The sequence below is a fragment of the Acomys russatus genome, chromosome 16, assembly GCF_903995435.1.
Source record: "Acomys russatus chromosome 16, mAcoRus1.1, whole genome shotgun sequence".
NCBI classification, from domain to species: Eukaryota; Metazoa; Chordata; class Mammalia; order Rodentia; family Muridae; genus Acomys; species Acomys russatus.
Window position 1 is genome coordinate 14,784,428 of NC_067152.1, and position 64,961 is coordinate 14,849,388.

At 48.1% G+C, this 64,961-nt stretch overlaps 1 protein-coding gene and 1 pseudogene across 2 annotated transcripts; both read right to left on the minus strand.

The window, feature by feature from the left end:
* Positions 1–15,429: 15,429 nt before the first annotated feature.
* On the minus strand, positions 15,430–24,298 carry Dynll2 (dynein light chain LC8-type 2). 2 transcript variants are annotated; one of them, XM_051158247.1, is made up of 3 exons: positions 24,240–24,298; positions 20,374–20,512; positions 15,430–16,291 (listed from the first exon to the last, which is right to left on the minus strand). In XM_051158247.1, exons 2-3 carry the CDS (start codon positions 20,503–20,505, stop codon positions 16,154–16,156), a joined length of 270 nt encoding a protein of 89 aa, XP_051014204.1. In that variant the 5' UTR covers positions 20,506–20,512; positions 24,240–24,298; the 3' UTR covers positions 15,430–16,153. The 2 variants fall into 2 exon arrangements, with proteins under 2 accessions (XP_051014204.1, XP_051014203.1); XM_051158246.1 differs by lacking the exon at positions 24,240–24,298 and adding an exon at positions 24,012–24,184.
* A 36,089-nt stretch (positions 24,299–60,387) lies between these two features.
* LOC127200140 (60S ribosomal protein L36-like) lies at positions 60,388–60,708 on the minus strand (annotated as a pseudogene).
* Between the last annotated feature and the right edge of the window lie 4,253 nt (positions 60,709–64,961).

The window sequence follows — 64,961 nt, forward strand, 5'->3', positions numbered from 1 at the left end:
CACACACATGAACATACATAAACACACACATACACATTTACATGCTCCTGCACTTACAGTGTGCCCACACACACATGAACATACATAAACACACACATACACATTTACATGCTCCTGCACTTACAGTGTACCCACACACACATGAACATACATAAACACACACATACACATTTACATGCTCCTGCACTTACAGTGTACCCACACACACATGAACATACATAAACACACACATACACATTTACATGCTCCTGCACTTACAGTGTGCCCACACACACATGAACATACATAATCATACACATATACAAATGTGTTATAGAAAAAGGGATCTGACCCATGGAAATTCTCTGGCCTTTTACAATGTACATTCTTGTGGGAGAAACAGTTAAGAAGGAAGTAAATATACAAGAAATTTAAGTAGTTTTACTGCTGCTGCTGATGTTGTTGTTGCTTTTGTCAACTTGACACAAACTGGAATTACTTGAGAAGAAAGAACCTAATTTTTTTTTGTTGTTTGTTTTTTTGTTTTGTTTTGTTTTTATTTTTGGAGACAGGGTTTCTCTGTGGAGCCTTGACTATGCTGGACTCCCTTTATAGACCAGGCTGGCCTCAAACTCACAGTGATCTGCCTGCCTCTGCCTCCCAAGTGCTGGGACTAAAGGTGCGCGCCACCATGCCCGGTGAGAAACTAATTTGGGAAGCTGCCTCTATCAGATTGGCCTGGGAGACACTTTCTTGATTGATGATTGATGTGGGAAGCCCTCTGAGACATTGTCTTTTTTTTTCCTTCAGTCTTACCCCCCCCCAAGGTCATAAGGAACACTTTCTAGAGTAGCAGAGTCTACATGATTTTGTGGCCCATTGGCACCCACTTGTCTGGGCCCCCATCTTGGGTTGATATTTCAATTGGTCCTGAGGTCTTCCTTAGGGTTTTATCGTGAAGAGACACTGTGACTACAGCAAGTTCTATAAAATAAAGCAGTGGCATCTCCCACATCTTGGAGTGCCCAAGGCAATTCAGGTCTCACCTTCATAGCTTCACACAATGACTTCCCTAGGCTTCCACACAGGGACACCCCTGCCACATGCCTGGCCTCAGCAGCTTTCCTTAGTCATGGAGGAAGATTCCATAACCCCTGTCTTCTATCCTTGACTCTAAAGCCAGAACCAGAGGACTGAAGCCTCCAAATTCTGCTACTTGCCAGCCTCTGCCTTCTGAGTGCTGGGATTAAGCGTGTGCAGCACCATGCCTGGAACCGGAAGCTTAGCTGGGCGGAGTCTTGCCCTGAGGTCACCATCCCCTTTATTCCATTTAACATCTGGCTTTTCTTTAATTTGTTTATCTCCTTAAACACAGGACTTAGCTCCATTAAACTTCCTAGTATCCCTTTCTTCTCAAATCATACAGTTTGTCTTTTTCCTTGCTCAGCTGCCTCTTCTTCATTTTAGAGCTGCATAAGACTGAACACTAATAACAGAGTCAATACTAACCCCTTTTGAGATTTCCTTTGCCAACAGAATTCATCTAAAATTCTTCATTTTACCCTCAGGCAGATTTTTCAGACAAGGGCAGAAAGTAGCCACATTCTTTGCCAAACTATCACAAGAACAGTCTCTCAGCTACATGGTAGCTTTGAAATCTTGAGCCAGGCCCCCCAAGTTCAAATCACCCTGACACCACTGCCTTCCATGTTCCTACCAGGATGGCACGTTAAGCTCCACTTCTAGCCCAAAGTCCCAAAGTTCATATTCCTCCAGACAAAAGCGTGGTCAGGCCTATCACAGCAATACCCCACTCCTGGTACCAATTTCCGTCTCTTTTTGTTGTTGTTTTGTTTTGTTTTGTTTCATTTCGTCTTTCTAGACAGGGTTTCTCTGTGCAGCCTTGGCTGTTCTTGGACTTGATTTGTAGACCAGGGTGACCACAAAGTCACAGAGACCCACCTGCCTCTGCCTCCCTAAGTGCTGTGATTACAGGTGTGTGCCACCGTGCCCAGCAAGTTCTACATCTTGATCTGAAGACAGCAGAAAGGAATCCTATGCTTGGCCTAATTTAAGCATCTAAGACCTCAAAGCTCACCCCACCCCCAAGCCCTCGCCGTGACATACTTCCTCCAAGAAGGCCACACCTCCTAAAAGTGCCATTCTACGTAGACCAAGCATTCAAACACACGTGCCTATGGGGGCATTCCTATTCAAACCACCAGACCTGGAAAGAGTCTCTGCAGCCCTCCCTGGGCCAAAAGCACCACACACAGAGAAGCCCTGGCCTCTCTCAAAACTTCGGTTGCTTTTGTCACAATGCAGCGTCTCTAGACTTTAACTGGAGACTACAGCATGGATGGACAGTGACAGAGGCAAAGCCCCTGACAGCGTACCTGGAGGAGGAGGCAGGACTCCACCTTGTGGGGAGGGGGCCGGTGGCTTCCCGTGGTGTCTCTCTCCACTGTCCCTAGGAAGCCCTCTTAGAGTTATTGGTGGAGCCCATCTCCCTGAACCCATCTCCCTGAACATGGCCAGAGGAGCTGCCTCCGAGGATGGAGACCCAAGGGACAGTCTAAGGACACTCGTCCCACAAAGTGTCTTTCCCCTTCACTGCCCAGAGTCCCTGGAGTTTCTGGGGTCCACGGTCATCCTTCAACCTAAGGATTTCAGGCCTCCAGAGTCCTGAAACTCTCACTGATTTTTGCCTTTCTGCTTGTTTTTCTTCTGAGTCTTTTGAGACATGTTCTCACTATCTTGATATATATAGCCCCGCTGGCCTGGAACTCATTAAATAGACCAGGCTGGCCCGGACCTTTGCAGGAGAGCTGGGATCACAGGCATGTATGTCATTCATATTTCATTTCTCTGGGCTCCGTGCTGGATACCAGGCACTGATAAGCTCTGTTCTCTCTAGAACTTTTGAAACCACAAAATGGTGATCAGGTGATCAGGCAATACCTACACACTAGAGCAAGGGTAGGAGGAGCCATGTGGATCAGGATTGAAGATGGAGGGCAGTTCATCAGCTGCAGTCAGAGGAGAAAGCCACAGTGTCCCTCACTAAATTGCAGAGGGAATGGGCTTCAGTGGTGAGAAATAGCATGGGGAAGTGGGTTAGGTGAGATGGTAGAGGGCTGGGGTGCCAGGGAAATGAGACCAGGTTTTATACAGAAAGAGGGCTGGGAATGGTGGCGCACGCCTTTAATCCCTGTACTCGGGAGGCAGGGGCAAGCGGATCTCTGTGAGTTCAAGGCCAGCCTAGTCTACAAAGTGAATCTAGGACAGCCAAAGCTACACAGAGAAACCCTGTCTCAGAAAGAAGAAGAAGAAGAAGGAGGAGGAGGAGGAGGAGGAGGAGGAGGAGGAGAAGGAGAAAAGAAAGAAAGAGGAGAGAGCCAGAGACTGAGAGAGAGGTCCCTGCAGAAGCCTATGGGAAGAGAGCAGTGCAGGCAAACAGGACAACTTCTATGTGAGGAGTTGGGGCAGGGTGACCAGGGAGCCATCAAGGCTTCTGGGGCTTCTGGAGCTTCTGCAGGAAGGACCACCTGACTTATCACCTGAGGCACAGCCTGGCTGGAGACACATGTCATCAGCACCTGGTTCCCTACACACAATGTGTCCCTGAGCCCCAAAAGCCCAGAGGGGAAGGTACCCCAGGGACAAGGCCTTGTGTTTGCTGGGAGAAGTCCTGAGAGTGTTAGGAAGAATTCAAAGCTGTGGTAAGCACCTTGCAACAGGGACCAGGGTAGGGAATGGAAAACACCTGGTGCTGAACACGCACGTACCAAGTCAGAGCCACACACAGCACACCAAGTACCTAATGCACAGTGGCTAGAGGCGGGGCAGAGGCAGGAGGACCTGGGTTCACACTCTCTCTCTCTGCCTCCCACTATGAGTGCTTACGCAAGTCTCTTAAGCTCTCTGAATGGCAGGGTTTTAATCTGTAAAGTATCAATGACAAGACCTGCACCCTGGTTTGTTATGAGGATTAAAATAATGCTAATGGCTACCAAAGATCCTTGTGTACAGCCCACCCCTCCCATATCCGCACTGTGCCTTCTGACTGTGAGGCTCCTCCCATCACAGGTGACCCGCTAGTTTCTCGGCGGGGGTGGGGGGGTGGGGAGCAGCTTGCTTTTGCAAAGGCAGCAAAGTGATTCTAGAACAGCCTTGAAGGATGATAACAGCTGACTTTCTTGGGCATGCTCTTGGAAGCTAGCGCCACAATTAACCAGCCCAGGCTGGTCTACCAAATGATGAGACACACACATGGGGCCCGGTTACCTAGACCACCCCAATCAATAACCGCCAGCAACCGCAGCTGTGCAGTGCATCGCCGGCAGACCTCCCCTGCCTCGTGCAAACTGTGGTCTCCAGAACCCAGGAAATTGGAGCCGCTGTAGAACACCTGAGTGTAAGTTATCCTGTAAGATCCAGCGGATAGGTTCAGACTTCTGCCTGGGATGAATAATCGCAGCCAGATTTATCTTCCTGTCAAACAATCAAAATAACCAGGCTAGTGAGCATTTGGGCACTTGGGGGAAGGCTAACAAATTACTACGACAAGTCCTGAGAGAGGTGACAATAAACAATGTTGAGTTCTATGAGCGCCCCAACGCCTTGCCTATGAAAAAGCAGCTCCAGACCACAATATGAGGGGAAGCCGAGGAAGCCAGGATCACCTTAGACCACAGGATATACACAGAGCTCAGGAGACCAAGCTGAACTGGGTGTTATGTAGAGAGCAAGCCCCCCCCCCTTCCCCGAGGGATGCAGGGGCCTCCTCTCTAGTTTCCAGCACACGCGTGTAAGGAAGCTTGAGAACTGTGGGAGGGAGATGCCTGATTACTTCCTGCGTAGAACCAGAACTAATAGTGGAGCTAAGTATCCTTCCAAATCTGCCTGATGAAAGCAAGGCCGGAAAGGACCACGCAGTTACCAGATAACTGCATCCAGAAAGTATACTGAAGTTTATGGGATGCTTGCTCTGTTCCAACAGCTTTACCTGTCTGCATGCACTTTACATCTTACGGCATTTTTTTAAAAAAAATAATTTATTTTTATTATATGTGCATTGGTGTTTAGCCTGCATGTATGTCCTTATGAGGGTGTCAGATCTTGGAGTTAACAGACAGTTGTGAGCTGCCATGTGAGTGCTGGGAATTGAACCCAGGTCCTTTGGAAGAGCAGTCAGTGCTCTTAACCACTGAGCCATCTCTCCAGCCCCAACATTTTTATTGCCCTGTAATAAAAAGATGTCATTATTACAGCTACTGTACAAATGATAAAGTCTAAGGTACTTTGTAGGCAGTGTTGGGGGCTAGGGACACGGCTTAGTTGGTAAAGTGAGTGTGGGAAAGATAATTCAATCCCCAGGACCCATATTTTAAAAATTGGGAAAAATAAAATTAAAAATTGGGGGGGGGGGATACATGGTGGCTTGGGTTTTGTTTTGTTGGTCTTTTTGAGACAGGGTTTATCTGGACTTGCTTTGTAGGCCACTCTCACAGAGATCCACCTGCCTCTGCCTCCCCAGTGCTGGAATTAAAAGTGTGCGCCACCATGCCCGGCTGGTGGCTTGGGTCTGTAATCCCAGCACCAGAGAGGCAGAAACAGGTAGTTCCCTGGGGCTCCCGGCTAGCCAGACAAGCCTAGTCAGGAGAGCCCCAGGCCAGTGAAAGATGCTGTCTCAAAAATCACAGTGGGTGATTCTTGAGGATAGCACCAGAGTTCTTACCTCCGCATGCACACACACACAAAACCACACACCCAAAGATCAAATCCAAGCTCAGTGCCTAGCAAATAACATATCCAGAAAGTGACATTTCCACCCTTGCAAACCCCTAAATAAAATTCTTCCTAGTTGCACATCATTGAAGACTATGGCTTAAAAGCCAAAAACCAGCGTTTAGGGGAGAATAATTTTTTTCCAAGCTGTGGGAGGGCATTCTAAGGCAAGAGCTTTGCTTCCAGCATGGCCTTGCCGCTGCAATGCAGGACAACCAACCCAGGCACTTGAGCCTCTCCGGCTCTGTCCTGCACTATTCATTCATGCCAGAAGATGGCGCTGCTTCTCCACGAATATAAAAATTTGTTTTGTTGGTTTGGTTTGGTTTTGTGGGGGGTTATTTTTTGTTTTGTTTTTTGTTTTTTGGGGGTTTTTTCTTTCTTTCTTTCTTTCTTTTTTTGAAGCTTGATGATTTGAAAGTTTGTATGCCCAGGACAGTGGTGCTAGTTGGCACAGGTGTTACACAACGTGGTTTTTTGTTTTGTTTTTTATGGACCTTGTTTCAAGAACCTTACAATGTAATCATAACAAAATGTGAAACTGTTAACTTTTCCAGGTTAAAAAACACCGAAAAGTGCAAGCTTTTGTTCCAAAAGCTCAAGCTTCTTTCCATAAGGTACTGGGAAAGGCGTCCTGGGGGCAAGGCCCCCACCCTTTGCAGGCTCCATCTTGTAGAGATCTGAATTGTTTAAAGGAAGAAAGCCTAAATTGAAGGGGTTCTTTGCTCCTCAAAAGTAACTGCCTGAGAAATTGTTTCTCCAGGACCAACACCAGGAAGTGGGTACAGCTGTGGTCCAAGTGGGCCAGACTTAATCTCAAGCTAGCAGGACAATTTGATGGTGTCGAAAGTGTTGTCCACCTGATACTGGCTTCGAAGGCAAAGAGGCAACATTGAAGAGGCTACAGAGAGCAGCTGAGGCCAGGCACTGTGTGGCAAGACTTTAGGTCCCGCTGAGAAGCTCTGAAAGGAAACTGTACGAAGCTGTGAGGAGAAGCCATGCTTGCAATAGAACCCTCAGAGTATTGGAGTGTCTGCCAAGCAAGACAGGCTGCACGTGTGGAGTGTATGCAGCCAAAGCCTAAGAAGCCATGTATGCCGAGGCAGAGCTGGGGGTGGGGTTACCCAAGCCCCTGGGAGCCCAGACTACAAAACAAGCTCCAGATGTCGGACACTGGAACTACCAGACTTGGTGTTTTCCCTGATGGGTTTCCGTTTTGCTTTGGGGGCACTGTTTATTTGCTATGCCCCTGGCCTCTCGTTTTGGAATAAGAAAGTTTATTTGTTCCATCTTATGTTGAAAAGATAAAACTTGCTTGGTTTTATTTGAGCTCAAACTTGAGAGAGTTTGGACTTTTAAAATACTGAATTTTTAAAAAAAGACTATGGTGTGCTGGCTAGTTTTATGTCAGCTTGACAGAAGCTAGACTCATCTGAGAGAAGGGAACCTCAATTGAGAAATTCCTTCCTGAGTTCAAGGCCAGCCTGGTCTACAGAGAGAGTCCAGGACAGCCAAGGCTAACACAGAGAGACACTGTCTCGAAAAACCAAAAAGAAAAAAAGAAGTTCCTTCCATAAAATTAAGAATGGGCCAGGAGGTGGTGATGCATACCTTTAATCCCATCACTGGGCAGAGGCAGGCGGATCTCTGTGAGTTCAAGGCCAGCCTGGTCTATAATGCGAGTCCAGAATAGCCAAGGCTACACAGAGAAACCCTGTCTCGGAAAAAAAAAAAAAATTAAGAATGGACTGTGGGCAAGCCTGTAGGGCATTTTCTTAATAAGTGATTGACAGGGGAAGGCCCAGTCTATTGTGGATGGGGCCCTCCCTGGGCAGATGGTATGTCCTGAGTCCTATAAGAAAGCAAGCTGTGGGGGCTAGAGCAATGGCTCAGTGGTTAAGAGTGCCACCTGCTCTTCCAGAGGTCCTGAGTTCAATTCCCAGCAACCACATGGTGGCTCACAACCATCCATAATGTGAACTGATGCCCTCTTTGGCAGGTAAAACACTCATATGCAAATAAAGTAGATTTTGTTTAAAAAGAAAGAAAGCAGACTGCTGGACAGAGTGGGGCAAAAAGTCCCAGCACTTGGGAGGCAGAGGCAGGCGAATCTCTGTATGTTCAAAGCCAGCCTGGTCTACAAGTCCAGGACAGCCAGGACTACAAGAGAAACCCTGTCTTGAAAAAACCAGAAAAAGAAAAGAAGGCTGAGCTAGCCATGAGGAGCAAGCCAGTAAGCAGCATCCTCCCTAGTGTCCGCATCAGCTCCTGCCTCCGGGTTCCTGCCCTGCTCGAGTTTCTGCTCTTTCTTTGATAATGACCAATGATGCAGAAGTGTAAGCCAAATAAACTCTTCCTTCCCAGCTTGCTTTTGGTCATGGTGTTTCATCGCAGCAATAGTGACTCTAAATTAAAACACTATGGTTTTTTTTTTTTTTTAAGCTGAACTACATTTTACCTTACGAGACATTTTACACATGAGACCTTGGAGACAAGAGGTAGACGGTTGTGGCTTAAAGTGACACATTTATAATTGTGAAGCTGACAAGGGGTACAGTTATGATGCTTACTCTTTTTTTTTTTTTAAAGATTTATTTATTATGTATACAATGTTCTGCCTGCATGTGTGCCTGCCCGCCAGAAGAGGGCACCAGATCTCACTATATCTGGTTGTGAGCCACCATGTGGTTGCTGGGAATTGAACTCGGGAACTTTGGAAGAGCCCTTAACCTCTGAGCCATCTGTCCAGCCCCACTTACTTTTTCTTAGACAGGGTCTTGCTATGCAGCCCTGGCTGGCCTAGAACTTGCTATGTAGACCAGCCTGCCCTCAGCTTACCTGGGCTGGCCTGTGGGCAGTGGGTTGCGGAGTGTCTTGTCTACTTTGAGGTGGGAAGAACGCCCAGGACGAAAAGCACAGCGCCTCCAGAGAGTTGGGGGCTGCACAAGAGGAGGAGCTGAGCACAAGCCAGTGTGCATGAGTTTTTTCTCCCTCCGCTCTCCTCGCCACTGTGCCTGTGGCTCAGCTGTCTCGAGGTGCTGCTTTGACTTCCTTGCTGTGAGATTTAGCGCTCCCCCCCCCTCTCTCTCCTCTCCTCTCCCTCTCTCCTCTCTTCTCCCTCTCTCTCTCCTCTCCCTCTCTCTCTCCTCTCTCTCCTCTCTCTCCGTTTTTTGAGACAAGGTTTCTCTGTGTAGTCCTGGCTGTCCTGGACTCACTTTGTAGACCAGGCTGGCCTCGAACTCACAGTGATCCACCATCCTCTGCCTCCCGAGTGCTGAAATTAAAGGCGTGCAGCCCTTTCTCTCTTGAAGTTGCTTTTGTTCAGGTATTTTATCATAGCAACTGTCAACTTGACAGAATCCAAAATAACCTAGGGGACAAGCGACGGGGTCACCGAGGTGGGAAGGCCTGCCTTCACTGTGGGCAAGACCATCCCACGGCCCAGGACCCTGGACTGAAGAAAAATTAAACAATGAGTTGTGAACCCGCGTCTGTCCTCCACTTCCTGACTGAAGGCGATGTGACCAGGTGTCTCAAGCTCCTGGGACTACAAGCTGGAGGAAGCTCTTCCTTGAGTTGCTGTGATCACTTATTTTGTCACTGCAACAAATTACTGATACGGTTAAAACAGGGCGGGGCAGATGGACGGACGGACGGACCACACACATGAATTCAAGGCTTCAATTCCCTGCGCAAACTGCGAGGTGACTTAGTCTGCCGTGAAAAGGGTTCAACACCTTTCCTGGCATTTGGTACACAGCTTTTGAGGTAGCAAATGCCTTTCTTAGTACCTGTTTGTAAAGACCAGAAGCCATTTGCACCCCGCTGTCAACACAAGCACTTTCTAACTGGCCTACATCCCAGGAATCCCTGTCCAGCCTTATCATCATTTAGTCCGCAGGGACCTTATCTTTCCCTTCCACTAGATGTCACAGCGGTCCACTCCACGAGTGACACTAAAGCTACAGGGCCCAGTAGTGAGCAGATATTTGCATTTCACAGGACAGGAAACCCACTTGATAATATGTCAAGACTTTTTGTGGGATTTCTAGGGGTTCAGTATCCTGGGTGGACTAAGTCAAGAGTTCCCCCTCAAAGTGAATGATGTTATTGTGTCAGGCCCCCTTGTATAGCTGAAAGAAAAACAACAAAAGAAATTTGAAGACATAGCGGGCCTTTGTGTCACTTGTGGCCTTAAGTGCAGGGCAGTGTAGCCCTGGCTGGCCTAGAACGTGCTGTGTTACCAGCAGTGCAGTGGCAGAGTGCTTGCCTACAGTGAAGCCTTGGGGTCCATACAGTATCACGAAAATAGTTTTAACTTCACCTTTTGTGGTAGGGTAGCAGATGGAGCCTGCTGAGTGTACTGCCCATTCACCAGGGGTCCCCCCCAAGAGAGGCATCTCTGTGAGAGACAGGTCAGGGCTGCTGTTGAGGCTGCCTTCACTCTTCAGGCCACCTGATGCGGGTGCTTGCAGTGCCAGGGACAGAGAAGCTGAGCCCGGAGGCTGCAGCCAATAAGACTTTGTACCTACCCCGTTCTGTCTTGCACATGTGCAGCACACTTGTTTCCCTCCCTCTTCTCCCCTTGTCACCTACCACAAATGTGTTCATAACAGCTAACTACACCCCAGAGCAGAGGTGTGCAGACGGAGCACCCAGCGCCTCTTACTCATCTCCAGTGGTCCACAGGGTGGCCACACTGTACAGCTGCTTTCCTCTGCAGACACTGGGTTTAGGGAGCTGTGTGGGGACCGAGTAGGAAAGACACACACTGGGAGAGCCCATCCTGTGGAGCTGGCTGAGCTTTACAGTTACCTCCAAACTGTAGGTTGCTGCTGTGACGTGAAGGAGCTATTCAGCAGATCTGATGTTCACAGTCAGCTACTGAGATCACCCCTGCATAGCAGGGAGCCACCTATAGATGCCTGGGGCTTCTGACGAGATCTCACCCACTGCCTGAGCTTCCAGCCTGTCCTACAGACTTCAGCCCTGCCTAGCCAGGCCCCACACCTGCATAAGGCAATTCCCTGCAAGGGACTTAGCTAACAGACAAGACAGCCTACTAGTGCTGCTGGCTGTTTCTGGAGTTAGAAGTGACTTTTATATAAATCAGAGAAAAATCTCGCTTCCCCGGAGGTGAAGGCTGGTTTGCACCAAAATAAGTCAAGGCACTTAACAGCATGCCAGTGCCAGGAATTCAGAGGATTGTTTTGATGGAGGAATCAGGCAGTGACTCAAGGTTACTGCTCCTCAAATAGCATTTAGCACATTCGTGTTCCACTGTCGGCATGTAGCAGAGTATTACACAGCCACTCTGATGGTGCCCGGTACCAGCTGATTCCAACAGGTTGGAAAAAACCACCCATCCTAACACCAACTACAGCTATGGACCGGAACCCACTGGCTGCAGAATAGAGGGAGAACTCACCTTCTGTAGTTTAAAGACGTCTATGTTGGGTTTTGGCCAAGTGTGGTCCAGTCAAAGTAGATTAATGGGCTGGGGAGGTGGCTCAGTCGGTAAAGCGCTTGGCACACAAGCAAGAGGACCAGAGCTCAATCTCCCAGGATCCACATTTTAAACACCAGGTGTAGAGGCTGGAGGTTTGGCTCAGGGGTTAAGAACACTGACTGTTCTTCCAAAGGTCTTAGGTTCAACTCCCAGGACCCACACGGTCACAACTCTAATTCCAGTTCCAGGGGCTCAAACATGTATCATAGGCACAATACATATATATATGCCATGCAGACATGTATGTTTGCAAAGCACCCATACATATAATTATAAATTAATGAATTCATTGCTGGGTGTGGTGGCACATGCTTTTAATCCCAGCACTCAAGACATAGACAGGAGGATCTCTGAGTTGGGGGGCTAGCCTCATCTAACAAAGCAAGTCCAGAACAGCCAAGGCTACACAGAGAAACCCTATCTTGAAAAACCAAAAATAAAAATAAAATTAATTGGGAGGAAAAAAAGATGCAGTGGCACATGCCAGTAGTCCCAGGATAGGGGAGGCAACTAGGACTGGGACTTGATTTGGCTGGACTGGATGACAAGCAACTCCAGCCTCAGGAGTTTCTCCAAAACTAAGAAGAGTGGTGGGGACACCCAGTGTCAACCACTGGGCTCCAGACTTGGGCACAAGCACAGTGGATTAGTGTTTTTTACAGGCGGAAGAGGGAGTGGGGATTGACTGCAAATAGCTACAGGGTTTCTTTCAAGGGGACATAAGTGGTCTGGAGTTGATGTCTGCACAGGAGTATCTGAGATTTACTCCACTGAGCTGTGTACCAGCAGAGCAGAACCTCGTAACAAACCAGTCCATGCTGCTGCCCCCAAACCAAGATCAAACCTAGCTTCGAGTCCGGAGCCTAAGCTTACATCTCGTCTGTCCTAGCGCCCACGAGGCCGTAGTATGTTTCTGGTCCTGGACTTCCTGTATGTACACAAATGTGTGGAGAAGGAAAAGGCTGGTGTGACGTAAGAATCTTGACTTCCCCCAAAATCCTGTCTCCTCAGACTTTATTACGCAGGTGTCTTCATTTCAATCAACTCAAAGCACTCTGACATCACAATGGGTCCTCACAACCACACTTCAGCAAAGAGCACAGATGATGATTCAGAAAAGCCAAAGACTTGTCCATATGCATAGGACAGACGGGCTGGAGCTAAGGTGACTTTACACGTTGTCCCCACAACACTGCTTTTGCATATTGGACTTCTCTCTAAAAGGCCTAACCAAGCCAGGCAGTGGTGGCGCACGCCTTTAATCCCAGCACTCAGGAGGCAGAAGCAGGTGGATCGCTGTGAGTTCAAGGCCAGCCTGGCCTACAAGTGAGTCCAGGACAGCCAAGGCTACACAGAGAAACCCTGTCTCGAAAAACAAAAAAAGCCCAACCAAGATAGACAGGTATCACTACAGGAACCGGGCACTCTGCTGGATCTCTTCAACCTCTCAGAGGCCTCTCTGAATTAACACAGCAGCCACCTGTGGATGTTTGCGCCTACTGGTGTGAACCCCAAGCTCACACACATCATATACAGGAACACCTGAGCTTTTAGTGAAGAGGGTAACAGTGTCTTTCATTGGAGACTGGCGATCAGAACTCGGAGAGTGGCCAAGCTCCTCTAAGACAGAGAAAGGCCTTACAAAGTGGGCAGCGCAACCCTCGGGAGAAAGATGGGTGAGGGAAGGGAAACACCTCATCTTTTCTTGCTCTTGGTCAAGCAGAGCAACTAACTGAAAACCACCAGTGGAGTTAGGGCTCCTCACCCAATTTAGGTTAAGCCTAAACCGTAAGGTGTACCAGTGAGAACCCACCATCCATGCCTGTTAAGCAGTATACCAACTGAGCGGGCTTAGGATTCGGTTTGCTCATCCAAAATAATTTGATTAATGACTGCTCTTTGAGTCTCAAGCAAACATGAAAGCAATGTTTTAAAAATTAATCCCCACCTCGAAAACAAACAAACAAACAAAAAAAACAAAAAGAAAAATGCATCTTATTTCTCTTGCAGACAGAGCTGGCAAGCAAGATTATCTAAGGCTTGCTAATCATCAAATTCTTCCAGAAGGCCAGGTGACCCATCAAGGGGGCTACCTAGACTGTCCTATGCTGTTTCCATCTGGCCAGGAATTACTTTTTTCCAGCACTCGCTGCAGATGGGCACAGCTATGCTCCAAGATAAAGCAGTTGAGGATGTGGGCAGAAAAATAAGCAAGGGAAGTTGGCAGAAGACTAGGCAATGGTGGAGGGAAGAAGGCACACCATTCTGCAATGTCCAGGGGTCTGATAACTGAGCAAAAACGATCATGGCCACACCTTGGGCCTAGGCTAGAGGTCACTAGGGCTCAGGGACAGGGAAACAATGACAGCAACACTACATCAACAGCTCCTACCCACTGTCACACTGTTCACCTCTGCAGGACACCCTCCATTTATTCAGGCCAGCATTCTTACTTTCCTCTGCAGTGGGGTGGGGGGCATCCTCAAAGGGGTAGAGGTGACCCCAAGATTGAAAAACAAGTGATGTCCCTTTTCTCCACCCCGTCTGGTCACAGCTTAAGTGGCTGTTTCTTCTACAAGAATTACAGCTCCCATCTTCCTTCCTCAGTCCCACGTGATCTTGTTTATCATTCCCTTCTAGGGCCCCCACAAGATGGGCCTGGTCTCCAGAAATCCTGCACAACTAGACTAGGCTTACCTGTGTAGAAATGTTGTCACGCGTGTGACATCTGGAGCAGGAGAAGGTAACTTTGGGCCTACAGTTCCATGTCACAGCCCTGTCCTGGCACCCCCAAGGCTGTCAGTCACTAAGCAGCAAAGGCAGCAACAAGTCAGGGTCTGCAGTCTGATTCATGCCTTGGTGCTTCACTGCCGCAGTCCTCCACCCACATCCAGCCAACCCTGAAGCCCTGCCTGCCTCCAATACCCACCAATACCACATTTGCATTCCCCTTTACCCTAGGAAACACCACCCAACCCTACCCACTGTGTGGCACCAACAGCACCAGACCAACCCAACCCTTCACCCCCAAAGAAACCCAAAAGCTCAGAAGTGCATCAATCGACCTTTAATGTCCAAAAGAGGCGTGGATGCAGAGCATAGATGTGGCAGGGTCTCAGTCCCTGCACCAGAAATGAGAGATGAACAAAACTAGACACTTCCAACTGGCCAGAGTCTTGGAGGGCAGAGAGAAACACAGATCTAGACATTCATAAGAAAAATAAAACCTAAATTCAAACATTCAGTCTTATACCCAATGAAAGGTTTGAACAGGGAACTCAGTCACCACCAGTTCCCACCCTCCCCTGCCAGCACTGAAGAAAAACAAAAGCTCAACACACACTAAGGGCTTAGGAGGAAGGGGCATTCTCCTGCCTCCCCCACCAAGAATGGGCTGGGGAAAGCGCTACATGTCCCCACCCTTTACAGTGTCAACCCTACACAAGTTCTGAATGTGATTCAAAGAACCAGCAGCTCAATTGGCAATGACAACTCCCACCCACCCCATCATGTCACCAACAGACAAGGTTGCCCTTGCACCCTCTGGAATCTCTTCCCACCTGCAGCCCTTCTCCACCTCCTGGCGCCCAGAGCTTGATTATTACACTTCAGACCTGTTCCTAGGAGGCCCTCTGCCCTTCCCACTAGAGGCTGGGACTAGCCACAAGTTGTCCCCTGCCCCAAATCCAACTCCAGGGCAGATGGCAGTATGGCCATCTTATCCTAGGTGACCTTCCAAAAACTTCTCCAGGGAACAGACAGCCAGCCACAGGGCACAGCAGAGTGTCTAAGCTGGATGCCTGAGGGAAAGGGGATGGTCTGACACCAGCCTGTCCCCACCCCCACAACAGGTGACATAAAAGCCCACTTAGAACTAGCTGTGCCCCTTCTAACTCCCCAAACATCCTAGAGATTCCACTTCTCCTGCCCCTTCCCCCGTCTCTACCCGAAACCCACCCCCGCACACACACAGACAAACACAGACATACACAAAGAAGAATCAAGGGGGACACCGATTTGGTTTGATTGCTAAGACCTAACTAAGGAACTACAGTCACCAGAATTCCCTTGCCAGCCAACAACAGGGGCTGCCCTAAGAGAACTGAGGAATGAGAAAAACGGAGGGCTAAGCAGGGAGCAGACAGAAGACTGTAAAGGGAAAAGTCAAGCTAATCTTACTCCCAGCTTCCTACCAACACGATCTCTGGCTGGAATAAACGAAGGTAACCCACAAAGACACAGCCCTTACTCAGAAATCCTGACAAAGACAGCAAGACGAGTCTGCTCCCACTCCACACCACAAACACATCGCAGGGCCCCTTAAAGACTGCACCCCACCCACCCCTGCCCCAAGCCTAAAGTCACAGTTCAGTGGAATATTCTCCCTGGTACTAGCAGTCCCCCACCTACCTACCCTCTCTGTGCCAACCCTAACCTGTTCTCACAGGCCCCCGGCCCTCTCAGAGCAGCATCCACCACCTGAGAGGCAGCTGCAGTCTTTTTTCAGCCTTGAAACCTACTTCTATTCCCCAGCCCTCCTAGTCTTTCCAGCTCGCTGAGGGCCTTTTATTTAACTAGGGAGACAAAGAGGAAAAGGAGGGGTGGGAGAGATTTCCTAGTGCAGTACAACCAAAAAAATATTTTTGAAGTCTTAAAAAAAATAAACATAAAGCAGCCTTCTTCCCCAGGCAACTAAACAGAAAGAAGTTTGGTTTTTGTTTACTGCGACACACACATGAAATCGAGTACACAGTCCATGCAGTAGCACAGCCATTGGAGAGGACTTCCTGATGCTGGCCCCAGGGCAAAACAGTCCCAGCAACGCTGCCTGCTTGCCATCGCTGCCGCCGCCACTGACACCTTCACCTCGGCCACCTAGCCTGACTTGAAGAGGAGGATTGCAACTTGACCCAAGTAAAAATAGATGAAGTGCTTTGTCTCGTGTGTGACATAGCTGCCAAAATTTCGGCCCACGATACAATGCCAGGTAGGATTATATTTCTTGTCAAATTCCTAAAAAAGAATAAAAGAGGGAAAGAAAAGGTAGTTAAGGTTGTTGGAGAAGAAATGAAAACAGGAGCCACTCCCAGCAATTACAACACACACATTTAGTGTTCCCACCTACTTCGTCCAGGATCCCACCCCCAGCCCTGCTCCCCCAGCCCAGGGCCTCAGCTCTCGAACCTCTGAAGCTCAGGTTCTAAGGCTGGCAACAACACTCGTACCCTCATCAATAATGGAACGCCACAAAGGCTCCATTATTCCTCTCTGCCAAGCCTAGAGCACTCTACACCCTGATCATCTCTCCATCCTCTAGTCACCCCACACCCAGACCTGCCCACCCTATGATCCTTCAAGATAATAATCAGAGACCAGGATGTCATGATGTCATCATACAGCATAGCAAGCGGGGCCTGGCCAGCACTGCCTCACACATTACTAAAACAAATGAGGATTAAGTGTGAAGCAACGCAGAGCAGTTGTAGAGCACCAAGTGTGGCCTGTGCACCAATTCCCTGGTTCTCCAAAACCACCTAAGCAACCCTCTGGGGCATCAGACAGTTCCCTAGCACACTGTGGCTCAGGCTACAGCTTCGTTCTGGATGTGCCCTTCACAAATTGTGGAAGGACAGTAGCCCTCAACCATGGGCACATCAAGGCTGCCTCACGGCTCTTGTCCACTGAATGCGCCATGTGCTTGTCTAACCTCCTAAAGCGCCCATACCACACAATTCCAGGAGGCAAAGGAACAAAGGCAGGCAAATGCAATGTCAATCCTGATTCTAGACTCTGTCTGACGTGAAGGAGAACCATCATCACTTTCCCGGGTCACACAAGGATTCCTCTCATTCTAAGAGACTGAATCTACCTTCTTTCCCTGGGTGGATTAGCAAAACCATCAGTCATGTAGGGCTGACTGTTCTCCCGGCTCCATAATACGGAGGTTTCATTCTCATGACTTCCTTGTCTGATCCTACCCTCAAGGGTAGGAAAACAAAGTTCTGAGAAACTGGAGACCCCACAGGGCACGTCTAAGTACTATGCAGACTGCCACCATACTCTTAGCATCCTCTTCTTAGGATGTCAGGGCTTAGATGACCAAAGACTGGGACTATGTCTCTAGGTTAGACACAGGTCTTGGGGATTGGAGAGATAGAAATCAGTGAAGAGGACTGGCTACTCTTGTGGAGGACCTGGCACTGGCACAGTGGCTCACAGCCACCTATAACACCTATTCCAAAGGATCTGATGCCCTCTTCTGACCTTCACAGGGACCAAGCACAGACGTGACAGACATACATGAAGGCAAAACATTCACATACTAAAAATAAAAGATATAGAGTAAAAACACAAAACACACTTTAATCCCAGCACTCGGGAGGCAGAGGCAGGCGGATCACTGTGAGCTGGAGGCCAGCCTGGTCTACAAAGTGAGTCCAGGACAGCCAAGATTACACAGATAGACCCTGTCTCGAAAAAAAACAAATCAAAAACAAAAACAAAAAAAAAGAAAAAGCAGGAGACACAAAACCCTAGCTCTTGCTCCGGGTTCAACCGCCTTTTCAGGGTTAGCCATTCCCCTCAGGCAGTCATTTGGGATTTTTGAGTGTTTACATGTATCTGGGAGTGGCCAGGGTGCCAGCGCACATGTGTGCAAGCCTGAGGACAGCCTGCTGGAGTCCATCCCCCCCCTTCCACCATCTGGGTTTCAGGGCTCAAACTCAGATCTTTAGGTTTGTAAGCAAACACCTTTGCCCACAAAGCCATCTCACCAGCCCCATTTAGGAAATTTTCACTAACTCTGATATTGAACCATTTTTATAAAAATTACACAGCCAGCCCTCTATATGTGACTTGTACATCCATATATTCAACTAACCATAGACTTTAAATATTAAGAAAAAAAAATGGCATGATGTATCGAAAAGCAAAGGACTGACTATCTGAGCTCATTATTTTGTTGTTGTTGTTGTTGTTTTGAGACAGGGTTTCTCTGCGTAGACCTGGCTGTCCTGGCCTCACTTTGTAGACCAGGCTGGCCTCAAACTCAGAGATCAGCCCACCTCTGCCTCCTGAGTGCTGGGATTAAAGGTGTGTGCCACCATGCCCAGCTCATTCTTTTAAGAATGTAGGAGGGCATCTGCTGAAGACACTAAGCAGAGGCTGGCCCAAGAGCTGCCCTGTGGAGAGCTCAGGCCAGCTCTGAGAATCAAGTTATGTCCCTGATTTAAGCTTTAGGAAACTGCTGAGTTTTGCCTCTGAGATGTGGCCTGTCTTAGTTCTGAGTTCCCAACTAATACAGCACACATGAGCGACTCCCTGCCACCACCCAATGGCTCACCACATGCACACACTGCCAGGTGAGGGCCACCTGGTTGTCCATGTGCCTGTGCGCAAGAGCAGGACCCTGGGTACCATTCCCAGTGTCTGATTTGTTTCCAGAAACCTCAGTTTCTCCATCAGTGTACAGGAGCCTTGCCTTTGCTGATAAGAGAAGAATCAAGGTATATATGCTTTAAGAGGGTGGCAGTGTACTCGTGATATTTCACTACTCAAGAGGCTCATGAGCTTGAAGCAATCTGCGCTACTCAAGCTAGGTCTACAAAGACCTGTAATATCTACCAGGAAAGCAGCATGAGATCCCATGATGTCATCCATGGAATTCTGAAACCCAGCAACACTAGTCTCACAATTCCATTTAAAGGCAAAGCCACTTGGGTGATTTCCTTAGGCTTTTTCTAAAGTCAATTCTGTTCTTTCTGGCAATCTAAAGTAGGACTCTTGGTGATGCCGAGTGTCCTTTAAGAACATTGTCTGACCTGTCAGGTCTTGGGGCTGGGCTCCTCAGCTACGTGTCCAGACTCCAGGCTGGGCAGTGCTGATTCTTGCCCTTGACATATTCCCTCCTGCTAGACCATCAGCCTCTCTGTTATGTCTGAGCTAAGGACTTCTGGTCTAAAGGTGACATTTTGATACAAAAACAAAGAACAAAAACCTACTTTCTACTTTATTTTCTGTAATGAGTACACTTCACATTTCCAATAAAAATAAAACTGCTAGCCAGGCGTGATGGCGCATGCCTTTAATCCCAGACCTCGGAAAGCAGAGGCAGAGGTAGCTCTTGAGTTCGAGGCCAGCCTGGTCTACAAAGTGAGTCCAGGACAGCTAAGGCTACATAGAGAAACCTTGTCTCTGAAAACAAAACGGAAAATAAAACTGCTGTCTCCTTAAAAAAAAAAAAAAGGCAAGGAGGGGATTGCTGGAGATGGCTCAGCAGTTAAGAGCACTTGCAGCTCTTCCAGGGACCTGGGCTCAATTCATAGCACCCACACAGCAGTTCAAAACCATCCATAACTCCAGTCTCAGGGGGCCTAAATGGCCTCTTCTGGCCTCCACAGGATCAGGCTCGCATGCGGTAGACACACACAGGCAACATACTCATACACATAAGGCTAATTTTTTAAAAATAAAATATAGGGAAGCCGGGCATGGTGGCGCACGCCTTTAATCCCAGCACTCAGGGTTAAGGGAGGCAGAGGCAGGCGGATCGCTGTGAGTTCGAGGCCAGCCTGGTCTACAAAGTGAGTCCAGGATAGCCAAGGCTACACAGAGAGACCCTGTCTCGAAAAACCAAAAAATAAATAAATAAATAAATAAAGTATAGGGAAAAGAGTAGTAAATATTGCAAAATATGCAGAACCTAAGTCTTTTAAGGGAAAATTTTAATTGCAATTATGAGAATTATAAGGGATACACTACTGTAAATGAAGTTCCCTGAAAATCTGCTCAGGATCATATATTGATTGAATAGTTCTCAACTGGGCCCGTGACATTACTTCTGAAGTTTCTCTGCATAGCCTTTCCCTCCCTCAATGCCTTGCAGTGACGAAACTATCTGTAAAACTAGCACAGCTTCAGCAAAGCCTCAGCAAGAACCACTAAGGTGATTGCTTTGGCAACGCAGAATCAGCCCACAATTCAGCTGCTTCACAAATCTGCAGGGTTCTGTGTGAAGGGCCACCCCTGGCGGGCCAACGCCACGCCCCTCACCCTGCCCGGCAGCTAGGCGTCAGGCCTCGCTCCTCCCGCCTCACCTTCTTGATATAGGCGGCAATGTCCTTCTCTATGTTGTACTTCTCCATGGCCTGTGTGGCGCAGTCAACGGCATCCTGTTGCATGTCCTCAGACATGTCTGCGTTCTTGATCACTGCCTTCCGGTCAGACATCGTGACACTGCAGTAGGAGCACAGAAGTCAAGCTGACACCGTCTCAGTGTGAGCAATAAACAGACTAAGCTATGGGTCGGGAGCCTCAGGCCTAGAGGGTAGTATAGAAAGCGGGAGGGTATGAAACACAGACAAGAGACATTAATTAAAGGGAAGTTTTATGCTGGGGAAGGTGGCACATGCCTTAAATCCCAGCACCTGGGAGACAGAAGTAGTAAGATCTGAGTTCAAAGCCAGCCTAGCATACAAAAAAACCTTGTCTCAAAAAAAGTTTTTAAACTGCTTACAAGCTTTTAGCAGAAGTATGGTCCCTACCATACAAGGCAAGTATTAAAAATAAAAGATGTAAATGTTAAGATGTCATGTTTTTACAATACAAGAGATTTTTTTTAACTTCCAACAGCTACTTATTTCATACACTCTGAACTTTAGCCCAACACTGAGAGCTGCAGCAATACAACAATGCATCACCTAACTTATCTTTCAGCCAAGTTAATTTACCTGTTTTTATGTCACAGTCTGTAAAACAGGGACTGCAGCATAATCCTAAAGATAAACTAGAAGCTAACACCTCAAGGGATGAAGCGCACAGTTTAATGACTATTAGATACCACTGGTCTCACAGCAGAAAACACCTGCTAAAAATCAGTATTCCTGATTTCTGGTCCTGACTCTGAACCTCTGTGGTCTCGGCAAGGTATTTGGCCTTTCTGTATCGATTACTTCCATTTTAGCAACGAGGTCAGCTCTCAACTGGAGGTTGTTTAAGAATTAACTAGGTTATATGAGAGCACCTGCAAACAAGGAGCACCTGTGCAAGGGGGCTGGCTGGCTATCAGCCACACTCAACCACCACCTACCTGTTTTACAAGTCAAAGTTTTATAGGAACACATTATTAGAGACTGTTCTGACTACAAAGGCTAAAATACTACTCGGTCCTCTCACAGAAAAAAAGGCCAACTAGAGCTGGGCACATGCCTGTAATCCCAGCACTTGGGAGCAGAAGCAGGCGGATCAGTGTGAGTTCAAGGACAGCCTGGTCTACAAAGTGAGTCCAGGACAGCCAAGGCTACACAGAGAAACACTGTCTTTAAAAACTAAATAAAAAAGGTGGGGGGAGCCAACTCCACTTTGGTAAAAATAAAGGACTTCATACATAAAGCCTGGTGGCAAAGATAATGACCTCTTAAATAATGGGGGCCATGTACCTCTAACTAGAGAAGCAGTCAGGTGTCACCACGTCCAATCCTGCTTCCCCACTCTCCTCACTACAGTGTTCAATATTCAAAGTTACGGCTCCAACAAGGATTTGTCCTGACTTTTTGCTTCCCGTGTATGTTTGGTTGGATTTGTGGCTTTGGTTTAAGACGGGTAGTTCAGGCTGACCTAGAACTCAAGATCTCCACCTGCCTCTGCCTCCCTAAGTGCTGGAATTACAGGCATGTGCCACCACACCTGGCATAAAAATTGCTTTTATTCATTCAAAAAGCATTAATGAAGTGAAAACTTAAATACTTATTATGCTGATGGGAAAGCTGAGCACTTTCCCTTAAATGAAAACAGGGCCACCAAGTGTGGTGGTTCACACCTGAAATTTTAACACTTGGGATGTAGAGGCAGAAGACCAGGCATTCAAAGCCGACCTCGGTTACAATGAGACCTTGTTTCAAACAATAAAAACACATGACCGAGAAAAACCTGGAGATGGAGGAGGTGCAAGGCTAAAGGGGGTTATTAATATTTCTACAGCGTTCTTTCACAGCCGTGCTTCCTGGGCTGTGGCATTCACCATCCAGCAAGCAACCAGACTTCTGAGGTAGACTCAGTGCAGACTCATCTACCTTGGCAGTCTATAGTTATATGAGCTACTTTACAATAAATGAGCGACAAAACCCGGCCTGGTCCTTGACCACTCTCATCACACACAGTAGTATTGATTCCCCTCACCTCAACTCCAAAAGCGCCACTGGTTGTGGCCCAGCCCAGTGGAAAGAGATGCTATCCCCCTCCGAATCTTGATACGAGGCTACACAGAAGCCTGACTGCTCAAGGAAATTCCTGGTATCGTTCCAATCCACTTTTAAGTCCGCACTACCCACCGAGACCCTCAAATGCACACAACGTGCGCTGCCAAGCAAGGCGGCCCTTAGCTGCACCCAGGGCACCTCGGCAAGGCTTCTTCCTCTTAAGCGACACTGGCTAGTGTTCAGCTCAGAAGCCTCCACGCCAAAGAAAAATTAGAGCCTCAAGGAATCTGTGGTGGTTAAGAAAAGGTCAAGAGATGCCTGTTCTAGACTGACTAGCTCTATGACCTTGGGTAAACAACCGCGTTTACAAACAATAGCTGTAATGAGAGGAACGGGGCAATATCCATGAGGTTTGAGCAAAGAAAAGGGCGGATGATGAGACCTTTCTAGAAGGAAAGAAAAAAAAAACAATGTCACCTGGTGGCCTGTTCCAGGTTACCACTCAGAAGGGGGCACTGTTTACAATTCCAGAGGTTGGGGGTGGAGCCTGGCTACAGACAACGAAGTATGAAATTGGCACCATTTTGCTAAAAAGCTCACCTGCTTCACTGCTTCATCCCCCCCCCCCCCAGTCCAAAGGATCAACTTTGTCACAGTAATTAAGAGCTGTCTTACTCTCCAAGAGAGAGATCCCGCGATTACATAATGCTGGTCTTGTGACTACAATGCCACGATTCACCCCTGGCCCCTCAGGCGTCTCAGAAAGGTGAGGCCCAGCCCTAGCAACCTCTATCCAAGGTGCCTGAGAGAAAAAGGTTAGGCGAGCTAGACGCCCAGCTATCTTTTCCGTCCTCGGGAGGTGGGGGGGGGGGGGGCGGGCGGGGGAGGCTCGGCCTCCAGATAAAAGGATGGCCAAAGGGCCCCAAGCCAGCTTCCTGAGTCACGAGCCAGGAGCTCCCGCAAAAGGAGCACCAGGACAGCTCTCTCATCCTCTGTTCCCGGTCTCACCCGGAGGAGGAGGGGGGAAAAAAAAGCCTCCAACTGTCCAAATGACACGGACCGCCCTGCACCATTCCTTGACACGCACAAGCGTTATTGCCTCGTTTCGGATTTCCAAGGGGGCCGTACCCCTTCCCCCATACACACAGACACACACACACACACACACCCCATCCCTTCATCAGGAGGGCAGGGACCACGAAGGGCAGCACCTGGGGAATGAGAAAGCATCCGCCTCCCCGCCCCGTCCACAGGCCGCGGCCAGTCCTCCGCCCTCCCTCGCCAGGCCTGGAACCCCGCCGGAGTGGCCGGGCGACCTCGCTGCAGGAAGGACGCCCCGGAGGGTGGCGGTGGCGGCCTGAGGAGCCGCGTCATGCCGGAGCCCTCTCCACCCGGCTCGGCCTGCCGGCCCGCTCGCCCTCCTCGGACCTCTAGAGGACTCCGCGCACCGCGGGCGGGCGGGCTCCCCCGAGGGGCTGCGGGGTCTTCCGGAGGCCGAGGCGACCAGGGCGAGGGCTAGTCCCCGGGCCCCCGCTCACCGTCACGCAGGCGAGTCCGCACGGGCCCCTGGGGAGCAGCGCTGGGCTGTAGCAGAGCGCGGGCAGGGGCGGTGTCCCCCTGGGCTCGTCCTGCAGCAGCAGCCGCTGCCGCCGCGGTGTCCCCCTTGCTCCCGCGGCCCCGAGCCGAGCGCTCGCGCTGCCGTCCGCCCTCCGAGCTCCCCCGGCCGCCCGCGCTCCGCCTCGCGCCACCCGGCCGACCGCCTGTACCCGTTCGGCGCCTCGCAGTCCGCTCCGCTCCGCCGCTGAGCGTGGCCGACGCGCGGCCCTGAAATAGAGCCCCGCCCCCGCCCCCCTGCCGCGCGCGCCGCCGTCCGCGCTCCCCATTGGCTGCGCCCGCCCGGCCCCGCACTGCGGGCTTCTCCCCGCGCCGCTCTCGCTCCACATCTTGTTTCCTCCCACAATGCCTCGGGGCGGAGGAGGGGGTGGGGTGGGGAAGGGGACCTGGAGAAGGTGGGGGGAGGGAACTGAGGCCTTAGAAGGAGGAGAAAGGAGAAAGCAGACCCCTGTCTGCCCAGGCTTTGAGAGACCACTGTGGGGAGATATAAAAAGAGTATTCCCCCCCCCCCGTCCTCCCCAAAAAAGAGAGAGAGGCGTGGAGACCACAGGTCCAGGAAGGGAGGAGTGGAGGCATGGAGATTTCAGACTCAGCAGAGAAGGGCTCCCAGGTCCCAACTTCAGAAAGCGACAGAGGAGGGGATTAAAAATCACGAGAGACTGAAGATTATACAGGGCACCATTTCCCTTGGCTGGCAACACTTGGGAGAGGAGCAGCCAAGCCCCACAATGAAGTAAAGGCATAAGCAGTCCTCGGTATCCCCACACCCCTACCGCCACCCTCACATTCTGGAAAGGTCCCTTTTGCTTCCTGCTCAGCCATTCTGCCCACCCATAGCTAGGTCCCTAACCACCATCTTCAAAAACAATAGCAGTACAGCCTCTGCACTTTATGGTCCTTTGAGGATAGAGGTAATAAGTCAGGCATCCCCACCTGTCCAGTTAAACAGGACCCGAGGGGACTGAAAGGAACGGATAGGTATGAGCTGTGAGGTAACGACTTTATCCCGGGGCGTTGTAGTGCACGCCTTTAATCCCAGCACTCGGGAGGCAGAGGCAGGTGGATCTCTGTGAGTTCGAGGCCAACCTGATCTACAAAGCGAGTCTAGGACAGCCAAGGCTACACAGAGAAACTCTGTCTCGAAAAACAAAAACAAAACAAACAAACAAACAAACAAAACCCAACTTCATCTATAGCCCAGAAATGTAGACAGAATGTGCTGGGCAGCGGCTATGGTGCACTCCTTTTATCCCAGTACTCTGGAGGCAGAAGCAGGTGCATCTCTGAGGCCAGCCTGGTCCACGGAGTTTCCCAGGACCACAAGGGCTACACAGAGAAACCCTGTCTCGAAAACAAAAACGTAGACAGAACACAGATTCAGACCCTTTGCCAGGATAGTTCCCTTGGACTACACTTAAATAGGAAGCTTTAAAGTTCAGGCAGCAGACTGCATGTGTGTGTGTGTGTGTGTGTGTGTGTTCAAAAAATGTTGATACTCCAATCCAGAAGACACCCAGGAAATGTCAGGTTTTTCTTCCTAAGCTTTTATTCACAAAGGGTCTATCTAAAGTCTTCAGTGGGAGGTCAAATATTTTGGCCTCAGCAGAAATTAGGAAAACACCTGGGATAGCTCCTCTGTGCGGGTCTTTTTCTCTTCCCTCGACCTTAACCGCGAATGAGAAGTCAGACTAGCTCTGGCCTTAGCCTGCCCTGCTTGGGAGTATCATAATTTTAGTGCTCATTATGTGTTCAATCCAGCCACCCTTGGAAAACCATCCCCTCAGGCTTCTGCATTCCCCAGCTCTTTTCCCATCTTCAATAAAGGACTCAACCAGGGGAAGCCCAAGCATCCCTGCATCCAGAGGGTATTCTGACGTCAGCCTGGGCTAATGAATGAGGGGTGGGGCACATGGGGGGAGGGGCTAGAGGATGGGTCATCCACCTGGGGCTTTTGCAGAGCAACTCTTAGGAACTTCTTGGGGAGTATTTACACCCTCTTTTCCGAACCTTCTCTAGCTTCCAAGCTCTGAAGGTCACAGCTGTAACGTAAGGCTGTATAAGCTGTTCGCTGAGGAATAAACATTAGCCACTGCCACTGTTTCCCTTCCCTGCAGTGCTTACCTCCGTTCAACGCCCCAGGCACAAGCCAGAAACAGGGAACCCTCCCTGGGCTCGTCCCTCCCTCTTAAATCCAGCCCATGCTCCTCACTGCTTGCCTGGCTGTCTTCCAATCATAAATGCCCCGCATCCAGCCTGCTACTCATCACCTCTTCATTCCTTGCCTCATTCTTGCCTCTTTTACTCTAGCTCAGTGTTTCTCAACTTCCTAATGCTGCCACCCTTTAAAACAGTTCCTCATGTTGTGGTGACCCTCAACCATAAAGGTGGTTGTGTTGATTCTTTATAACTGTAGTTTTGCCCCCAAAGGTCAGTTTCTATAGCAGGAACCCATTAACAAGGCAGACATTTCTCCCCTGCTCAGAATAAAGACTTTGCCTTTTTCTATAACATGCCAACCCCCCACACCCCCACCCTCCCCACCCCCACCACACCACCCCCCTGCTTCTACACACACACCCCTCTCTGCCAGGTCTCCCCACACCTCATGCCTGCTGTTCCTCTAACACCTCAGCTGCCTGCACTTCCCACATGCAGATTCCACACCTCTGTTCAAAGGCTTCCTTCCCTCTTGAGACTTGCAGTTTTCTTTCCTGGCTTACTCTTACTTCTAGGCTGCCTTCCCTGGACCTCGGCAGGGGACTGGCTGTGTGTTCCTGTGCTCTATGACTTCCAGGGTTCTTTACTAACCATTTCCTGTTTAAGCTGTCAAAGTTAGGTTTGTCTGCCATTATCCTTTCTTGCAGATAGGGTTTCATGCGTGACTTCTGTGTATACCGAAGGTGCTAATACATGAAACAAGGGCAAATATTCTTAGGTATTAGGTAACATGTCATGGCCATCAGTGGCTGGAAAAGCTCAGCTGGAAGCACCCTCCTCCTCTTCCAGGTGTCCCTGCTCTCCCTGCCCAGAACTAACTGCCAGCTGAAATAAATCGCTGTCAGTGCTGGGGAAAGCTCAGCCTTGGTTTCTAAATGGGCTACCTCCTCACTTTCTCCTGAGCATTTGGCTGGGATCCTACAGGGCCTCCCACAGGGATGAAACCGCAGGCTGTGGAAGTGACAGAAGTCATTTCGCCAAGCCCTCCCTCCGTCAGGCGAATTACTTCAAAGGCAACAGGAAATTGCAGAAGGGTTAGCCTGGGCTACATAGTGAGTTCTAGTCCAAACTGTGCTACAAAGTGAAATCCTGTCTAAGAAGAGGGAGCTAGGGAAGAAGGGAAAAGAGAGGAGGGTGCAAAGAGTTGGGGAGGGGGTCAAGAATGGTTCATGTATAAGGGAGACTCTGTCCTTACTGTCACAAAAACACTTTCTTATCCTCAGTCTCTGAGAATCAGTTAGATGAGCTCATAACAGATCTATACCTCCGTCCCTCTTATGTCCCCCCTTTCAACAGTACTGGAGGTTGAATCCAGGCCTATAACACAAGCCAGGCAAGTTCTCTGCCGTTCAGCAGGGCCCCAGCCCCACTGTCTTCCTTTTTTGAAATATTTCTTTTTCTGGTTTTTTGTTTGTTTGTTTGGGTTTTTTTGTTTGTTCACCCCCCGCCCCACCGAGATAGGGTCTTTCTTGGCTGTCCTGGACTCCCTTTCCCTTTGTAGACTAGGCTGGCCTCGAACTCACAGCGATCTGCCTGCCTCTGCCTCCTGAGTGCGCCACCATGCCTGGCTATAATTTGTTTTTCTATTCTGGGCATTGACCCCAAGGCCTTGCCCATGCTAAGCAAGAAATCTATCACTCTTTCCAGCCTGTAATTTTAGAAGACATTAATCCCAAACAAAGAAACCATAACACACACACACACAAAGAAAACATAACACAGGCACTTGGATTCATAAGGCACACAGGCACACTGAAACACAGTTAAGCTAGCAACGAACTTTGGGGGAACCTGTTCACTAGGAAAATGGAGGCCTAATTTACACTTCAACATTCGGCGGTGCGACTTTTCTCCCCACATTGTTGATGAGTCAGCACATGCTACCATGCTCAGGTGTCGGGGTCAGAAGGTAAGTAGATACTTTTTATTAATTTGATAGAAACTAGAGATCCCTGGGAAGGGGGGAAGCCCCAGTTAAGGAATCCCTTCCATCAGACTGGTCTGTGGGCTCATCTGTGGACCATTTTGCTAGTCAATGACGGCTGAGGGAAGGCCTAGCCCACTGTGGGGGTGCTACCCTTGGGCAGGTGGCCCTGAATTGATAAGAAAACCAGTTGAGCAAGCCATGGGGAGCAAGGCAGAAAGCAGTGCTCCTCTACAGTCCGCTCTGCCTCAGGTTCCTGCCTTGAACTCCTGCCCTGGTTTCCTACAGTAAAGAATTGGGGGGGGGGGGGGGGGGGGGGCGGGGCGGGGGCGGAGAATTGGTTCCCAGAATTAACATGAAGTAGGCCTTTCCTGCCTAAGTTGCTTTTGGTCATGGTGGTTTTCACTAGAAACCTAAGACATGCACAAGCTGCATCAGTCATTCTCGTCTTTCACCACGCCTGGCTATGCCCGGCATTTTAAATTATCCTTATGACCTTAAAGTATGTGTCTCTGTATATGAGTATCGGCGCTTGTGGAGACCAGAGGAGTCGGATTCCCCCCACAGCTGGAGTTCCACGTGTGTGAAATGCCTGATCCGGGCGGGTGCTGGGAGTTGAACTTGGGTCCTCTGGAGAAAGAGTGTGTGCTGTTAAGGGTCGAGCCTTCTCTCCAGCCTCTATGTGTTGTTTATACATTCTAGAAGTTAGACCCTCGTAAGACTCATGGTTTACAAAGTTTCTCCTGTGGGTTTTATTTTCAGTTTCTTGACTGTCCTTTGAAGCACAGAAGTTTTAAATTTTGACAAAATACAATTTGTGTTTTATTTCTCCCCTTGCGCTTTGATATTATATCCAAAAAGTAACTCCCAAATTGCACAGACTAGCCAGGCTTGGTGGCTCACACCTTTAATCCCAGCACTCAGAAGGCAGAGGCAGGCAGATTGCTGTGAGTTCAAAGTCAGCCTGGTCTATAAAGAGAGCTCCAGAACAGCGCAGACAAGGCTACATAGAGAAACCCTGTCTGGAAAAAACAAACAAAAAAAGTATAAATTCCACAAGAACAAATTGCAAAGACTCCTGTATTTTCCTCTAAGAGTTTTAGAACTTCCATTTTTAAATCAATGATCTGAATAATTTTGTTTTTTTGTTAATTTTTGAGATAGGGTATATAGTCCTGGCTAACCTGAAACACATGGAGATTTGTCTGCTTGTCTGCCTCCTGAATGTTGTGTTTAAAAGTGTACACTACCAGCCAGGCACAGTAGTGCATACCTGTAATCCCAGCACTCAGGAGGCAGAGGCAGGCGGATCTCTGTGAGTTCAAGGCCAGCCTGGTCTACAAACGGAGTCCAGGACAGCCAAGGCTACACAGAGAAACCGTGTCTCGGAAAAAAAAAAAAACAAAAAACAAAAGCAAAAATAAAAAATAAAGTGTGCACCACCATACCTGGCCTGAATAAAATTTTTATCTACATGAAGAGTAGGGTCCATATCATTGTTTCTTGGGTATGATACCAATTAATCCTATGTCATTAGCTGAGGAGACATATCACAGACTTGTCTTAAGACTCTTGTCAAAAATAACTGCACTGAAACAAAACAAAAACAATGACAACAAAAATAACAACTCTAAATGTAAACGTTTACTTCCTGCTGTCCATTTCACTTCACTGATCTGCATACTGACCCTTCTGCCAGCACCAAACTGTTGCTATTTCTGAAGCAACTAAGCAGCAGTAAAGTGACTCCTCCAGCTTTGTCTTTCTTAAGGATTGGTCAAGGGAAACCGAGCTGCCTTAGCTGGGCACACTAGGCACTAGGGAGACTGAGCCAGCCTTGGCTACAAAGATGGTTCTAGACCAGCTTGAGCTACATGGAAAGACAGTATTTCAAGCATACACATACACACACACACACACACACACACACACACACACACACACACACACATACACACACACCTACACACACACACCTACACACACACATACACACACACATACACACACACATACACACATACACACACACACACATACACACACACACACACACACACACACACAGACACTGAACTGATCCATTCTGGCTCGCTTGTAGTTTTTGTTGTTGTTGTTGTTGTTGTTGTTTGTTTTTTCATCCCCTCCCTCTTCCCGCTTGTAATTTATCAGTTTATATTAGAAACTCTAGTTGAGGGGCTGGAGAGATGGCGCAGAGGTTAAGGGCACTGACTGCTCCTCCAGAGGTCCTGAGTTCAAAACCACAGGGTGGCTCACAACCATCTATAATGTGATCTGATGCCCCCTTCTGTCTTGCACGTGTATGTACAGGCAGAGGACTGTATACATAATAAATCTTTAAAAAATAAAAAAAGAAAAAAATAAAAAAGGAAAGAAAGCGAGCTCAAATGGATAGCCCAGAGGTTAAGAGTTTACTGTTCCTCCCAGAGAACCAGTTCATAACACCCACATCAGGCCGCTCACAACTGCCTATATCTCATTTCCAGGGGAATCACTACCCTCTGGTCGCCAAGGGCACCTGTATCCATATGGTGCACATAAACTCATGTGGGCGGGCACACACACACACACACACACACCAATCTTTTTTAAAACTGTAGTTGCTATTTTAGTAGGGGTTGTATTGAATCTGGGAAGTACTGCCAACTTGACAAAATTACTTTTTCCGAGTTCTCAAGGTCGTTGGAGACATACACAACCCAGTTTAGCACAGGCTGCACTGAGACGGGTGGCTGGGAATAAGCAAAGTGCTCAGAGGGCACAGACTTGGGGCAACCAATTTGCCTGAAGAACTAGGGAGCAGAAGAGCTGACATTTTGATATAAAGAGTGGGTGGGATTTAGGGGGAAAGGAACAGTCTTCAGACAGAAGCATCTCAAGCAAGGAACAGCAGGAAGCCAGAAACAGCAGGACCATTCTTACCTTCCTGGAAGGAAGAGAACGGCGAGCAGGTCGAAGGCCGAACCTTGGCAGGGTCCAAAAGATGAGCTGAGGACCTAGAACCTAACTCTAGTGGATGCACAGCCGGGAGATGGCAGGAGGACCCGTCCCTAGGTGTTACAGCATAGATCTTGAAAGCCCCTCCAAAGGGCCACATGTGGTGGGTTTGGTACCTAACCCATGGCGCTATTGTGAGGTAGTGGATACTTTAGGTGGTAGACGTAGTAGAAAGAGGTAAGTCATAGGGGATTCATGCAAAGAGCATTGCTGTCATGGTTGGCTCATCCCCTCTGTCTCTCTGTCTCTCTGTCTCTCTGTCTCTCTCCCCATCTTGACAGCATGAGGTACCACATGCTCCTACCATGATGTCCATCTGTCTCCCCATTGTGACTGCATGAGGAGCACACGCTCCTGCCGTCACGAACTGCATTAGCACAGGCGCAAAGCAGCTGCACTAAGTGACCAGGGACTGAACTCTCTGAAACAGTGAGCCCAAACCCAAACCTTTCCTTCCTTTTTTTTTTTTTTTAATTTATTTATTTTGGGGGGCGGTTTCGAGATAGGGTTTCTCCGTTTTGAACTCGCAGCGATCCGCCTACTTCTGTTTCCCAAGTGCTGGGATTATAGGCGTGTGCCACCACACCCGGCAAACCTTTCCTTCTTACAAGGTGATTACTATAGGGATTTTGTCACAGTTTCAGAAAGCTAGCCCAGTAGGATCTGAGACAACAGAAACCTAAATTTGTTTCTCTGGAGCTCCATGGTACCATCAACCCCCTATAGAAACCAGCGGAAGTAGCTGCCTCCTCCACTGTTGATCGGGTCCCTGTCTGGACCTCTCCTCTGGGCTTCTGTGACACAGTGCTGCTCTGGCTTTATCCTACCTCTCTGATTACTCCCTCCAGTTTCCTCTGCAGGCTCCTCTTCCTCTGCCCATCCTTCAAGTGTTGCTGCTCCTCGGAATTCTGCTCTAGCTCCTGTTCTCTTTCTCAGTGATCTCATGTCGCCATGGCTTCATGGCCAGTCATCACCTGGCAACTTCAAGTCTACTGATGGTCTTCCCAGGCCACCGGCCTCTCGGATCTTTAGGTTCATCAGCTTTAACTGAGTGTTGGATACTTTGTTTATTGGTTTCTCTGTTGTGAGCGGCCTGGTGTGAGTGTTGGGGGTGCTGGGAGGCAAACTTGGCTTCAACAAAGCTCTAGCCATTCTTGACAGTTGAGCCATCTCTCCTACCCTCAGAAGTTTAGTTCTAATTTTTTTTTTTTTTTGAGACAGGGTTTCTCTGTGTGGCCTCAGCTGTCCTGGCCTCACTTTGTAGACCAGACTGGCCTCGAACTCACCTGCCTCTGCCTCCGAGTGCTGGATTAAAGGCATGTGCCACCACCGCCCGGCCTAATTCTATCTTATTAAAGGTGACCAGAGGTACTAAGTCCAATTCTGGTACAGTGTCTCCCCAGTTCTTAGGATCTCATGACCCTTCTGTTTTCTGCCACCTTAACATCCTCAGCTTTACCTCATGGTCCAAGATGGCGCCTCAGACTCCAGAATGCCTTTCCACATGCACTTATACTCCACAGCCATAACAGCTATAAAGGTGACTGATTGATATTTTTGCTTATTCTGAGTGGCCAAATGGCCAGTCACACAGTTAGGTGAGTGTTAAACAGTGTGATTGTGGATACTCCATAAGCACTAGATGTCCAGGCACTGGGGAGAGCACGCAGTCAGCAAAGTGCTTGTCACACAAGCATGAGGGCCTGAGCATGAGGGCCTGACCTCCAGCTTCAGCAGGTGTGTAAGGAGCAGGCACAGTGGGAAACCGTAGTCATCCCAGCACCGAGGAAGCTCAGGGGCCAGCTCCCCTAACCTAACTGCCAGGCCCCATGTCCAAGTGAGAGACCATGTCGCCGCAAAGTGGATGGGTCCTGAGGAATGACACCCAAGGCTGACAACTAGCCTCCACACACATACACACATACTTGTGCACCCACACGTGCACGTGCACATACAGACACGTACAAGTACACGCTCAAACACACACACATCCTTCTCTTCCCCGCTTCTTCCTCCTCTCTCTCCTCCTTTTGAGACAGGATTTCTTTGTTTAGCTTGGCTGTCCTGGAACTCTGTAGAACAGGCTGCTGTCAAACTCACAGAGACCTGCCTGCCTCTGCCTACTAAGTGCTGGGATTAAAGGTGTGTGCTACTCACTTAGGGAGGCAGAGGCAGGCGGATCGATGTGAGTTCAAGGCCAGCCTGGTCTACAAATCAAGTCCAGGATAGCCAAGGCTGCCCAGAGAAACCCTGTCTCAAAAAACAAAACAAAACAAAACAAAACAGAAACAGCTGTCCTGACCCACAATTCCTTTCTCTGCCTAGGGTTTGATCTGCACTTTGCCTGTCACAGATTTCTGTTGTCTTTAGGAGTTTGTTGAATGGCTCTGAATCACAGCAAGAGCTAATGCTTCTCCAAAGCCCCTCCCCCAGCCCCACCCCACCCCCACTGTGTAATAGGGAGTTAGAATTCTCTTTCTGGAGGATTCTGGCCTCCCTTTGCCTTTTCAAAGGCATCCTGGGAAAGGAAGGGAATGGAGTGTTCACAGATGAGCTAAGAGAGCAGCACAAAGCTGTGTAATTAGCATCGTCTAAGCAGCTGCTGGGGATCCATGTGATTGAGGCCTTCCAGGATGGGAAAGGCAGGCACTACTGATTGCCTAGTGTGATATGGCGGGGCCTGAGTCATGCAGGGCCTGGAGCAGAAGCAAGGACCTCCAGGGTGTGTTCTACCCGTTTGGGGGCCTGGAGATGTGGGTCAGCAGTAAGATGCTTGTTTAGCATGTTTGGGGATCTTGTTCCACCTACACCAAATCCCTACTTCTAGCTGGGCAGGTGGGAGTCTTGTATTGTCTGGTTTGCTTTTGTCCTTTTTGTTTATTTATTTTTAAATGTTTATATTTATTTATTTATTTTGGTTTTTCGAGACAGGGTTTCTGCTGTAGTCCTGGCAGGCTTAGAACTCTCTTTGTAAGCCAGGTTGTCCTCGAACTCACAGAGGTCCACCTGCCTCTGCCTCTGGAGTGCTGGGATTACAGGTGTGCGCCACCACACCTGGCTCTGTTGTCATTTTGAAACCAAGATCTCATGTATCCCTAGCTGTCCTGGCACTTCCAGAGATCCACCTGCCTCTGCCTCCTGAATGCCTAGAATAAGGGTATTTGCCACCAGGACCTGGAACAGGAAGGCCAAGCTCCTGGGCCAGGGCCAGGGCCAGGGCCAAGAGGACAATTTTTGGTTCTTCCTCTGTGCAAATCCATTGTGTTACAGAATACAGAACGTGGGCCCACACCCACCCACCCTCCTTCCCACAACTGTATGTATATATCCCACTAATCAGACCAGCCATTTACAACTGTTTGCACTTACAGGTACGTCTGCTATGGCCACTGCACTATCCAACCAATGAGATGGTTCAGCTTGATTGGACTGAGGGATACGTAGACTAATAACGCCTGCCTTTGGGCCGGGTGTGGTGGTGCACACCTTTAATCCCAGCACTCTGGAGGCAGAGGCAGGTGGACTACTGTGAGTTTTAGGCCGGCCTGTTCAGCAAAGTGAGTCTAGGACAGCCAAGGCTACACAGAGAGACCCTGTCTCGAAAAAAAACAAAAACAAAAGGCTGCCTTTTGTGCATCCATGGAGGCATTTCTAGAGACCATTACATGGTGAAGGCTTTTGCCTAGAACAGTTTAGTCTACTGATGGATTTGGATTTCCACATACCGGAAGGCGGTGGAACAGTGGAAGGGAAGGCTGGCTGGAGAAAGCAAGCCACTGAAGGTGCGTCTTGCATCTGTGATGTTTTCGTCTAGGCCCTCTCCGATGCCTCTTCCTTGCTGGAGGTAAGCAGCCATCTACTCCACAGCCTCTCACTTGCCAATGTGTTCTGCTTTGCCTCAGGCCCACAGTAACGGAACCAAACCTTGGGCTCAAACTGCTGAAATCATGAGCCAGAATAAAGTTGTTTTTTTTTTTTTTTTTCTCTCAGTCGTTGTCACAGTGAGAAAATGACTGGCTGACAACCCTACCTGCATCCACCGTCTCTTTCCATCCTTACAACAATCCCTTCAGGACATAGAAAGTTGTTGTTGTTGTTGTTTTGTTTTTTGTTGTTTTTAAATACCAGCAAGCAGCTAAGGCCCAGGAAGGCTATGTGTCTTCTCATGTGGTAAGCGAGTGGTAGAGCCCCACACGTGCTTTTGCTTCACCTTTTTTTTTTCCCAAGACAGGGTTTCTCTGTGTAGCCTTCGCTGTTCTGGACTTGCGTTGTAGACCAGGCTGGCCTCGAACTCACAGGGATCCACCTGCCTCTGCCTCCTGAGTGCTGGGATTAAAGACGTGCACCACCATGGCCCGGCCCATCTCTTTGCTTCTTTATTGTGGACGTGATGCAACCTGTTCCTGCTCCTGCTCCTGCTCCCTTGATTGCCCCCAAATAAGCCCTTTCCCCCTTCAGTTGCTTTTGTCAGAGTATTTGTTGTTACTGTTGTTGTTGTTGTTGTTTTGGGATTTTTGTTTGTTTTTTTGAGACAGGGTTTCTCTGTGTATCCTTGGCTGTCTGGCCTTGCTTTGTCGACCAGGCTGGCCTCGAACTCACAGCCATCCTCCTGCCTCTGCCTCCCAAGTGCTGTGATTAAAGGCATGTGCCACTACACCTGGCTGTTGGAGTATTTTAATCACAGCAACAAGTAAAGAAATTGATACAAAAGGCTATTCACAGATCTCAATCCTCAGGTCATGAGGGCTTCAGATGGGGTAAGAAAGGAGTCGGGGGGCGGGGCGCGGAGGCATGGAGGCAGTTAAGGCAGGGGTCCTGCCCAAGCTCCTGACATCTGCAGAGCAAACGAAGTCAGCTTGCTCTCTTCTCCCAACTCACGCTACCTCAGGAGCCTGTGGAAAAGCGGCATTATAATCGATAGCATCATGAATAAGTGAAGAGGCGACATAACACATCTTGCTTCCAGCACAGAGCGTCCTCAGAACAGGACCTTGACCCACTTCTGCTGTTCACTCTTCCCTCAGAAGACTTAGAAGGCAAGGAACTCTCAAAGGTCATCTCAGGCATGCCCCTGCCTCTGGGCCGGACTCTATAAGCCTTCATCCAAGATATCAGGAGCTGAGAGATGTGGTCAGTCTTCCACAAGCAGGCAACCATTCATCGTGCCTTCCCCCTTTTTTTCCCTTTGGTTTTTTCGAGACAGGGTTTCTCTATGTAGCCTTGACTATCCTGGACTCACTTTGTAGACCAGGCTGGCTTCAAACTCACAGAGATCCACCTGCCTCTGCCTCCTGAGTGCTGGGATTAAAGGCGTGCTTTTTCTTTATTCTGTCCCTCCTGGTGTGTTCTTCCCTCTTTGTTCAGCTCTGGCCTTCTGCTTCCCACCTCCGTTAAAGTATCTTTTATTCACCTGAAGTAATTGTCATCTTGGAGCCTTACTGCCTCCATCTGCTAGCCTAGGCCTACTCCTAGAAGCTTCTAGCCTCCATACAATCTAATCTAAACCTAGAATGTTTTCAGCCTCTGAGACTTACTGCTTAATAAGATCACCCTTTCTAGCTCTTTCTGAGCTCTGGCTGGCTGGTTCAACTCAGCTGTTCTATCTCAAACTCCTCTCCAAGCTGACTGAGTCGATCTGGCTTCTCTCAGTTTCTCACTGAATTGCTCTGGTTGGCCTCAAACTAACTCTAGCAGTCTGTTCTAACCTTCTGGCCCCTTCTTATTTTTTTGGCTTGCTCTGTTTTCACCTGTGTCTGGCTTATTCTCTCTTCAACCTCTCTCTGTAAAACTCTCCTAGGAAAAACACTACCTCTGAATTCCAGACCTGAACTGCCACAAATTCCACTGCACTGCGTCTCAACTCACTCTCAACCAAACTGCCCACACAGCACTGACTAGAACTCAGAGAGCTGCATGCCTCTGTCTCCTGAGTGCTGGGATTAAAGGCACGCACCACCACACCTGGACCTAAGCTTTTCTTTACCTAAAACTTGCTCTGCACCAGGCTGGCCTTGAACTCAGAAATCTGCTTGTCTCTGTCTCCTGGGTTTAAAGGCATGTCTGTATTCTAGAGTAAAAAGTCTTTGGATGTGTTCTTTTGCCAGAACAGCCATGTCCTGAATTAAAATCTCTCTACAAGTTAACCATAGCAGGGATTTACTCACCTGTACCACTCCTGTGCAGCCTCCTAAATCATGTCTTATGTGAAGAAGGCAATTGGAATGATTGTGGCACCGAATCAGCCCTCCTCAGTACATACGTGAACAACAGTGTTGCTCTGAGACACCTATACTGTGCTTTACCCACCACCCACCCCACCTACCCCACCCACCCAACCCCCTGCCCTGCAGAGGATTCAGGCTTAATTGTCCCAGGCTGGCACTCAGCCTAAGAAGCAGTTGGCAAACAGCATCTGGCTCTTGTTTGACCTGACAGAAAGTGCTTTAGCACCTCAGGAAGTGGCATGGAATTATCTGTCTGATCCCTTGCAAGAAACAAGAGTGCCCAGTAGCACAGCTTATCGGACCTGGAGAGTTCATTGCTAATTTACAAAGTTGCATTGATGCCTGATTCACTGAAGCCCAGTCTGGCCTTGAACCCCTGATCCCAGCCTCGGTCTCGCTCTTCTGTCCCCCTTCACTCCCCTCCACCGCTGTGCTGGCAGAAGGGTCAGTATGCAGATCAGTGAAGTGAAATGTACAGCAAGAAATAAATGTTTACATTTATAGTTGTTATTTTTTGTTGTCATTGGTGTTTATGTTTTGTTTCAGTCCAGATTTTTGTTTTGGTTTGTTTTGGTTTTTCGAGACAGGGTTCTTGCCGGGATCATAGGTGTGGGCCACCATGCCCAGTAGCAAACAGGATTTCTGCTGCTACAATAGATAACAGCTGCACCTAGTGGTCCATGCCTGTAATCCCAGCACCCAGGAGGTGGACACAGGAAGACTAGGAATCAGAAGCCAAACAGGATTCCAATATAGGTTCAAGAGTTTTTTGTGTTTCTTTTGTTTTTTTGTTTTTGGTTTTTTTTTGTTTTTGTTTTTGTTTTTTGTTTTTTGTTTTTTGTTTTTTGTTTTTTTTGAGACAAGGTTTCTCTGTGTAGCCTTGGCTGTCCTGGACTTGATTTGTAGACCAGGCTGGCCTCGAATTCAGAGATCTGCCTGCCTCTGCCTCCCAAGTGCTGGGATTAAAGGCATGAGCCATCACGCCCGCTGAGTTCAAGAGTTTTTAAAGAGTGCCAGGCAGGTGTGGTGATGCATGCCTTTGGTCCTAGCACTCAGGAGGCAGAGGCAGGTGGATCAGTGTGAGTTCAAGGCCAGCCTGGTCTACAAAAGTGAGTCCAGGACAGCCAAGGCTACACAGAGAAATCCTATCTTGAAAAACCAAAAAAACAAAAACAAAACAAAACAAAAAAAACCCTAAGGGTTTAGCCAGGCATGGCGGTGCATGCCTTTAATCCCAGCACTCAGGAGGCAGAGACTGGTGGATCTCTGTGAGTTTGAGGCCAGCCCGGTCTACAAGTGAGTCCAGGACAGCCAAGGCTACACAGAGAAAAAACAAATAAACAAAGAACTAAGGGCTGGAAATTTACCTTAGTAGGAGGGCACCTGCCCAACATGCCACAGGCATAGATCCCCAGTAACACATGGGGGGGGGCAGGGCGCGCATTTGCCCTGAGCTGTTACAGCTAAAAGTTCCCGGTTCCTCCAACACGGAGGCCCACACTTACCATGCCTAGCTCTTGCTCTCCCGTACAGCCCTGAGGTCCAGCCCCAGGCTTTTGGCTCTACCCAGGACACATGGCTTGCAGCTGTCACCCGAGAGGAACTGGCAGCAAATACCGCAGACTATGTTTGCTTTGCAAGCTGAGGGTAACTAGAGAGAGTTGAGAGTTCTCCTCTACCTCGAGGAAGAAGAGGAGGAAGAGGAGGAGGATGGGAGTGGAGGAACAGAGAATCAAGCGAGGCCAACAGGTTGCCAAAAGGAGAATTCCTCTAACTTCTAAGACAAACATGGAGTGGAAGCCAAAGATAGAGTTGGAAGCTGGGGTCCCACAAAGTCCCTGGGTCCTGTCAGGAAACACTCAGTTGTGTCATGGTGGTAGCCCTTATGTTCTATTCCAAGCAAGCACTGTGCTGAGAGCTAAATTTTACTATGAAGTCAGTGTGTAGACTACACAACCCACAAGTGGGCTCGGGTCTTTGACTTTGCTACTCACAGGGTTTTTTGGTTTTTGTGTTTTAGTTTTTTAGTTTTTCGTTTTTGGAGACAAGGTTTCTCTATGTAACAACAGCTTTGGCTGTCCTAGACTCACTTTGTAGACCAGGCTGGCCTCGAACTCACAGAGATACCCTGCCTCTGCCTCCCAAGTGCTGGGACTAAAGGCGCGGGCCACCATGCTGCACAACTGGCTCTGTGATCTTGAGTAAGTTAAGGGCCCTGTGTCTCAGCTACTTCATTAAGAGAACAGGAATGCTAATAGTAACATGGGCTTGGTAGAGTCTGACCAGCAAGTGAATTGATCTCCATAAAGTACCTTGTCTACCTCATAGTAAGGTTTGGCTATTCTGCTTCTGTTATCTTCAGACAACGCTCTGAAGTAGGTATCATTCAGTGGGGAGGCTCCAGAGAGCTGAATGGCTCTCCTGAGAGGCCCAGTTCTGTTTGATTGATGGTGCATGAGTGCCCTTCTAAATGCCCCTAGTTGTCCCTCTCCTTGGGAGGAAGTAAATTCACAATAGATAGCCCCCCTTGTGTCTCACAGCCATTCTGGCTTGGAAGCTACAGCCTGTAACTCCAGAACTGGAACAAAGGTGATCTCCACTCTGCCTCGGCCCGGCTTGCCCTCTGGGCCCAGCCAGCAGGTCCCTCCCCAGACTACAGCAACAACGTGAGCTGGGAGCCTCTCAGGGGCTGCCTCATCAGCGTCACCTGCATCATCAGCCCCAGGCCTCTCTTGGGGCCTCAACCTTCAAACCCCAGCATCCCCGCCCCACCCCTAGGTAGGATGTTGGCCGCTCAGCCTGGAGGGACCCTTTTAATTTCAGGATAAATAGAGGGCTTAGCCTTCTGCGGGCTCCTCCATCCCCCTACCTCCCCACCCCACCCCAGCCCCCCACCCCTCGCCTCCATCCGCAGTGCACAGCCGCTCTGTTCTCCTGCCAACTTGGCAGCTCGTTGCTACTGTTACTATCAACACCTCTGAGGGAAAAAGGAGAGAAGTCGGTTCTGATTGCCTAGTGCACTGAGCGACAAATTCATGTGGAGCCAGAGCGCCGTGGAATGTCTCCCAAGCTCCGAAGACTCCCGGTTGGGCAAGAAAGGTGGGATCTGTGTTGCAGGGAACAGATGAGGCTGGAGATCAGCTCTGTATCTGATCTGAACATCCCGGGGAACAGCAGCCCCCTAGCAGGGCCATTGGAGCTAGTCTGGGACACCAGCCGCCTCCCGCCATCCCTCCCCCTTCCCCCCCTCCGGTCTCTCTCCCCTCCCCCCAGTCCCCCCGTCCCCACTGAAATGTTGGTAAATAGATTTTGCTTTCACCTCAGCTTTTGCCACAGTCCAAGGAACATGGGTGGCTTCAATTTAACAGACGGCAAATAAGAGTTTTGTGGTCTGGGTAGGAAAACGTGTTGGTGTTTTCTGTTTGTTTTTCATTTAGACTGTCACTTTAGCGATGTATGGACTGGGTCTTTCATCATTTTTGAACTTGTCTCCTCTACCAGTTTAGACTGGGAGCCAGAGGGAGCACGTTTTCCTTACCAGATGGAAGCTTTCCAGGGTTAACCTTTTCTTTTTTATTTTTATTTTTATTTTATTTTATTTTATTTATTTATTTATTTATTGTTAACCTTTTCTTTACACAACCCCCTCAGAGCCATGCAGGCCCAACCCATTGACTTCATAAAGCTGCTGGTGCTTTTCCTAGCCTCCTAGCTAGGGCTAGGAGGTGGGTGGGGGTGGGGGTGTCCATTTGGAAACAACAAAGACTATCTTCAAGGATGCAAAGCCCACTTTAAAGCAAAGGCCCGATTATAGGTCCCTCACTCATGTCTTGACAGGACCAAGAGGTGGTCACTGGGCAGCCTTCTCCGTGCTAGCTAAAGTAAAGCCTGTACTTCCTGCCTTTGGTATCAGCCACAATGGTTACCTCAGGGCATGCTCCCAGATCCTATGGCAACAGGCTGCCCAGTCCACCCAAGAATGTGGTCTTGGTTCCTGGACCAGCCTGTTTGCCTTTCTATAACACCCAATGAGCTTCAGGCACTTCAGTGGGCTACAGAACTACAGGGATGAAGGCATGAAAATGATGCCTGTGTGCAACCAGGTCATGCCCTCCTTTTCTGTATCATTCTCTCCTCCACCCTCTGTAGAAACCCTTCTTCCTCTGTAAAACTGACACTAAGATTATTTCCAGCTCCAGGAATCTGAAGCCCCTCACCTGCCAGGTAAGAACTCCCTAGCTCCCCAGAAAACCTTCAGACTATCCCAGGGCCCGGCTACAAGAAAGAGAAGTCACTCAGCAGTCTGGGATGGAAATCAGCCATGTGAGGCTGCGCCATTCCAGGCTGCACCTGTGAGCAGGCCCTCAGATGGAGCCCTGTCAGCGTTTCCATGACAAACTCATATTTCCGGACGTTTCTCTTCAGCTTGAAGAGCTTGCCTGTCGGCAAGGCTCAATGCTGAAAATGCACTCATATTTTTTCCCCAAAAAAGAAGATTGCACATTGCATAAAAACTTACATTTTTGGGCTGAAGAGATGGCTCAGCAGCTAAGATTACTCTTCCAAAGGATCTCAGTTCAATTCTCAGCACCCACATGGCAGCTCACAACTGTAATTCCAATATCTGACACCCTCACACAGACATGCATGCAGGCAAACCACCAATGAGCATAAATAAAATTTTTTTAAACCAAAAACTTATTTTCCCGAGGCATGGTGGCACATGCCTTTAATCCCAGCACTCCAGAGATAGACGCAAGTGGATTTCTGTGAGTTCAAGGCCAGCCTGGTCTACAAAGTGAGTCCAGGACAGCCAGGGCTGTTACACAGAGAAACTCTATCTCAAAAAAACAAGACAATACAAAACAAAACAAAAAAACTTACATTTTTGAGCTGGACAAGGTGGCACGCCTTTAATTCCAGCACTCGGGAGGCAGAGTCAGGTGGATCTCTGTGAGTTTGAGGCCAGCCTGGTCTACCAAGAGAGTTCTAGGACAGTCAGGGCTATACAGAGAAACCCTGTCTTAAAAAACAAACAGAAAAAAAGTAAAACAAAACAAAACAAAAGTACATTTTCCTTATATGTGTTTGCTCTTTATTGTGAAAATTTTGTGGTTTAACACTTGTTATTGGCTATGTAAAAATAAGTCACACACACACACACACACACACACACACACACACACACACACACACACGAAATTCTGTGGTGGAGAACTACTGACGAATATAGTTAGCCTCTCCCTGAAGGAGAGCCTCTGTAAGCCAGGCATGGTGGCACACACCTGTAATCCCAGCACTTGGGAGGCAGAGGCAGGGCAGATCACTGTGAGTTCGAGACCAGCTGTATCCTTTTGCTTGTCCCAAAGCTTGAAATTCTACCAGTAATTTCTACTTTTGAGCATGAAGGGCTCCACAGCCCAGGTGTCCACTGTTAGGAGTCACCTGCCTCTAACAGGGCTGACTCCAGAGGCCACCAGCTCCCAGCTGATAAAGCAGGAGTAGAAGAATTCTAAGGCAGCTGGAAGGTCAGTGGGAGGGCAGAGAAGCCGTAAAGAGGAAGAGAGAAGCTTTTGGGAAGTTTATATATTTTATAGTTTGGTAGGCTTGCCTACAAGAGTATTATGTATATACACATGTGTTGTTTTAAATGAAAATCCCAAGTGTTCTATTTTACCAACAAAGACTCAGGAGCCAGATGCCCGGGTGAAAACCTGCCAGCTCAGAGAAGCAGAGAAAGTACTCAGCTGGCTGGGCGTGGTGGCACACGCCTTTAATCCCAGCACTCGGGAGGCAGAGGCAGGCGGATTGCTGTGAATTCGAGGCCAGCCTGGTCTACAAAGTGAGTCCAGGATGGCCAAGGCTACACAGAGAAACCCTGTCTCGAAAAACCAAAAAAAAAAAAGAAAGTACAGAAAGTACTCAGCTGCCTTTCCTACTCTGCTCATGTCCCGATGGAAAAGGCCCAAAAGGTTCACTAACTTAGCTGACAGCCCGGAAGGAAAAGTCCAAAAAACCTGGAGGCTTGCTAGCTCAAAGCTCAAAAAAGCCCAAAAGGCCAAAAGCCAAGGAGCTAAAGAACAGCTCCTTCCGCTTCTACAGGATGTCTTAAATATCCTCCAACCCAAAGGCCCTCCAACTCTTTAATCCCTGCCAGCTGCTTTCTTGCTCTGACTCTTAACCTAGGGTTAACTTTATTAAATCCTGTGTACAGAAAAGCTCTTGGATTAAAGGTGTGTGCTAGATCTCAACCATGCCAAACAAAAGGCAGGTTTTTACAGTTCACAATCTCAGGAATCACAATAGGATCAAATATCCTACAACATACATGGGTGTGCAAATACACACAGAGAAACATAAACGTATGCACACGTGTGCAAACATAGGCCCATGTGCACATGTACACAGAGAGACTACGTGTGCAACCGCATAGAAACAGAGCTGTCCTCTGCCCTCCACATGTTCTTGACATGTTTGCCACATGCATAATTTTTTTAAAAATTTCAGAAACTGAAAGTAACTTTAAAAGGAATTAATTTTTTTTTTTTCGAGACAGGGTTTCTCTGTGTAGCCTTGGCCATCCTGGACTCACTTTGTAGACCAGGCTGGCCTCGAACTCACAGCGATCCGCCTGCCTCTGCCTCCTGAGTGGCAGTGCTTTCTTAAGCCCCTTTCTCCCATTCTCTCACACTCACAGCTCTTCACATGCCTGGTGTTGCAACTCTCCAGCACTCTTAACATCTCCACAAATATCAAGACAGCAAACTGGGGCAGGCGTGGTGGCACATGTCTTGAATCCCAGCACCTGGGAGGCAGAGGCAGGAGGTTAGATGTGAGTTCCAAGGCCAGCCTGATCTACAAAGCGAGTCCAGACAAAGATAACACAGAGAAGCCCTGTCTGGAAAACTCAGGTACATCTCACAGGAAGACCAAGTCAGCAGTGAGCAAACTCCAGTGACTCTGGAAAGCCTTCCCCTCTCCCAAATCCACATATATTCTTGCTTCCATTCCTGAGCTGAGGAGACTTGAACACTATCTTCCTGGGTTTGCCATTTCACTGCAAGGGAAGAGGGTAACTTTTGCCTTTAGGGCAGGTGTAGATATTGCTTCCTAAAAGAGGTAATTCAGTTAAATTTGAATAAATATTTCCATTATGCACAAGACAGGGAGCTGAAACCTCTAGGTGATTGTTTCAACCCAAGCTCTTGCCCGTGAGTATGAATACATTGGGTATCAAGGGAAGGAATAAAAACTGCTGAGAATTGGGGAAAGTAGTGCCAAAACGGGGGCTGGAACAACAGAGCTGTCAGGAAAGGGACCTGTGTTTGATTCCCCAGGGTCCACATAAAAAGGCTGGCATGGTGGCCACATGCTGGCAATACCAGAGTTTGGGACTGACAGACAGTGAGTCCCTTCCAAACCCTCCTCAGCTATCTTGACAATATCATGTGCATGTCTGGGCTAGTGAAGAACCCTGTATCAAAAACAAGCTAGGAAGCTCCTAAAAAATGACATCATTGACCTATGGCTTCTACATACACGCCCACAAATCCAGGGCAGGCATGTGCACTAGACACACAGAAAGGGAGGAAAGACTTTGCCTCATTCTGGGCTCTGGAGAGGCTCTGGCTTAGAAAGACAGCGGGGTGTGGAAGCAGATAAGGTCACACAGGAGAAGGAGGGGAGAGGAGAGGAGGGCAGAGGCAATGAGAAGACGGGAGGGGAGGAGGGGGAGGAGGGCAGAGGCAATGAGAGGAGGGGAGAGGAGAAGAGCAGAGACATTGAGAGAAGAGGGGAGGGGAGGAGAGCAGAGGCATTGAGAGAAGAGGGGAGGGGAGGAGAACCGAGACATTGAGAGAAGGGGGGAAGTGAGGAGGGCAGAGACATTGAGAATTAAACCTGAGGCTCATTCTAACTTTTAGGGCTATGAAAAGGGAGAAAAATGGGTCTAGACAAATAGAGGAGAGGAGGAGGTAGTGAGGGAGGAGGATGACTCCTGAGTCCTTGAGAGCAACTGAAGAAAGTGGAGAAGACAAAAAAAAAAAAAAAAAGGCACAGAGTAATCAAGGACAAAATTCTACTGATGCGTCAAGTGAGAAAGGGAAATTAACCATCAACTCTGTCAACATGGAAGCCATTGGTGACCTTGGAAAACTTGATTTTGATGTCACAGTTGTGGCAAAGGCTTGCTTGGGCTGTAAGAAGAATAGGAAGTGAAGGAGACACCATATAGATATATCATTTCCCTTTTTTTCTTTAAAGACTTATTTATTATTATGTATACAGTGCTCTGTCTGGATGTCCAGATCTCATTATAGATGATTATGAGTCACCATGTGGTTGCTGGGAATTGAACTCAGGACCTCTGGAAAAGCAGCCAGTGCTCTTAACCTCAGGCCCTAATTTCCTTTTTCATTTGTTTATTTGTTTTCGAGACAGGGTTTCTCTGTGTATCCTTGGCTGTCCTGGACTCACTTTGTAGACCAGGCTGGCCTCGAACTCACAGAAATCTTCCTACCTCTGCCTCCCAGAGTGCTGGGATTACAGATATGTGCCACGACACCTGGATTCCTTTTTGTTTTTAAGGTAGGGTTTCTCTGTGTAGCCCTGGCTGTCTTGGAACTCATTTTGTAGACCAGGCTGTCCTTGAACTCACAGAGATCCACTTGCCTCTACCTCCCAAGTACTGGGATTACAGGCGTGCAGTGCACCACCTCACCCAACTTCCTTTTTTTGTTTGTTTTATCTTTTGTTTTCAAGACAAGGTATCTCTGGGTAGCCCTAGCTGTGCTGGGACTCACCACTTCCCAGCTATCTTTGCCTTTAATCCCAGCACTCAGGAGGCAGAGGCAGGTGGATCTTTATGAGTTCAAGGCCATCCTGGCCTACAGAGTGAATTGCAGGACAGCCAGAGCTACACAGAAAAACCCTGTCTCAAAACAAACAAACAAAAAACAACCAACAACAACAAAGGTTTATTTATTTTATTTGTTTTTCAAGATAGTGTTTCTCTGTGTAGCCTTGGCTGTCCTAGACTCACTTTGTAGACCAGGTTGGCCTTGAACTCACAGCAATCCACCTGCCTCTGCCTCCCGAGTGCTGGAATTAAAGGCATGCCCCATCATGCCCAGCTGGTTCATTATCACTGAAAAAATATTTTTTGAAGGACATGGTGGTGCACCCCTTTAATCCCAGCACTTGGGAAACAGAGGCAGGCAGATCACTGTGAGTTGGAGGCCAGCCTGGCCTACAAGTGAGTCCAGGACAGCTAGAGCTACACAGAGAAACCCTGTCTTGAAACGCCCCCCCCCCAAAAAAAAGTATCGCTGTTTTGCTTATATGTAGAAGAGATTATCAGCTCCCGTAGGACTGTAGGTATAGATGATTGTGAGCATCATGTGATGCTGGGGCTCGAACCTAGGACCTCTAGAAGATCAGCCAGTGATATTAACAGTAGAGTCATCTCCCTAGGTACCATTTTGTTTTGTTTTGTTTTTCAAGACTGAGTTTCTCTGTGTAGGCCTGACTGTCGTGGAACTTTCTCTGCAGACCAGGGTGGGCCTCAAATTCACAAAGACCCACCTGTTTCTGTCTCCTGAGTACAGGGATTAAAGGTGTGTGCCTGGCTGGGCAGATGGATCTCTGTGAGTTCAGACCAGCATGGTCTACAGAGTGAGTTCTAGGATGGCCAGAGCTATACAGAGAAACTCTGCCTCTAAAACAACAAAAACAAAAACAAAAAGGTGTGTGCCAGCTGGGCGTGGTGGTGCACGCCTGTAATCCCAGCACTCAGGAGGCAGAGGCAGGTAGATCTCTGTGAGTTTGAGGCCAGCCTGGTCTACAGAGTGAGTCCAGGACAGCCAAGGCTACACAGAGAAACCCTGTCTTGAAAAACAAACAAAAAGAAGAAGAACAAGAAGAAGAAGAAGAAGAAGAAGAAGAAGAAGAAGAAGAAGAAGAAGAAGAAGAAGAAGAAAAGGTGTGTGCCACCACAGCTTGGTTTTTGTTGTTGTTGTTGTTTAATGATTATTATTTTATGTACACTGGTATTCCGCCTGCTTGTATGGATGTGTGAGAGTATCAGATCCCCTAGAACTGGAGTTATAGACAGTTGTGAGCTGCCATGTGGTTGCTGGGAGTCGAACCCACGTCCCCTGGAAGAGCAGCCAGTACTCTTACCTGCTGAGCAGTCTCTCCAGCCCCTGCCCCCAGCTACTATTCTTATCATTTACATTGTTGTGTATTTGTGTGTGTGTGTGTGTGTTTGTGCGCGCGTGCAGGTGCTCAGGGATCTGATGTCCGTCAGATCCCCCTGGAACTGGAGGAGCTGGGAACCACTGGATGTAGGTGTGGAGAATTAAACCAAGGTCCTCTCTGCGAGCGCTCTGCTACGCTCAGAGCCATCTCTCCAGCACCATCACCCACGCAGTATAAATTCCTTGCTTTTGTTCATTTGTTTGAAATAGGGTCTCTTTGTGTAGCCCTAATTGGCCTGGAACTCACAGAGATCCACCTGCCTCTGTCTCCCAAGTGCTAAGATTAAAGGTGAGTGTCACTCTGCCTGGCTCAGTAGAGATATTTTTAAACCATGGTTAAGCGTGGTTAGCAGACAAATGGTGACGTGAATGAGGGGGAAATGGAAGATTTTGGTGTTTTTTTTTTTTTTTGAAGATGAGTTTTTATATCCCATTAGTATGCTGATGAGAACAATCCCTTCTAGAGAGAACATTTGATGATGCAGACGAGAGGGTAATCGCAAGAGTGCTGCCTTTAATAAGCTAGAGGGAGAAAGAATCCTGTGTGAGGGGAGGGCTGGCCACAGACAGACATGTGGACGGTCCATTCACAGCACATGGGGGGAAGGCACGGCGTGTGGGCCTTCCCAAAAGAAGTAGGTATTTTTGGTGCTGGCTAAGGATTATTTTCTGATTTCTTCATTCTAGGTGGGAAGAAAATGATGTCATAAGCTGAAAGTGAGATGTGGGCAGAGCTATGAGGGGGCCTGAGAAGAGAGGCTATGTCCTGCAAGCAATCAGGCCCGTCATGGCGGTGCACCCCTTTGATCCCAGCGCTTGGGAGGCAGAGGCAGGTGATCCCCAGTAAGTTCGAGACCGGCCTGGTCTACATAGTGAGCTCCAGGACAGCCAGGGCTATGTAGAGCCCCTATCTCAGAAAACAAAAAACAAGATAAAGACTGAGACCTGCCCTGGCAGACTGCAGGATTGCTGAGCAGGAGGTAGGTCTGACAGGTTGGCACCCACATCCACAGGCTGCTTGGGTGTCCTTGCGGCTGGCTCCGGAGCAGACGATATTCCGCCTGGACCTAGACTCGGAACCTGGCTACACTCTTTATTTAGAAGCAAGTCACCAAGTCCAGATACAGACTGAATGTTGGTGAGTGCTCCACCCCCAGATTTGCGTGCTAAAGCCCAAACTCAGGTATGGCTGTACCTGGAGAGGCGCTTCCAAAGCAGTAGTTGTATAGTCTCATGTAGCCCAGGCTGGCCTCGTCTTGTGTAACAGGGTGACCTTGAACTTCTTGGACTCTTGTCCTCACCTTCCTAGGGTGTGTGGATTCATATATGAGCCACCACACCTAGCTTCTCTCAGCCGGGCACGGTGGCACACACCTTTAACCCCAGCACTCGGGAGGCAGAGGCTGGCGGATCGCTGTGAGTTCGAGGCCAGCCTGGTCTACAAAGTGAGTCCAGGATGGCCAAGGCTACATAGAGAAACCCTGTCTCGAAAAAAAACCAAAAGAAACCAACCAAACAAACCAACCCAGGGCTTCATGCACACCAGACAAGCACTCTACCCATTGCCCTACAAGCACTGCTAAATGATAAAGATACAGCCTGAGAAGTATGTCATTAGGCCAATTTATTTTATATATAGTTAACTGACTCCAATGTCACTAGGTGATATATAATCTTAGGGGTCTTCCATCCTACACAGAGTCCATCATTAATAAAACTGCCATTTAACGTGGTGGCTCACGCCTTCAATTTCCAGCACTCAGGAGGCAGAGGCAGGCAGATTACTGTGAGTTCGAGGCCAGCCTGGTCTACAAAGTGGGTCCGGGGCAGCCAAGGCTACACAGAGAAACCCTGTCTTGAAAAACCAAAAAAAAAAAAAAAGCCATTTAATCTGTACATGACTTTAATTAAGGATGAGTGAGGTCTTGAGGGCAAGACTGCTCTGATAGGAGGCACGTCCTGTTTGAGCATGTGCATGCTTGTGTGTGCAGGTGTATTCGTGTGTTATGTGGTTGTGAATGTGGTTGTATGTACCCTGTGTACACTAGTGGAAATCAAAGGATGATTCTGATGTTTTTCTCTATTACTCTTTTAAGTGTTTTTTGTTTGGCTGGTTGGTTTGGGTCTTTTTGGTTTGATTTGGTTTGGTTTTTTGTTTTTTGTTTTTGTTTTTTGTTTTTTGCTTGTTTGTTTTTTGTTTTTCTGAGACAGAGTTTCTCTGTGTAGCCTTGCCTGTCCTGGACTTGCTTTGTAGACCAGGCTGGCCTTGAACTCACAGCGGTCTGCCTGCCTCTGCCTCCTGTGTGCTAGATTAAAGGCGTATGCCGTCACACCAGGCTTTTTCTTTTCTTTTTTTGAGAGGGGATTTCTCACTGAACTTGCTTACTTATGCCTAGGCTGGTGCTGGCTGGTAGATCCAGAGCTCTACCTATCTCTATAGGTTATGTCAGGTTTCAAACCTCAGACTAATGGCTAAGATGCCTGTTTAACATATTAAATAGGCCCTGGCTGCCAGGTTCTCCCTATATGTTCCAGGGGCCTCCTGGCCGGCGTACCCTGGCCCCATCCTGAAGTCTCCAACCTGAGGTGTTAGGCTGCTCTTCCCTATATAAGACAACCATTTTGATTGCCCACTCTTTGTGCGTTTGGACCTCCTGGCTACTGTACCTTGCTCCCCTCTCTCCCCTCACCTCTGCTTTCATGGCCCAGCTCAGGCTGGTCATATCCGCTTTGTTGTTTTTGTTGTTGTTTGGTTTGGTTTGGTTTTTCGAGACAGGGTTTCCCTGTGTAGCCTTGTCTGTCCTGGACTCACCTTGTAGACCAGGCTAGCCTCGAACTCATGTCAATCCACCTGCCTCTGCCTCCCATATCTGCTTTGTATGCTCCCAGATGTCCCTGCCTCTGGCTATGCTCTCTTTTTATCTATAATAAACCCTCTCCTCCCCCATACCCAAGAGCAGTCATGTTTCCTTTTCATTTCTTGTTTTCTGTTCATTTGGTGCTGAAACCCAGGAATGACATCACTGAGTTCCCTCCCCTAGGAACCCAGCCATTCTGAACAAAGTGACTGCGGATCTGAGTCTTTGGATCATGTTTGCTTCAGCTGGCTTCTGCCACACACAAAACTTGGTTCCAAATCCTAGAGTCCAAACCCTCAGCTGCTGCTTCCCTCCCTCTGCTTTCTCTCCTTCCCTCTCCCCTCTCCCCGACTAGATAAATGTCACCTCGAGCTTCGGGTTTGTTTACTGTCATTACAAACGCCACACACCAGTGTGCCTGGAGGCTCCTCTCACCCCTAACTGAGCTCCAATCACAAGGACAAGGGACATCTTTCCTCTGTTTCCCCAAGTTCCTCTATAGGAAAAAAAATCTCAGACCTGGGTCTGATAGGCAAAGATTAAATGCTGTCCTGTATGACAGCCAAAGACTGACCACTGTCCCCAGTGAAACTATGAAGACCACCGGAGACTAAGGTAACCCGTCTTAGGTCATGGGGAGGTGGCTGCCATTTATTTTAGTTGATATATAAACCATTTGGATTATATTTCCAGCTATAGTTTATTTTCAGACTTCTGAGGATACTGACTAACTGTAGGTTTTTTGTTTGTTTGTTTGTTTGTTTTTCTTTCTCAGACAGGGTTTCTTTGTAGAATAGCCCTGGCTGCCTGGACTCACTCTGTAGACCAGGCTGGCCTCGAACTCACAAAGATCCGCTTGTCTCTGCTGGGGTTAAAGGCATGGGCCACCAGGCCAGGCTGACTAACTGTAGCTTTTGTTTGTTTATCGAGACAGGGTTTCTCTGTGTAGCCTTGGCTGTCCTGGACTCACTTTGTAGACCAGGCTGGCCTCAAACTCACAGCAAGCCACCTGTCTCTACTTCCTGAGTGCTGGGATTAAAGGCGTGAGCCACCACGCCCGGCTGCTAATTGTAACTTTAACAGCAACATGCATACCAGCTCCTCCCCTAAGGGCTTCAGCTGCCTTCTCAGTTATTACCTTCCTCAATTCTCTTCATAAGCCAAGCCTCAGGCCTCACTTACCTGAGTTTTTAGGCCTCCAGCTGAGAAAAACAGTTTACCTTGCTACCAGACTCTAAAGAGAGATATCCTCAGAAAAGAGGTTTCCTTTATTATTCTGTTGTTTAAAGGAACTTGATTTACAATAATTACTCTCAGTCATTAACCACTGTGTCTCATGGTAAATAACTGGATATTTTAAAAAAGTGACTTAAGGTATATAAACAATAAATGCTCTAGATTTCCTTCCCTTGCTATGGTTTTATTATATTGACTTCAGAAGTCCCGAGTGTTAACATTAATCAATGGAGCTCTGATAAGCTATTAATTAGCTCTGGTAAAGTACTTCTAACATTATCATAGTCCCAGGATACTTTCAAATTTCCTTTGGTTCTTTTCTATGTACAGAGTTAAAAATGCTCCTCATTTTGCTAAAAACATCTCTGTCCAATCTATATACCCAGCTCTCTGAAATGTGTGTTCATGCTTTTAACAAAAAATCATTTTGGGGTTCCCCAGCTTTTTTTCTTTTTGGTTTTTCGAGACAGGGTTTCTCTGTGTAGCCTTGGCTGTCCTGAACTCACTCTGTAGACCAGGCTGGCCTGGAACTCACAGCGATCCACCTGCCTCTGCCTCCCAAGTGCTGGGATTAAAGGCGTGCGCCACCATGCGCGTCCTGGTTCCCCAGCTTTTACTTCTACTCAAAGGCGTGAGTCCACAGCTTTTTTCTACTGTGTGGATCTCAGTACAGATTACAGCCAATGGTAATTCGAACGTAGCTAAAACTTTTATCTCTGTAAACTTAAAAAAAAATCTTGGCCGGGAGGGTGGTGGTGCCGCACACCTTTAATCCCAGCACTTGGGAGGCAGAGACAGGTGAATTGACATGTGTTTGAGGCCAGCATGGTCTACAAAGTGAGTCCAGGACAGCCAAGGCTACACAGAGAAATTCAGTCTGGGGCATGGGGAAGAAACAAAAAAGAAAAAAAATATATTTTTTCTCCTAAGCTCCTTAACTTTACCCTCTCTCCCGGCAGATTTCAGACCAACCTTAAACTACTCCTCAGCTCCAGGTGTTCCCTCAAAACCCGCATCCCAGACAGCTTTGAAGTGGCTATCCCCAGATGGTCCTGCTTCACAACCTACTCCCAGGCTGCCTGCGCTTTCCAAGACCCAGGTCCTGTAGAGAGCCTGGACAGCAAGTGAAACAACCTGCTCTTCCCAGAACTGGCTAGCATTCCGGCTTCCTTAGCACCACCCCACCCCACCCCCTAATGCCCCAGTGTCAGCAGGAAGTAGTCAGAAGACTACATGTCATCCCATACCCTTAATTTATTTATTTATTTTATTATTATTATTATTATTATTTTTTTTTTTTTTTTTTTTTTTGGTTTTTCGAGACAGGGTTTCTCTGTGTAGCCTTGGCCATCCTGGACTCACTGTGTAGACCAGGCTGGCCTCGAACTCACAGCGATCTGCCTGCCTCTGCCTTCCGAGTGCCGGGCGCCACCACGCCCGGCTCCCCATACCCTTAATTTATTATCAATAAAAAGGTTTACCTTTTTTGTTTTGTTTTGGGTTCCCCACTACCACCACACACACACAGGCTTTCTCTGTGTAGCCTTGGCTGTACTGGATTCACTTTGTAGACCAGGCTGGCCTCCAACAACAGAGATCTACCTGCCTTTGCCTCCCCAAGTGTTGGGATGACAGGCATGCACCGCCACATTGCCTGGCTCTAGATTTTGGTGTTTTGCTTATTTATTTATTTATTTATTTATTTTTGTGTTTTGCTTTTTGAAAGCAACAAAAATGTTAGGTGTTAAGCCAGGTGTGGTGGCACATGCCTGTCATCCCAGCACTCAGGAGGCAGAGGCAGGTGGTTCTCTGTGGTTGGAGGGCAGCCTGGTCTACAAAGAGAGTCAGGACAGCCAAGACTACACAGAGAAACTCTGTCTCAAAAAACAAACAAACAAAATAAAACAAAAAGAAAGAAAGAAAGAAAGATCTGTCAGGAGCTAGGGACAAAAACAAAATAGGCTGGCAAGTTGATTCAGTGGGTAAAGGTACTTGTCACTAAGACTAAAGACCTAAGTTTGCCCACAGTCCTCACAGGGTGGAAGGTCAGAACCACTTCCTGTGAGCTATCCTCTGCCTTCCACACACCCATCCTCTGTGGCACAGCTGAATTTCTACCATTGCAAAGTAACCAACTAATACATAAGTGCAGTTTTTAAAAAATATTTTATTATTTATTTCTGTTCTCTCTCTCTCTCTCTCTCTCTCTCTCTCTCTCTCTCTCTCTCTCTCTCTCTCTCTCTCTCTCTCTCTCTCTCTCTCTCTCTCTCTCCCTCTCTCTCTCTCTCGGTTTTTCGAGACAGGGTCTCTCTGTGTGGCCTTGGCTGTCCTGGACTCACTTTGTAGACCAGGCTGGCCTCGAACTCACAGAGATCCACCTGCCTCTGCCTCCCAAGTGCTGGGATTAAAGGTGTGTTGCCACCACGCCCGGCTCTTTCTCTCTCTTGAGACAGAGTTTCTCTTTGTAGTCTTGGCTATCCTAGATTGGCTTTGTAGACCAGGCTGGCCTTGAACTCAACGGAGATCCACCTGTTTCTGCCTCCACAGTGCTAGGATTAAAGGCATAAACCACCACACCTGGCCCTACTTCATTATTTTATGTGGCGAGGTGTTTGTGATGGAATGCCTTGAGTGGCTGTAGCAGTTGTCAATAAGGCGGTTTGGCCAATTAGCTGGGCAGAAGGACAGGCAGTGGAAGGCGGAGCTTCCAGCAGGAGGTTGGACGAGCTGGTAGCTGGACAGTTGACAGACGGGAAAGAAGCTACCCCAGGAGTCATCAGATTGGCAAGATAATTGGTATATACGTTGGTTTTGAGACCATAGGATTAGAGTAGTTTAGATTCTTCCCAGTATAGTGGTTGTAGGTTTAAAATACACTAAAATCTCACTGTGTCTGTTACTTGTGCCCTAAGCCATACTGATAATTGCAACAGGTATTTTGGCTGCACCTATGTCTGTGCCCACAGGGATCAGAGAGGGTTTTAGAGTCCCTGGGACTGGAGTTACAAGTGGTTGGAGCCTGCCCTCTGGGTGTTAGGAATCAAACTCAGGCCCTCTATCGAAGTAGCCGATGTTTTGCGCTACGGAACCATAAATCTAGCCCCACCCCAACCCCCAGGGAATTTTTATTTAGCTGCTTATTTTATTTTATTCACAGGGTCTCACTGTGTAGTCCTGGCTGATCTGGGACTCACACTGTAGATTAGAGTGGCCTCAAATTCACAGAGATCCACGGGCTGCCTCCCTAGTGCTGTGGGATTAAAGGCGAGATGTCTACCTCGAGCCAAGGCAATTTAGGTGAAGCCCCAACATTCATTAGAATCTGCTCCCACTCTTCCTCCTCATCCCCTGCCTCCTGCTCCTTCAGCCTGAGATGGTTTCCATAATGTACAGCCAAGAATGTTCTGACTGAATTTATGCCAAAGGCACCAAACGGCCTATGAGTTGTGCAAGCTAAGAACGGCTAGGGAAAAAAATATCCTAAGGGCTAATGGTGACATTCTTCTTTGGAAAACTATTTTGGTCTAAAATATAGGCTGTGGGGCATAAATTGAGAATTGAGGGCAGAACAAAAAGAGTTGAGTTGCTTTGCTAAAGACAGAGAAATTTAGATGGGTTTCATTTTGGCGGGGGGGGGGGGGGGGGGGGGGGGGGGGCAGGGGGGTTGCATTTGGCTTCCTGAGAGGAAATTTTAGTTTGCCTCCAGTTTGACTTTATTTTGAAGTGGTGTCCTTGTACAGTACCCCAAATTTGGATCATATCTCTGATTATTTCCTGAAGGCCCAAAAAAACTGATTATTTAGGCAGGAAGTGGTGGCACACTCCTTTAATCCCAGCACTCGGGAGGCAGAAGCAGGCAGATCTCTGTGAGTTCAAGGCCAGCCTGGTCTACAAAGGAGTCCAGGACAGCCAGGGCTACACAGAGAAACTCTGTCTTGGGGGACAAAATTATGGTTGTGGGGTCACACAACATGAATGTATTAAAGGGCCTTGGCATTAAGAAAGTTGAGAACCGGGGCTGGAGAGATGGTTCAGTGGTGAAGAGCACTTGATTGTTCTTCCAGAGGTCCTGAGTTCAATTCCCAGCAATCACATGGTGGCTCACAACCATCTGCAATGGGATCTGATTGCCCCTTCTGGTGTGCATGAAGACAGATCACTCATATATAAAATGCATGAATAAATAAATCTTTAAAAAAAAGAAAGTTGAGAACCACTGATTAAAAGCACTCTGCACCACACCCAGCATCACACAGATGCAGTAAAGCTTGCTTTTTGGTTTCTCAGTTTTATATTTATGTATTATTTTATGTGTGTAAGTGACTTGCCGGCATGTATGTGCATGTGTACTACTTCTGTGCCAGGTGTCTAAGGTCAGGAGAAGGCAGAGTATCCCTTGGGACTGAAGTTACACAGCGCTGTGAGCCTGCATGCTGGGAATTGAACCTGGGTCTCTGGATAAGTGACAAGTGCCCTTAAGCACTGCTGAGCCAATTCCCTAGCCTCTTGCTTTTAAAATTTGGAATCAAACTTCTCTGCAGAGAGACTGAAGAAGCAGTTTCAATTTTCTGCCAGTAAATAAAAAGCTTGGCCTTAAATCTTTGACAAATAAATGAAATTTAGTCTGTAATTTGATGATCCTGGTGACTTGAAACTTTTGTTCTGTGTATTTAGAGACCATATCTAGGTCTTTGTGGGAGCTTTTTGTGGTTGTTTTTGTTTTCCTGGGATGGAGTTTCTCTGTGTAGCCCTGGCTGTCCTGGAACTCTGCTCTGTAGACCAGACTGGTCTCAAACTCAGAGATCCACCTGCCTCTGGCCCCCCAGGCCCCAGTGCTGGGATTGAAGGCGTGCACCACCACGGCTGGTTTAGGTCTTCATTTTTAAAAATCTATGTGTAGGTCAAGTATAGTGATACATTTTTTTTTTTGTGTGATACATTTTTTTAAAGATGTATTTATTATTATGTCTACAGTGCTCTGCCTGCATGTACACCTGCAGACCAGAAGAGGGCACCAGATCACAGTATAGATGGTTGCGAGCCACCATGTGGTTGCTGGGAATTGAACTCAGGAACTCTGGAAGAGCAGGCAGTGCTCTTAACCTCTGAGCCACCTCTCCAGCCCCCTAGCGATACATTTTTAATCCCATTGCTTGGGAGGCAGAAGCAGGCATATCTCTGTGAGTCTGAGGCTAGCCTGGTCTTCATAGTAAGTTCTAGGACAACCAGACATGCATAGTGAGACCCTGCCTCAAAAAAGAAAAAAAAAACAAAAAACCAAAAAACCAAAAAAAACACAGTTGCCATCCTGGCTAGAGGCTGTAGTCCAATTGGTAGATGGTAGAATGCTTGCCTAGCTTGGCTAAAACACCAGGTTCAATCTATAGCAGCCCCCAAACTCCCAACATGCTGGTCTACATCTTGTATCACACCACTTGTGAGGCAGAGAGACAGGAGAACCAGTTCAAGGTCTTCCTCTGCCATATAGCCACTTTAAGGCTAAGTAAGGTCTTGAACTGCCTTCTCACTAGGTGTGCTAGGTATGCTGAGGCATTCCTATAATCTCAACCCTGGAGGCTAAAGCACCCAGGAGGGCCTGGTCTTGATGGAAGAACAAAAGACTGCTTTCCCGGGCTCTGTCTTGTCATTTTCCCAGTAAATACCCCCGCCCCTCACCACCACCACTGTTCTTTCTTTCCCACCTTCTCAAACTTTCATCTGCAAGAACTTGTCTGTTTTTTTTTTTTTTTTTAAGATTTATTTATTTATTGTATATGAGTGCTTTATCTGCAGAAGAGGGCATCAGATCACATCATAGATGGTTTTGAGCCACCATGTGGTTGCTGGGAATTGAACTCAGGACCTCTGGAAGAGCAGGCGGCGCTCTTAACCACTGAGCCATCTCTCCAGCCCTTGTCTGGTTTTTAAGACTGAAAGTTTCATCTCCTGGAAATGTCCTCAGTCCGAGGCAGACTGGGACCAGATGTCCTCTCATGATGCTCTGGTCCTTCCTTCATCCACCACTGCTGTGCTGCTCCGGGTCAGCTCTGGGCCACAGAGGCTTTGGAGAACCCTCAATGAATAGGACCAACCATCCCTCTCTCCACGTTGGTTCCCCAGGAGTGACGGCTTGATGAATTTCCAACTAAAGCATTAATGTGCCTCAGGTACAGCAGGTGCGGTGGATTGAATCTGAACTATTTCCCACAAGCACACGTATTTGAACACGCGATCCACTGCTGGTGTCACTGTTTTGGGAAGTTGTAGAGCCTTGTTGGCACGTGGCAGCTAACAGAACTGAGTCACTAGGGTGGACCATAAGGGAGATGTTTTTCTGGTTTTTTAAGACTAGGATTCTCTGTGTAATAGCCCTGGCTGTCCTGGAACTCCCTTTGTACACCAGGCTGGCCTTGAACTCCTGAAGAGCTGAAGATCCGCCTGGCTCTGCCTGCTGAGTGCTTAGTTCTTTTGTTTTGTTTTTTGTTTGTTTTGTTTTGGTTTGGTTTTTTTTGAGACAGTTTCTCTGTGTATCCTTGGCTGTCCTGGACTCCTTTTGTAGACCAGGCTGACCTTGAACTCACAGCGATCCACTAGCCTCTGCCTCCCAAGTGCTGGGATTAAAGGCTTAAGCCTTAGTTTTTACCTGAGCTTTCTGCAAGAGGTGAGAAGCTCCTGCTGAGCTTTCCTCCTTAAATTGTTTCTGTCAGGGACTTTGTCTGAGTAACAAAAGAACTGGTAAAGAAGCTCCAGTTTGAGACACAGGAGTGCTTCCCTGCTGATACCTCGAAGACTGTAGGTGTCAGAAAGGGCAAAGCGATCATAAAAAGAACCAAGAATCAGCCTGCCAGGGCTGGAGAGATGGCTCAGTGGTTAAGAGCACTGACTGCTCTTCCAGAGGTCCTGAGTTCAATTCCCAGCAACCACATGGTGCCTCATAACAGTCTATAATGAGATCTGTGCCCTCTTCTGGTGTGAGGCATACATGTAGGCAGAACAGTCTATATGTAAAAAAAAAAAAAAAAAAAAAAAAAATCAGCCTGCCCATGGGTTCGGCCTCAAAACAGCTATAGGCATTTCTCTAGAACCCAAGAAAGATGAGCTGGGCCTCCAGCTGTCTTTCCCCTTACATTCATGCCTTTCAGGTCCCCAGTCCTCAAAATACACATTTGAGAAATGTTCCTGTAATGGCTTTATGCATAAATTTATTGACTCGGGTTTATGTCCCCCCAAATTTGGGAAGGGGTCTCCTCCCTGGCATATCCTTCAGAGACCAGCAGCGCCAGAGTGAGTGTTTTTGTGTCCAAATAAATGTTCACAAATGCCCAGAGAAAAGCAGCCAAGGACACAGGGAGCTGAAAACTCCTTTAGGCCACACTTATTTTTTATTCTAATCAAGAGACTGCTGGGAAGATGATTAGCTCACACAAGGCGAGAACAAAGTCCTGGCTCCCATTCCCCTTGCTGCACTGAACTGGGCACAGTGGGAGCTAAGAGGGAGCTAAGAGAGAGCTAAGAGAAGGAGGGAGGAGGGAGGGAAGGATGGAGCAGTGCCTGCCGCAGCCTCTGGGCTACTGGGAAGTTCTAAATGAAAAGCCTGCCAGATCTTTAAGGAGAACTCCACCGCCAGCAGGCTCTGATTGCTCATTGTGTTTGGTTATAATTAGCAGCATATTCTGCGATGGCAGATCAGGCAGTGAGCAGGAGCAGGGCTAGGGAAAGGCTGCCACCCTCGCAGCCACCAGGCCCCATCCCTGAGCTATAAAACCTGGGCTCCTCTACTTCAGGCCCTGCCTACCCAGCATCCTCAGGCAGGATCCTGGGGCTGGCCAATCTTGACCACTGATTCTGGGCCAGCCCCAAGTCCCTTTCATATGGCAAAGGAGAGCTGTCTGCTGACTTAAGGGTTTGGGAATCCAGACAGTAGTAGTGAATGCTTTTAGTCCTAGACATCTGCCCCAGTCACAGGCAGAAGTCTGTGAGTTCAAGGCCCCCCTGGTCTACAGAATGAGTTCCAGAATAGCCAGGGCTACACAGAAAAAAGTAAAAGAAACAGAGGAAGAGGAAGAAGGAGGAAGAAGAAGAAGCAGAAGACAGGAAGAAGGAAAAGGAGGAGGAGGACATGGGCTGATGACGGTGGGCAAGAGAACCTCAGCTTCCTCAGCTATAAAATCGGGACAGTAAACACAGTACTGCTTCTTTAGTGGGTGTGGTGAGACTGACGTAACTAATTTAAGACACTGCAGAGGGGCAGGGCTGCCTGTGCAGACAGCTGTGTGAGGAGACAGAAGGGGGCCTGAGCCTGCATACACACAGACCCCTTGCTTTCTCCTTTCTGTACTGTCTTACTGGCCCAGGCTCCTCTCCCAAGGGTACTCTGTAGCCTGCTCTTCTTTTTTTCTTCCCCTGTGGCATTGGTTCTTTAACAGATGTATAACTTATTTTTTTACATTTACTTATTTATGGGGGCACAAACATTCCACAGTACGTAATATGGAGTCAACTTATGGGAGCTTATTTTTTGTTTATTTTTTATTTTGGCGCACAAACGTTTCTTGAGGGAGGGGGCGTCAGTCCTTCTCAGCCGCTGCCTTCCTCACGGCTGCCAGCACGTTGCTAAGCTCCTCCTGCTTCCTCTTGGCCCGGATGTGCGTGCCCACCCTCTTCTTGATGAACTTGAGCGCGCACGTGTCCTTGGACACCTTGAGCAGCTCCATGGTGCTCCACTCATAGGGCGCAAAGCCGCACACCTCTCTGATCATGTCCTGCACCAACTTGGTGTGCTTGGTTAGGCGCCCGCGGTGCTGGCTGTGCCTCGGCTTGCTGACTGACGTTCTTTGTCGCCTTGTGGCCCTTGGTGAGGCCCACGCCATGGGGTAGCGCAGAGCCATGGCTGCTGCTCTCCGATGGCGGCCTCCACAGGAGGAAGCGGGAGTTTATTGTTTTAAACACAAAATCCCAGTTGTTCGATTTTACTAATAAGAGCCAGATGCTGGGGAGAAAGCTTACTAACTCAGAGAGGCAGAGAAAGCATGCAGCTGACCTCTCCACTCAGCAGACATGCCAGGAAGAAAAAGCTCCTTCTCAATGCTGCCTTAATACCTCAACTCAATGTCCCACCTTTCTCTTTTAAGATTTATTTATTTTATTTATTTATTATGTATACTGTGCTCTGCCTGCTTGTACCCCTGCAGGCCAGAAGAAGGCATCAGATCACATTATAGATGGTTGTGAGCCACCATGTGGTTGCTGGGAATTGAACTCAGGACCTTCAGAAGAGCAATCTTAACCACTCTTAACCACTGAGCCATCTCTCCAGCCCCTACCTTTCTCTTTGATCCCTGTCAGCTGGTTGTTTGTTCTGCCTCTTGTCCTAGGGTTAACGTTATTTAATCCTGTTTACATAAAGCTCTTGGATTAAAAGTGTGTGTGCTAGGGCTGAGCCATACAGTAAACAGAAAGCTCTAGGGTCAAAGGCTGAACCATACTACAATTAAGACAGATTTTTCAAGTCCACAATTTCAAGGTTCACCATGGGATCAAATGTCCTGCAACAGCAATCGGTTCGCTCAACACATGGGTCCTAGGGATTGAACTCAGGTCATCAGTAGTAGTTAGCACCTTTGTTCACTGAGCCATCTAGTGGGTCCCATCGCTTAATTTATTTCAGTTTCTATGTGACTATGACTTGTCCCAGCAGAATGGTCTCAAGCACTTTAAACTGTGGCCTTTGAAATAAAGCTTATGGTACATAGTGATAGAGAGCCCATATATATAAACAAATAGAAAACAAGGGTTTTTTTGTTTTGTTTTTTGTTTTGAGACAGGGTTTCTCTGTCTAACCTTGGCTGTCTTGGACTCACTCTGTAGACCAGGCTGTCCTTGAACTCACAAAGATCTGCTCCTGAGTGCTGGGATTAAAGGCGTGCGCCACTATGCCCAGCCCTAGAAAACAAGTTTAATGAAATACGTATCTAAATGATGCCAGGCATGGTGCTGACACACGCTTTGATCCTAGCCCTTGGTAAGCAGAGACAGGTGGATCTCTGTGAGTTAGAGGTCAGCCTGGTCAACATAGTGATTTCCAGGAAAGAAATACTTATCCAAACCAAATGCAGTGCATTCTGGTCTGGTCTGTTTTCTATCAAATGTATCCATGTGTATATAATATATAATAGTTTATATGTGGTAATATTATTACCCCATTCGAGTTTAATTGCATATAAAATAGCCTTGAAGTTTTGCCAAAGTTCAGGACACACATCTGATTTTATGACCCCACAGTGGATTGAGAACAGTGTAACCAAAGCACCCCACAAGAAGAGGCCAGTTACCTCTTATATTATAGAGTAAGACTATTCAAGTGAGGCAGTGGTGGTGGCACACACCTTTAATCCCAGCGCTTGGGAGGCAGAGGTAGGCAGAACTCTAAATTCAAGGCCAGCCTAGTCTGCAGAATGCGTTCCAGGGCAGCCAGGACTACACAGAGAAACCTTGCCTTAAAAAACAAAACAAAACAGACTGTTCACTACCAAAGGCATCTTTGCTCACTTTGTTATTGTGAGACTTATTAAGATCTGGAAGCTCTCTCTAAAGCCACTGAGCATTAATGGTAGAGGTCTGAGCCTGTTCATGACAGGTGAGTTTTTGTATATTTTTGGGAGCTTCAGAATTGGACTATTCCCAGAAAATCAGAGGGCACCCATCCTTTGTCTCCAGTCTGCAAGCTAAAACGTCTTAGGTGGGGTTCCTGCAAATCTTCCAAATGCTACAATTCCAAGGTGCCAGGGGAGGTCAAGATTTATGTAGTCTCAGCCAGACAGGAAACGCTCTAAGCTGGGAGTGTATTTATGGTTTTTTCCACAACAAAATCGGGGCATGTGGCCTCATAAGTACTTCAGAGGACAATAGGCTATAATAGTTTAAAACTGAAACTGTCCTGGAAAGTTCCCAACTTGCAATCACATGGTTACAGTGGAAGTAGAGAATTCGATGTCAAGAAAGTCGGAAGGAAGGGGAAACCCTTTCCCCTATGCACCCGGGCTCTGCCCTCTGGTTTGGGCAACCCTGCCCTCTCGTTTGGGGGGAAGGTTTGGGGTTTCTCCAACTCCTTAATATATTAGAATCTTCTAAGCTCCTGAAGGTGTTTCATTACTAAATACTTTAGTGGCTTTAAGTACTTTAGAACTGGACCCTGACAGGAATGAGAAGTGGAGACTGAGGAGAAATGGGAGCCCTCGGAAGTGTTTCCTAACGCTTCTCATATCTGCTTGGGTGGGCAAATCCTTCCTCCCTGGGCTGGGTCCACTCCTACTTCACCACACACACACACACACACACACACACATGTGCACACGCACGCACGCACACACACACCCCTAGTATGCTCAGCCTACACTGCCATCAGCAGTGACTACAGCTAAAGGTGGCTACTGCTGCAGAATGAAGAGAGACTGGGCTAGGCTGACATTTCACAACGGGAGCTCTTCTTCCTGAATCAGTTTCATGAAAGAGTGATGTAATAGTTACCATTGGGACCTCCAACTCTAGGGTTTTGGCACAGAGATGAAATCCTGAAGCTTGAACAGGAAAGTAGCTCTATGAAAGGATCTAGGGCCATCTTCCCCCAGCCTTCTCTCTCTCTCTCTCTCTCACAATTTCTCCTCCTTTCAGGATGGATTTGTTTTCTCATACTATGACCAAACACCCAAGGCTATATACTTTAGAAAGAAAAGGGATTCTGGAGATGCAAGGCCGTGGGTGTCAGCTTAGAGTTGGCTCCAGTGAAGGTCTCATGGCGGATGACAGATGGCATAGTAGTGTGTGTGTGTGTGTGTGTGAGAGAGAGAGAGAGAGAGAGAGAGAGAGAGACAGAGACACAGAGAAAGAGAGAGAGAGAGAGAGAGAGAGAGAGAGAGAGAGAGAGAGAGAAAACAAGCTAGAGAGGGATGGACGTGCTAGGGCACGCCTTTAATCCCAGCACTTGGGAGACAGAGGCAGGTGGACCACTGTGAGTTAGAGGCCAGCCTGGTCTACAACGTTGGTCCAGAACAGCCAAGGTGGCACAGAGAGACCCTGTCTCAAAAACAAACAAAAAACCAAAAAAGAAAAAAAAAAGAAAAATAAAAACAAAACCAAGCCAGAGAGAACCTGGGGCCCCAGAACAATTTGCTAGGATTCTCCTCTTTAAAGGTCCCACTTCCTCTCAAGGTCACTCTGGGACCAAGCTCTGAACATATGAATCTCCGTAGGGCAAAACCACACCCAAACCACAGCACATGCACTTCCTTCATCTCCCGCTATGAACCTGGCCAATGAGAACGGTCATTTCCAGACCTGCGTTTTCTGTGGTCTCAAGAGCATGGAGTGGACAGGTGTACTCCTTCAGGGAGAAATCTAGAGGAAGCACTCTGGGAGCCCAAGGAGATGGAGCAAGGCAGATGGACGGGCCTCACAGGCTTCTTTTAATCCCATTGCTCACCACTAGGCCTAGGCCAGCTCATGGGCTCAACATGGTGGCCCCTAACCTCAGAGCCAATAAATAAAATTCAGAGTTCCTTTAGTCATTTGCAATGATTACCTTGCTCCCAGCTCCAGCCCCACTCATCCTCGGCCTTGCACCTTCTGGAAACAGTGCCTTTAATTAAAACCCCCTGACTACTGTTGCTTTCTGCCATCTGCCTCCTTTGCCCACTTGTTTCCTATGTCTCAGCTTCTGGGAATCTAATTGTCACTAAATTACAGGGTAATACTAATAGGAGGGTGAGAGCCCAGTTAATGGCGCACTTTCCCACTAAGCAACAATTGTGGTAATCACCAAGCTTAAGGCTCCCGTGCACTAACTCGAGGTTGCTGGGGATTCCTAGCCTACGCTTTCTCCCCTTTCTCCCCACCCGTCTGAGCAACTGAATACAGCTCATGAGGAGAAATGAAAACCCAGAGGCAGTCAGATGTAAAGAGACTCATGATTGAGAGAACATGGGAAAAAGCCAAAAAAAAAACAAAAACAAAAACCAAAACAACAAAAAAACCTCAGGCATAGACATTTGAGTCACAGCAAAAGCAGAAGCAAAAGGAATTGGGTTCAATGTCTGAAAAAATTAAAAAATCTTGGGAAAAGAACCTAACTAGTCACATAAAGGGT

Coding starts and splice junctions, on each gene's coding strand:
- Dynll2 (XM_051158247.1), bottom strand. CDS start 20,505: ATGTCTGACCGGAAGGCAGTGATCAAGAACGCAGACATGTCTGAGGAC. Junction 16,292..20,373: donor TTGCCGCCTATATCAAGAAG/GTGAGGCGGGAG, acceptor ATTCTTTTTTAG/GAATTTGACAAGAAATATAA.